The sequence below is a fragment of the Nicotiana attenuata genome, unplaced genomic scaffold, assembly GCF_001879085.1.
Source record: "Nicotiana attenuata strain UT unplaced genomic scaffold, NIATTr2, whole genome shotgun sequence".
NCBI lineage: Eukaryota > Viridiplantae > Streptophyta > Magnoliopsida > Solanales > Solanaceae > Nicotiana > Nicotiana attenuata.
In genome coordinates, this window is record NW_017670476.1 from 113,035 (window position 1) to 182,565 (window position 69,531).

The 69,531-nt window shown below is 38.6% G+C and overlaps 3 protein-coding genes across 3 annotated transcripts; 2 read left to right on the forward strand and 1 right to left on the reverse strand.

The window, feature by feature from the left end:
• Positions 1-17,076: 17,076 nt before the first annotated feature.
• LOC109239986 (probable bifunctional TENA-E protein) lies at positions 17,077-19,408 on the forward strand. The gene is made up of 3 exons (XM_019406603.1): positions 17,077-17,377; positions 18,082-18,305; positions 18,817-19,408. The coding sequence occupies exons 1-3, from the start codon at positions 17,219-17,221 to the stop codon at positions 19,124-19,126; spliced, it is 693 nt and encodes a 230-aa protein (XP_019262148.1). The 5' UTR covers positions 17,077-17,218; the 3' UTR covers positions 19,127-19,408.
• A 663-nt stretch (positions 19,409-20,071) lies between these two features.
• On the forward strand, positions 20,072-22,742 carry LOC109239992 (probable bifunctional TENA-E protein). Its single transcript, XM_019406609.1, has 3 exons — positions 20,072-20,343; positions 21,293-21,510; positions 22,226-22,742. The coding sequence occupies exons 1-3, from the start codon at positions 20,200-20,202 to the stop codon at positions 22,539-22,541; spliced, it is 678 nt and encodes a 225-aa protein (XP_019262154.1). The 5' UTR covers positions 20,072-20,199; the 3' UTR covers positions 22,542-22,742.
• Positions 22,743-48,091: 25,349 nt separating this feature from the next.
• On the reverse strand, positions 48,092-49,413 carry LOC109239981. The gene is made up of 2 exons (XM_019406597.1): positions 48,609-49,413; positions 48,092-48,423 (listed from the first exon to the last, which is right to left on the reverse strand). Exons 1-2 carry the CDS (start codon positions 49,411-49,413, stop codon positions 48,416-48,418), a joined length of 813 nt encoding a protein of 270 aa, XP_019262142.1. The 3' UTR covers positions 48,092-48,415.
• Positions 49,414-69,531: the final 20,118 nt, after the last annotated feature.

Sequence of the window (69,531 nt, forward strand, 5' to 3'; positions counted from 1 at the left end):
GGTGGGGGGGGGGGATATTTATAGTTTTTTAAAGGGCTAAATTAGTAATTAAAGCGTTATTTTTTAAAAAAAAAATTGCCCAAAAAGGGCTATTTGTGCAAAACAGCCATTAAGCAACGGCCAAAAGCTAGCTGACCGTTGCCAACGATTAGAAACCTTAAAAAAAAATTAAAATTTAGCCGTTAAATCGGTCCGGGCAGGACCAGTTAATAGTATGTATCTATATGAAATATCTGGGTTTTACTTAACCATGTGTAACTTTACCATAATCTCTGTAGCTGATCAAAGGATCTGGATAACTGGATGTGTACAGAAAGATTTGCGGGATGTACACTGTTTGTGGCATTGATAGATGAACCCTATGAGAGGAGGTGCATGATCGATGGAAAGGGTTTATGGTTCCTTAGGTCGTATTTGATGTTCCGGACAAATATTAGGTAATCCAGGTCCGGCTCCGTCCCACGGCGAAAGGCGTGAGCTATAGCACATGAAAATATTGGAATCGAGCGGAATTCCAGTTTTATAGCCGTAAAACATTAAAAAATATAATCTGGTCATAGCGGGGCGATGACTATGTCATCCCGATACATACCTACTATATATGAACGTTTTTGCTGTAAGATTATAAGTTAGTTCTTAAAAAATAAATGACCACCAAGATGAGATCAGGGTTAGGTCTACGTCTGAGATTTAGTTAAAGTAATTCCTAAATCTTTAGAGGTTGTAAATATCTTGGGTAGTACATACCTATCATTCTAATACTATTCTCGGCTCGATCGGCTAAGTTATGTATATCCTCATGGGGTTATACCATGAGGATATTAATAGGTAAGGATGATACCTACTTCGTCAATAGTATATATTTATATTTCAAAGTTAAACTATCAAGGATAGCTAATGGCCAATTCAGTTCATGGGATTATTGCCATAAATATGTTTATCAGATTATTTAAAAATAAATGATAAATAATTAATGCATAAGTACCCCCCTGATCTATACCCGGATTACCAACTACACACTTTTTCTTTGCGGGAATCCTATTACCCCCCCCTCCCCCCCCCCCAAACTTTTTTTAAATGGAATTATTTGCACTCTTGGCAAGTGGTGAACTACACGCGGCCCACATGTATTTTTAGTACTTTTTTTATTCTTTCTTTTTTTTCTTATCCTTTTTTCTTATTTCTTATTATTCTCTTTTTTTTTTGTTATTTCATTCTCTTTCTTTTTGTTTTGGTCACCGGCGGCATAAAATGGTGGTCGTTGGAATTTCATGAACACTATTTTTTCCGGCAATTTTTTTTTCCGGCGATAAATTTTTATCCCGGTCTAAGTGTGTTCCCTTTGTTTTTATATATATATAAATTTTTTTTGAAAGTGTAATTTATGTGTGGGAGGAAGAGCAAACGAAATAAAAACGAATATAAGCTGAGAAGACTTTTTCCAATTAAATTTCAATACATTATTTTTTTTTCCGGCATGGGAAAGTTTTCCGATGATGAATTTTTTCCCCCAAATCTGAGTGTATTTTGCTTTGCATATGAATAGATCTTTTTGAGAGTTTAATTAGTGTGTGAAAAGAAAAAATGGAAGAAAAACGGTTAGACAAAGTCGCCGGTGAATGAATATCCGCCGGAATTAGAGAAGAAACGAAAAAAAAGTAAAAGAAAAAATACAAAGAAAAAGGAAAAGGAAAAGGAAAAGGGAAAAAAGTGAGAAAAAATGGTAAAAATGATAAAAAAATAATCTGAAAATTATTTTTTATTGCTTCTCACTCTTCTTTGGGAGAGTGAAATACACACACTCTGCCACGTCAGCGTTAAGGGTGCAAATAATTTCATTTAAAAAATGTTTAGGGGGGGTAATAGAAAATCCGGCAAAGAGAAAGTGTGTAGTTGGGAATCCGGGTATAAGTCAGGGGGATACTTATGCATTTTCCCAATGAACTAAATAACTAGCTGTAACTATATTAGATGAGTAGATTCTTGGTGTATATGTTTGTTTGGGATCTTGGTCATCTGTATTTTGACCCTCGTATATCATTCCTTTTTTTCTTCTTTCAAAGCTATGTAATAGTAAATTTAGACTACGTTAATTACTTGTTGATGTAACCAATTAGCTAAGAGGCACGTTAGTTTCAGTTGCCAGATTTTTGTTGAAATCGGTGACTTTACTGATCAGTGAATGATGATGAGTTATTAGATTTGTGCATACTCTCGTTTTCTTTTCTTGTTGCATAATTACAAACAAAATACAGATGTACCAAGATCCTAAACAAACATAAATAGTGCTGAAGTTTTTACAAATGAACTAAATAACTTCAGCTCTAGAGTTGAAGTTCGCCAGTTGCAAAACAAAAATTCAGCTCTAGACCTGAAGTTCTCCAGTTACAAAACAAAAAATTCAGCTCTAGAGCTGCAGTTCGCCAGTTACAAAATAAAAACTTCAGCTCTAGAGCTGAAGTTTGCCGGTTACTAAACCAAAAACTTCAGCTCTAGAGCTGAAGTTTGCCAGTTACAAAATAAAAACTTCAGCACACTTTCCACTTCAGGCCCGTCTACTAGAATGCTGAAGTTTTGCGTTATTGCCTTTGCTATCCCTAGCCCCGTATGATGAAGTTATGCGAAAAAGCGGGTATGCTTGCAATTGGTTTTGCAAAACGGGCACAAGTTAAGACGTGACACAAAAAGCTGGTGTGGATGCAAATGCCCCTTTTTTTTTCATGCATGCTATAATCGACTCACTAAATTTTCTTATATGTAGACACCTAAATAGGTAGTAGTAGTTGTCAGGTTCCGCGAATGAGAAATGAAAGAGGCACCTTTTGAATTGCATCTCTTCATCCCACTTATTGCTCCATCATTGGAATAATAAGCAATATTAGATCTCAATTGTGATATTGGAATTACAATATCACAATACTATTTTCAATGGGGATAACTAATAATTTTTGCATAATATATTGACCACCGTATAGCTATTGTGGGCTAATGGCTATATCTTTGACCGAGATATAGTCGATTTCTAAATACGTATCACTTGATTAATTATAATGGTGTACAAATACATATGGGGGATAATAATACGGATAAATACATTTGATAACAAAATATTAGACCATATATTTATCGCTGTAAGTAGCATATTGACCGTGGTGGAAATATCATGTAGATAGTCTAATAGTTACCTGGATATTCTAAATGGCCATTATAATTCCCTCCACTTGACTTTTGTTGAAACGGTCGTCCTGAACACCATCACTGCTTATAGTAATAAGAGACTATCTGTAAAGTTAACCTATATTGTTTTAAATGATTTAGGTATTATACCATTTATGTTTACTGCCATCCCCTAATGCCGTGAAATAGGTAGAATCTTCTAATAAGCATTTCAGTGCTGTTATGCTATATGTACACTTCTTTGAGATTATATATTCTGAGGAAAAAGGTTAAAGACATACACAATACTTTTTTTCTTAAGATTACTACGAGAGTCTGAAGTAGTACCTCCTTTTCTATTTTTCCGATTACCTCGATAAGTAACCCTATTACAAACTCTTTTTGCAGCATTAAACATATTGTGAAAATTTAACTACTAGCAAAAATTAAATATGCAAATAAAATAGTAAATAAGAGAAAGAGTTGGAGGGAGTGCACCGAATTCGGCAATAAATTGAACACTTGATGATTTCGCAACTCCAATGTTACCACGAAGAAACGTCAATTGTTCAAAGTTTGAAGTTCAATTGTTCAAACATCAAATAATAAATAATACGATCAATTAAATTCAGAAAAAAATTAGAGCCAAATACTTGATTGCACTTTAGGTGAAGAATGAGAGAATGATAATTGAGAACATGAGTATGAGAAATGAGAGATGAGTGAAGAAATGAAGAGGGGGGGGGGGGGATATTTATCGTTTTTAAAGGGCTAAATTAGTAATTACAAATTGTTATTTTTTATAAAAAAAATTGCCCAAAAAGGGCTATTTGTGCAAAACAGTCATTGGGCAACGACCAAAAGCTAGCTGACCGTTGCCAACGATTAGAAACCTTAAGAATAAAAAATAAAATCTAGCCGTTAAACCGGTCTGGGCAGGGCCGGTTAATGGTATGTATCTATATGAAATATCTGGGTTTTACTTAACCATGTGTAACTTTACCATAATCTCTGTAGCTGATCAAAGGATCTGGATAACTGGATGTGTACAGAAAGATTTGCGGGATGTACACTGTTTGTGGCATTGATAGATGAACCCTATGAGAGGAGGTGCATGATCGATGGAAAGGGTTTATGGTTCCTTAGGTCGTATTTGATGTTCCGGACAAATATTAGGTAATCCAGGTCCGGCTCCGTCCCACGGCGAAAGGCGTGAGCTATAGCACATGAAAATATTGGAATCGAGCGGAATTCCAGTTTTATGGCCGTAAAACACCAAAAAATGTAATTTGGTAATGACGGGCGATGACTATGTCATCCCGATGCATACCTACTATATATGAACGTTTTTGCTGTAAGATTATAAGTTAGTTCTTAAAAAATAAATGACCACCAAGATGAGATCAGGGTCAGGTCTACGTCTGAGATTTAGTAAAAGTTATTCCTAAATCTTTAGAGGTTGTAAATATCTTGGTTAGTATATACCTATCATTCTAGTACTATTCTCGGCTCGATCGGCTAAGTACCATCTATGTATATCCTCATGGGGTTATACCATGAGGATATTAGTAGGTAAGGATGATACCTACTTCGTCAATAGTATGTATCTATATTTCAAAGTTAAACTATCAAGGAGTAGCTAATGGCTAATTTAGGGAAAAGCTGTCTTGATTACTAGTTTGAATCTAATAAGTGAACAATAAACTACACTTATAGTTTTCTATGTAAGATTTGAACGCAAATCTTACATAGATTCCCTTCATTATTACGTTATAGTAATTTACGCAATTTTTAAGCATCAGGGTGGTCATTTATTTTTTAAGAATTTCTTCTGTTGCATTTATCTCACTCTTCGGGTGATGATTTTATCTACCACTTGAGTAAGCTTCTTGTACAAGATATGACCCATCCCATTTTGAAGTGAACTTCCCTACAGGTTCTCCTACTTGAAAGGATCTCGGGCGAACTCTTTTATTGAAGGCGCGAGACAATCAAGCTTGATAACATTCAAGACTCTGTTGAGCTTCCAACCTTTTATCATCAAGAGCCTCCAATTCTGCTAATCGAAGTTGAGCATTTTTGTCACGCCCCGAACCATGGCCTGGGCGTAACACGGCACTCGGTGCCTGACTGCACGTGACCGAGCGAACCAACTGTATGGCTGGATCAACATGTGGTATAACTATGAGCTAGAGGTAAATGTAAAACATGATAATCTGCTAAAAAGTCTGACTGAAATATCATAGATGCGAAAAATACTGAAAGGTCTGCAAGTATTAAACAAGTAGCTGACAAGGCTAACACATGAAAGCCTGCTAATATCTGATTGACTGGGTTATAGTCTACGAAGCCTCTAAGGAATACTGAAAATGCCAACTGTTTACCGGGACAAGGTCCCCGGTATACCTTATTAACCGAAAATACTATAATGACTAAAACAAAAGAGAGATAAGGCCCCGAAAGACTGGGGCTCACCAACAGCTGATACGAGATGTCCTAACAAGCAAAATCGTCAATCTGAAAATCGTTACCCGCATCGCGAGATGCAGGCCCCGGGCAAAGGGGACGTCAGTACATTTGAATTGCACTGGTATGTAAAATAGCTGAACAAAAGAGCTGTAATGTAAATATTTTGAAACTGAAATTGAACTGCTAGCTGATAAACTGATAACTGAACAAGGAAGTAAGGATATGAATACTCCCTCTTCTGAATGATGAACAACCTGTTTATCTGATAAGCTACGGCCTCGGGCCCAATATATATATACATGTGCACAAGCTACGGCCTCCGGCCCAAGTATACGTATACATAACTACGGCCTCAGGCCCAAAAATGCATAAAGCATAAACTACAGCCTCAGGCCCAAATACAGGTGTTCAACATTCAGGAATTTAGAATCAGGAACTAAGAATCATACTGTAATAAATGATACTGAAATAATGAGTCATACCAAGTGACATGATACTGTAATACTGAACAGGATTAGACTGAGATGAATATTCATAATAAGTTGATCTGTCATAACTAAGACTCATAGAATATCTAATGATTATGAAACTATGCCATCTAGAGAATAGAAGTTCTACTACTATTCAGGGAACTAGGTCATAGTTACTTTCTGAGGAAACTGGTAAGGGTCATAATGAATATGACATAGGGAGAATCATAGACATTCCCAAACGTAAAGAGTTGGCCTTACATACCTTAACTTCCGGCTCTTGAGCGTAATATAACGTGTGTCAACCCTTTCAACTTTAATCTATAGCAATACAAGTCAATGGGATTCCATATTAGCTATAATGCTCATGTTTTGGTCACCTAAGTATTTTATCAAACACTTGGTGAAAATAAAGCTTCATAGTCCTTATTAATGGTGTCTCTACACCCAACAACCCATTTCCTTGCCCCTAGATAAATTCTAAAGCCTCAAATGGTTGTAATCGATATTATTCTTTATCACCCATAAGCTAGACAACACCCTTAACCAATAATCAACACTCAACACCCCAAACCTATAATTGTTCATGCTTTTCTATCAAACCCATCAACTCATATCTCATGAACTAGGGTTTATAATCATTAAACCAATGCTAGAATCAATTAGAGGGTGAAGACATTTACCTTTTCGAAGTTCAAACCCTTGAATTTCGAGTTCTAGGCTTCCCTCTCTCAACAATGATAACCCAATCGAATATCTAATGATATGGAGGGTTTACCCATGTTAATAAGATGTTGGGAAATTGAAATTAACTTAGAATCACCATTAGAACTTACCTTGGGTGGTGGAAGGACCCTTAAGGAGTTAGGTTTTTGAGAGTTCCCCTTTCTAGAGCAAGTTTTTATGTTTTGGGGCTGTGGGGGACGAAATATAGCTTTAAAACGACCCCCCACTAGCACGATCGCGCACTTGGAGGCTTGTTCGCGCTAGTGTTCGCGCTAAACGGCAGTCACACTGCGTCCCACTAGCGCGATCGCGCACCTGGAGGCTTGTTCGCGCTAGTGTTCGCGCTACCGGGCGCGCATACGCGTACTGTTCTGAAAAACGCACATAACTTTATGTACACATATCCGTTCGGGCTCCATAATATATCGTTGGAAAGCTATTTCAAAGGTCTACAACTTTTATGCTTTGCGTTGTCCCCAATTCCTTACGCATTTGCACTAATACTTGATGGAAGACAGACCTTCTGCAAACTTAGTCGATTTTGTCAAATCTTATGCACCTCTCTTTCCATCTTGATTTTTGAAACAACTATTTTACCCACAATCATCCCGTTGTGACTTCACATGTTCAAAATATAACCTTACCCCTCATTTACCACATTCACACCTAAGCCGACTTTACGGGGTGTTACATTATCTTCCCCTTGGGATCATTCGTCCTCGAATGATGGTCCTGGTTGCAACTACGACTATCTATGGACATTAAACGGGTGTGATGGTGATATGCTAATATTGAAATATCATGAATACATGTGTATCCAACTGAATGAGTACGTAATGATTGAGTTTTAAGCTGAGTAAATACTGAAGAACATGGAGATTATAATATAAGAACTGAATGGAAAGGTCAATTACCTTCCACATTTTCCTTTTGCCCTTCAAAGAGATGGGGATATCTGGACTTCATGTCCTCCTCGGCTTCCCATGTAGCCTCTTCAATCTTTTGATTCCTCCAAAGCACTTTTACTGAAGCAATTTCCTTAGTTCTGAGCTTGCGAGTTTGACGATCAAGAATAGCCACTGGAATTTCTTCATAAGATAGGTTGTCTTTAACCCCTATAACCTCTGTAGGAACCACAAGTGATGGGTCTCCCATGAATTTCTTCAACATGGACACATGGAACACTGGGTGTACGATAGCTAGTTCTTGTGGCAATTCTAACTCATAAGCCACCTGACCGATCCTTCGCAGGATTCTATATGGACCAATATAGCGGGGACTAAGTTTCCCCTTCTTCCCAAATCTCATAACGCCTTTCATGGGCGATACTTTAAAAAACACCCAATCATCAACTTGGAACTCTAAGTCTCTACGCCGCACGTCCGAATAGGACTTTTGGCGACTTTGAGCCGTTTATGAGAAATTCTCTCGTTTTCTCTTAAGGAAGAAGAAAAAGAAGATTTTAGTTTTGATTTTATTTTCTGAGAGTCCACCTTCACGCCTTCCCCTGAGATGACATGGCCTACGTTTATCAGGTAAATACTATGTGGGAGTCATTATATTTCATATAGGACTCTATATGAAATATTCATTTACAGAATGCTCCGTCATTTTAAAAAATATTCACTCAAAAGAGGTTATCCAAGTGATATGTATAAGTGGAGCTTATCTATGACTCCTTTGCATTATGTCATTTGCAATAAAGATATATAAATTCCACGTATCACTGTGGATTACCTTATGCGGGTCACTTATATTAGTACCTCTAATTTGTTCTACGGGTATATGGGGTTTTATTGTATACTTCAATTGGATCCATAATAGCATATGTGTGTATGTCTCTGGAAACTATTAGTAGTCGAATTTAGGTGAAGTCATGCACCAAAGTGTTACTTTCCAAGAAATTTATTGTTCAAATCGTGGCACGAATATTTCATACTCTACAAATATGTATCTTGGACCAGTTCTCGTATGTCTACTTCTGCTTCATGCTTTTTTATTTATAGAATGTAGACGCAGTTGCTTTACCCAAAATTTCCAGCAATAGGTGAGATCACAGTGGTTGCCAGTTGAACTGGATCACCGACCTGCAGTTAAAATGGGAAGGAAGAAAAAAAGTTTTAAATGTTTCCCAACAAGATTAAATTTCATATCAAAGGGAAATGAAAGAATGCTGCTTTCAAAATTCTCTTCAGCACAAAGCACATCAAACACAGATATATCATTGTATCAACATTGCATTTAAAGAGCTTACCTTCATAATCAGAATTCAGAATTGTTCATATGTAGCAAGGAACCTTTGGCCTCAACCCCTACTCTGTGGAACAACGCTATGTTGTTCTGATGATTCCCACACTAGCATTTCCACCACTAATGGAAGACTTGCCACAACAACATCAACTCAATATACAAGTAACACCCCGTAAATTCGACTTCGGTATAAATGAGTTAAAGGAGTAGTAAGGTTATATTTTGGGCATGTGAAGTCCCATCGGGATGATTATGGTAAAATAGTNATCGACTTCCTTAACCTTCAACTGATGGTATCCCGATCTGAGGTCAATCTTGGAATAACACTGGGCACCCTGAAGTTGATCAAATAAATTATCTATTCTGGGAAGAGGGTACTTGTTCTTGATGGTGACTTTATTCAACTGACGATAGTCAATGCACATACGCAAAGACCCATCCTTCTTTCGGACAAACAAGACCGGTGCGCCCCAAGGTGAGACACTTGGCCTTATAAATCCCTTATCTAGAAGATCTTTCAACTGGACCTTTAACTCTTTTAACTCTGTTGGAGCCATTCTATAAGGCGGAATAGATATCGGCTTAGTGCCTGGAAGTAGATCAATTCCAAAGTCAATCTCTCTATCGGGAGGGACTCCAGGGAGATCTTCGGGAAACACTTCTGGAAACTCATTTACAATTGGTACCGATTGGAGAGTGGGAATCTGAGCATCTGCATCCTTAACTCGAACCAGGTGGTAGATATATCCCTTGGAGATCATCTTTCTGGCGTTAAGGTAGGAAAAAACCTACCCCTAGGTGTTACTGCATCACCCTTCCATTCTAAGACTGGTTCACCGGGAAATTCAAAACTTACTATTTTGGTTCTACAACCCACTTTGGCATAACATGACTCTAACCAATCCATGCCCATGATCACATCGAAGTCTAACATCTCCAATTCTACTAAGTCTGCTACAGTAAGACGATGATGCACTTTAACTGGATATCCCATATAGATACACCTTGCTATAACTGATTCTCCAACTGGAGTGGACGCTTCAAAGGGTTCACACAACTTTTCTGGTTCTATCCCAAATTTCTTTGCAATATATGGGGTTACATAAGATAGGGTGGATCTCGGATCTATAAGAGCATAGACATCAAAAGTGAATATTGTTAGCATACCTGTGACAACATCTCCACGAGCCTCTGTATCCTGACGGTCTGCCAGTGCATACAAGCGGTTTCGTCCACCGCCTGCATTATTAGACTTTGCTGCGCCGCGCCCTTGCTGAGCCTGAGAGTTATGATGGGCTGCTGAATTAGTGGACTGAGCTACATTGCCTCCATTGTTCTGATTTGCTGATGGACAATCCCTCAAGAAGTGGCCTTGCTGACCGCACCCAAAGCAACCATTTGTGCCCAAACGACACACCCCTGGATGCTTCTTACCACACGTGTTGCAAATAGGGTACTCCAGGCCTCTGTAGCCCACACTAGTCTGTAACTGTGAACCTGCTGCTCTGAAATTTTGGTTTTTCTTGTTAAACTTGGACCTCTGAACCGGTGCACTAGCTGAAGATGGAGCGGGTCCTGATTTTAATTTCTTGAAGAACTAGCGATTGCCTCCTGCTTGAGATCCCCCATGGCTGAAATTTCCTGCAGACTTAGCTCTCTTGCTGAATTCCCTGTCTTTCTCTTTCTATAGCCGCTCTTCTTCTTTCAACCTGTCGTCGTTCCCTTGAACAAAGGCAACCATCTTAGTGATGGTCATGTCATTATTCTGAGCAGCTATATTAGCATCAGCAAATAAATCATCTGAAAGCCCCAACACAAACCGCCTAACTCTGGCCCTCATATCACGTACCATTTCTGGAGCATACTTGGCCAGAGAGACGAACTTGAGGTAGTACTCATTCACACTCATATCATTCTGTCTGAGTCTCCCAAACTCCAAAGCCTTAGCTTCCAAGACCTCAATGGGTAGAAGTGCTCAAGGAACGCATCTGCAAACTCCTTTCAAGTTGCAGGATCCGCATCCTCCCCTCGGGACTCTTCCCACATTTCATACCAAGTGTTGGCAACATCCTTCAGCTGGTATGCAGCAAGCTCTGCTGCCTCAGTGTCTGTAGCATGCATCACTCGAAATATCTTCTGAACCTCATCAATGAAGTTTTGCGGATCCTCATCCTATTTGGAGCCTGTGAAGACGGGAGGTTTCATGTTGAGGAATTCCCTAGAACTGGAACCACCCGTCTCATGAACATCACTCGTTCCCTGCCTTTGAGCCTGGGTAGCAACAATCTAGGTGAGCAACTGGATAGCTCCCCTGACATCCATGTCTGAAGCACTGGGCACTGAGCCCGGTGCAACCCCCCGGGCCGGAGTGTCCTCCTCCTGAGCAGCATTAGTTGTGGCCCTCCTGGTGTACTTTCTTTTTGCAGGCATTTTTTTTTCCTGAAATACGCAATTCGCACGGATTAGACAGATTCCTGAAAGCATAGCTCTAACTGTACGATCTAGAGTATGAAAGAAATGGAACAATCCTAGATGTCTTGGTGGTCAACTGTTTACATGTGTGGCGCGCACACACACATAAAAGAGACCCCACTGGACACGGCTTCATAGACTCCCTAGGACTCTTGAACCTAGGGCTCTGATACCAAGCTTTGTCACGCCTCGAACTATGGCCCGGGCGTAACACGGCACTCGGTGCCTGACTGCATGTGACCGAGCGAACCAACTGTATGGCTGGATCAACATGTGGTATAACTATGAGCTAGAGGTAAATGTAAAACATGATAATCTGCTAAAAAGTCTGACTGAAATATCATAGATGCGGAAAATACTAAAAGGTCTGCAAGTATAAACAAGTAGCCGACAAGGCTAACACATGAAAGCCTGCTAATATCTGACTGACTGGGTTATAGTCTACGAAGCCTCTAAGGAATACTGAAAATGCCAACTGTTTACCGGGACAAGGTCCCCGGTATACCTTATTAACCGAAAATACTATAATGACTAACACAAAAGAGAGATAAGGCCCCGAAAGACTGGGGCTCACCAACAGCTGATACGAGATGTCCTAACAAGCAGAATCGTCAACCTGAAAATCGTTACCTGCATCGCGAGATGCAGGCCCTGGGCAAAAGGGACGTCAGTACATTTGAATTTCACTGGTATGTAAAATAGCTGAACAAAAGAGCTATAAATACTGAAACTGAAACTGAACTGCTAGCTGATAAACTGATAACTGAACAAGGAAGTAAAGATATAAATACCCCCTCTTCTGAATGATGAACAACCTGTTTATCTGATAAGCTATGGGCTCGGGCCCAATATATATACATGTGCACAAGCTACGGCCTCAGGCCCAAGTATACGTATATATAACTACGGCCTCAGGCCCAAAAATGCATAAAGCATAAACTACGGCCTCAGGCCCAAATACAGGTGTTCAACATTCAGGAATTTAGAATCAGGAACTAAGAATCATACTGTAATAAATGATACTGAAATAATGAGCCATACCAAGTGACATGATACTGTAATAGTGAATAGGATTAGACTGAGATGAATATTCATAATAAGTTGATCTGTCATAACTGAGACTCATAGAATATCTAATGATTATGAAACTATGCCATCTAGAGAATAGAAGTTCTACTACTATTCAGGGAACTAGGTCATAGTTACTTTCTGAGGAAACTGGTAAGGGTCATAATGAATATGACGTAGGGAGAATCATAGACATTCCCAAACGTAAAGAGTTGGACTTACATACCTTAACTTCCGGGCTCTTGAGCGTAATACAACGTTTGTCAACCCTTTCAACTTTAATCTATAGCAATACAAGTCAAAGGGATTCCATATTAGCTATAATGCTCATATTTTGGTCACTTAAGCATTTTATCAAACACTTGGTGAAAATAAAGCTTCATAGTCCTTATTAACGGTATCTCTACACCCAACAACCCATTTCCTTGCCCATAGATAAATTCTAAAGTCTCAAATGGTTGTAATCGATATTATTCTTTATCACCCATAAGCTAGACAACACCCTTAACAAATAATCAACACTCAACACCCCAAACCTATAATCGTTCATGCTTTTCTATCAAACACATCAACTCATATCTCATGAACTAGGGTTTATAATCATTAAACCAATGTTAAAATCAATTAGAGGGTGAAGACATTACCTTTTCGAAGTTCAAACCCTTGAATTTCGAGTTCTAGGCTTCCTTCTCTCAACAATGATGACCCAATCGAATATATAATGATATAGAGGGTTTACCCATGTTAATAAGATATTGGAAAATTTAAATTAACTTAAAATCACCATTAGAACTTACCTTGGGTGGTGGAAGGACCCTTAAGGAGTTAGGTTTTTGAGAGTTCCCCTTTCTAGAGCAAGTTTTTATGTTTTGGGGCTGTGGGGGACGAAATATAGCTTTAAAATGACCCCCCACTAGCGCGATCACGCATCTGGAGGCTTGTTCGCGCTAGTGGTCACGCTAAACGGCAGTAACACTGCCTCCCACTAGCGCGATCGCGCACCTGGAGGCTTGTTCGCGCTAGTGGTCGCGCTACCGGGCGTGCATACGCGTACTGTTCTGAAAAATGCACATAACTTTTTGCACAGAGATCCGTTCGGGCTCCATAATATATCGTTAGAAAGCTATTTCAAATGTCTATAACTTTCATGCTTTGCGTTTTCCCCAAAGCATTACACATTTTCACTAAAACTTAATGGAAGACAGACCTTCTGCAAACTTAGTCGATTTTGTCAAATCTTATGCACCTCTCTTTCCATCTTGATTTTTGAAACAACTATTTTACCCACAATCATCCCGTTGGGACTTCACATGTTCAAAATATAACCTTACCACTCATTTACCACATTCACACCTAAGCCGAATTTACGGGATGTTACAATTTTAAATATTGAATGGCTTACTACAATATCAGAAGAAGAATCTACGGAAATTATGGATGAAAAGTTTTTCAACATCTTGAAAGGAAAGTTGATAGAATCATGGAGAAGATCTATTATTTTGTGGAAGAAAAATACTACATGGAAAAGATACTACAAGACCAAGGAAGAATATATTTTCTATGGAAAGAAAATGTATTATGGATGTAGTACAATCTATATTATGGAAAGATTATTTTCCAAGATCAAGAAAGGAATATTTTCAATATAATATGAGAAGAATATATTTTCTATGGAAAGAAAATATTTATATTATGGAAGATTATTTTTCAAGATCAATATTTCCAATAGGAGTTCAAAGATGCTACTATTATTTATGGGAATATATTATTACTACATTTCCTCTTTGGTGTGGAAAGAGAATAATGTATGGACATAAGTTTGAGTTCATATAAAGAATGACTATTGCTCTTATGGAAATTCATGAATATTGAATCAAGACTATGGAAGGATGAAGAACGATGCACATGGAGATGCAACAGAAATTAATTATGAAATGCAAGATTTTCTAAAGAAGATCAACCAAGATATTGCATCTAAATAATGAGTGAATATTCTACTACCATAAAAGGAAAAGAATCCTCTACATAAGAATTCTCATGCTGGTACTCGATGAAGATCTTATATATTCAAGAAAGGAAAGTGGAGACAGGTAAGATCTGTCCAAGTAAAAGAAGTCAAACAAGGAAAGAAAATCAATGTTGCAAATATGCCTATGGTATATCCATCGTCAAAGGAGTGCCAAGTCAACATACTATCCATATTCATACAAGTGCTGGAACTGCAAATTATGAAAATAAATATTGGAGCAACTGTCAAATTTCCTTGGGTTATGCAATAGCCAGAACAAGTTGAAAGGGCTGTAAATATACAGTCTCTATGAAGGAAGAATGTACGCAACCTTCTATAAAATTGTCTACCCAACTACAAGTTCTTTATTCTACTCTTAACAAGCATTGTAATTCACTTTTAGATTTACTGTGTACACAAAAAAGAGAAGAGAGACAAAAAAATATTGGAGAGGCAGTGTGTCCGAGAGGTTGTGTCATTGTTCGTTTCTTTGGTGAGCGAGTGAAAACCAAAGGGTCGTTGTTGGTGAGCAAGTAAAAACCAACTCTTGTTCGTTGTTGGTGAGCGAGTGAAAACCAACCCTGTCAACATTGGTGGTGATCGCTGAAAACCACAAAGGCTGTACTCAATTCAATTGACAAAGAGCTCTAAAAGACAACACTCTTGCAACCCAAGAGGACTGGATTAGGATACCACATTGGCTCTGAACCGGTATAAAAATTTTGGTGTCATTTACTTTATCGCTCTCATATTATATTCTGTTCCTTTACTGTTTATTGTGATTAACACTTGTTTAAATCGAAAGGACTAACAGTCCTGTGCAGGTTGTCTCCGCATAAGTCGACTAGGTCTGAAGAGTAGTCAACTAGAAATTTAAAAAGGCTAAAATTCCCCCCCCCCCCCCTCCCCCCTCTTGTACTTTTTCATATCATCTAAAAGCTTAAGTCGTTAGAGAGAACACACTTCTATGTACTGAATTATGTCTTCTATGTAGACCTTACCCCTACCTTGTATAGGTAGAGAGACTGTTTCTAATATACCCTTGGCTAAAGGAAAGAAAAATCACATCAATTATAAAAAAGAAATATTGTAGTGTAAAAGTAATACTCCATCTGTTTCAATTTAGATGAGGTTGTTTGACTTGGCACAGAGTTTAAGAAGAAAAAAAGACTTTTGAAACTTATAGTCTTAAAAACTTAAGAGGTAAAAGCTTTATGGAGCCATGATATTTGTGTGATTATAAAAGCTTCTCATTAACGGTATAATGAGTAAAATGAAGAATTTAAAGTTAATATATTTTCAATTGTAGAAATATTTCATTCTTTTTTAAACGAACTATTAAGGAAAGTGTGTCATCTAAATTGAAACAGAGGGAATAGAAAGGAAGCAGTAACAATAGCTAGATAATAAGATAGCCGAAGTAAAAGCAAAAACATGTAGTAAAAAAAATCTAAAAATAAGAAAATACTACAATAATACTAATACTTCTAGTGTGGAAGAAAAATACGCTTGACTACCTATTAATCTTCTATTCTAATACTCTGACTTCCACATCCCCTATTAAGGGTCATATTCTCGTAAGCGAAAGAAATTATATCATAAAACAAATGCAAAAAAAAAAAATATTTAAGAAATTAAAACAGAAAGTTATGGACCAACATGTTTTTCAATGTTTATTTCATAAGATAGAAAATATTTTGGGAGAAATTCAAAAATAGCCAGATTTACAAGTGGTCATTGAAAAATAGCCAAAGTTTCAAAAGTAATTGAAATTTAGCCACTTTTCATGTAAAGATAAATCTGAACGAAAACAATGTTCAAAACCCAGAAAATATTCCAGCATAATATACTAGAATTCCAGCATAATATACTAGAGTTCCAGTATAATATACGGTCCAGCATAATATGCTGGAAGTACATACACAAGTGCTCCAATCTCCAATATATTATGCGAAACTTTCCGCGTGTTGGAGTTCCAGCATAATATGCTAGAAGTTCATACACAGGTGCACTAATCTCCAATATATTATGTTGGAACTTTTTGTGTTGCAGCAAAATAGTGGCTATTTTTCAATGATCTTACAAACGCTAGCTATTTTTTAATTACCAATCCGAAAACTGGCTAGCCCGTACTATTTTTACAAATATTTTTCATCAGGAAAGTTAGAAGAACTTGCCGCACTTATGAGCTATAATTATTCTAACAACAAAAAAAACGATAATTATTTATTTATAGATGTTCCTGCTATTATTTAATTTAACCCTTTAAAATAAAGAAATATCATCGAAACATACCAACTATTACCAAGTACCTAGCTAACGCCGAACAATGGCAACAGGAACTAACAAGAAGCAACTAGAAGCTCCCATCTCTAGCAGCAGGCTGGACACTTCTCAAAAAACAATGCCAACACTAATTTTTTCATAACACGTGGCGATCATATATATACTCGACACTTCTCAAAAAAGCACTCAACATCTCAGTTATCAAAACGAAAAAGAACGAGTAAATAGTGCAATTAGTACAAGCAATAAACAGAGCAAAAAGCTAAACCGTGTAGATCAGAGCCAAATTGTAGGAAGCAAAAAACAGAGGAAGATGGAGAAAAAGAATGAAGCATTAACAGTTGAGAAACTAACACAAATAGAGAAGTGGCTAAGGAAGCACAAATTGCAGTACACTACAGCCACCAGACACCCTTTTATTAATAGCATACATGATGCTTCTATCGACTTCTCTTCCTTCAAGATATGGCTGGTAATTTAATTAAGAATTCAACTTTTATATATTAGTTTTGTGAAAGTTTTTTACACTATCACTATATATAGTTTAACGTGTTGTAGCTTTACATGTTTGTAGCAAATAACTTGTTTTATCTTTCAAGTTACTAAGTTTATCTTTCATGAACTATTTAGTTATCGTTTAAGTGGTTAGAGTTAAAAAATCCTTTATGCTAAGTGCTAAGGGGTCGTTTGGTAGAATATATTAGGGAAAGTAATAGTACATGTTTTAGCTTTGATATTATTAATCCCTTGTTTCTAGTGTCGTTTAACCTATCTATAACTAATATTTGTATTAGTTACCCACCTCAGCATTAGCAATACCATAATTTTTATTATTTTTATACATAGAAAATCATGGCAGCCATAACTTTTAATAGATGGATGAGCATGTATAAGAACATAATTGCCCTTTTAAAACCTTTAATACACAAACTAAACAGTCGATAAGAACTAATCCCAGTATTACTAATTTTAGCATTATTAGTACACCTTATTCAGTATTATTCTTATATACCTTACCAAACGACCCCTAATGATATAGTGTATAAAAGTTAAATTCTCAATAATTTAATTATCTCCTCTTTTTTTTCCATGTGTATGATGATTAAATTGATATAGGTTTCTTAACTTTTTTGTTTTTGTTTTTTAATATCTAAAGTGAACCAAATTAAAATGCAGGGAAGGGAATATGTGTTTGTGAAAACGGCGTTGGCACCATTTGCAGCTAGTGTATTGCTTAAAGCTTGGAAGGAGTCCGAATATAGCTCTGACGTAGAAGTCATGTTGGCTGAGTTAACCTATTTGAATGACAAAATATCATGGTTAAAAGAAGAAGCTCCCAAGTGGCACATTTCCTTGACCAGTGTTGTTGTTGATCACAACCCCATCCTTGATTACTTTAGGTATTATATATACTAGGGAATACTAGAAATCTTGCAGCAATAAAATAACTATATAATGTAGTATATAACTCTTATACGTTATTAAGAGAAATTCATTATGTCATATACACCTGAAGTTTATAGTTTAGCGTGACAGTGGATTAGTCATCATCTCCGATCAAGTTACTCACTAATGTTTGTCGTCATAGAAATTTACTTAATAATTAATTTATAAGTGATTTATCTAATTATGTAAATATTTTTTGTAACGTCAATGCATAAAAAAAAAAAACTTGAAACTTGAAACTCGAAAGACATTACAGGATAAGGTTCAAATTTATTAGGCGAAAATTTCCTTAGTTTAAAGTTTAAACTAGAATCAATTAAATTAAGTGACATGACAAGTGGTGTGCATTTATTCGCTTGTAGTGGCTATAAATAATAAGTGGTGTATATTCACTCACTTATTGAAGAAGTTAATTTTATCATCTTTTGTTTATTAAGTATGGTTTCATCTAAATTTATGGGACAGGTTTTTTGAACGTTTGACGAGCTCAGACGAGAAGTATACAGAGGCAGTAACCATTTTATGGGCAGTGGAATCAGTATATCACTATGGTTTTGCGCATTGTTTGAAAGAAGGCAATAGCACTCCAGAAGAAATGAAGGCAGCTTGTAAGAAATGGGCCAACGAGAGTTTCAAACAACATTGTCAATCCCTTGAAACCATAGCTAATAACAGGCTAGAACAGGCCTCGGAGGAAGTAGTTTCAAAGTCCGAGGTTTTGTTCCTCGAGTTACTTGAGAATGTGGTTGGTTTCTGGAACATGAACCTTGGTTGAAACTACGTTTGTTCAGTATTAGTCCAACGTTTATTGGATTTTGAGGAGCATGCAGATCTTATCGCTACGTACCTTCTTGTTGTGTTGATCTACTAATTTCCCTGCACAGCATGTTGGAATCGAGTCAAAAAATTGAATGTATTTGGGTGTGTAATTAAGTACATGCATGGAACATAAGTATAGTAGTGTACTGTGTTGTTGGTTAACAGTGAGATTGTGGCTTCCCTTTTCATCATTTTCCTTTGGTTTTTCCAATAAAATTCATGGGACCGTCTTTTACCCTATCAAAATTGTAATTTGTGTGTACCATTGATTCTTGAGCCCTCATGTCGGACTAAATGAGGCTATTCTTTATCCTATCAAAATAGTATGTACTAGTGATTCTTAAGTCCTCCCGAAATTCACGTCGTGATTGTAGGTCCGTTGCGGCTATTTCGCTCTTTCTGTTACTAAATTATACCGATATTATCTCGAAGTATGCCCTTTTCTGATCTCGCTGAGTGATATCGACTTCGATCTTGGAAAGGAACTTTGACCCGAGCTCGACGTCCTGACCTTCCGACACGGTATCACTTTTAAAAAAAAATGGTTTAAAAAAATTGAAAAAAAAATTTATTTTTGTAAAAAATGAATTATTTTTGTAAAAGCTGAAAAAAATAGAAGTCTTTACTAAATTAGCGGACTATTGGTGCATTAGTTTAAAAAAATAAAAATATTTTGCAAAATATTTTTCTTTAAGTTTTACAAAAAAAATAATATAAGGGAACTAAAAAAGTGGATAAAGGGGTATTTTAGCTCAATAAATGGATAAAGAATATTTATAAACCTTTTCCAATAGTTTAGGGTCATTTTGAACCCTTTTCCTTTCTGAGAAAGAAACACTCCTCAATTTTCGTTAAGAAAAATTCTCTGTCTACAACTTTTTTTGGAGCCGTTATTAAGGTTTAGGCGGGTCAACACTTCCCTGCCCCGACCCACCCCATTTCCATATTCCTACCGTGCCTCGAATTTTCCACCCTTCTCAAAGAAAGAGCAATTAGTCCCCGTGGCAAGAAAAGTAGAACAAGTAGGAAATGGAAGGAGCTAAAAAAGAAATTCCGATGATCGAAAAATGGCTGAATCAACACCATCAGCTATATACCGCTGCCACAAGACACCCATTTACTCTGAGCATCCGTGATGGATCTGTTGAACTCTCTGCCTTCAAAAGATGGCTGGTAATTCTTTTTCTCTAAATTTTTAAGCATTTTAAAATAATTTGCTTTGTATTTATTAAGATTAAAAATTACATCTGATGTTTGATATATATATAGAGAGAGAGAGAGTAAGAACAGTATATACTAAAGTCTATCCAACTACCTATAGAGAATCTTGCAATTAAGGGAAGTTAAGTTTATCTACTACTATGTAATAAAAAAATTTAGGAACAAAGATCTGACTAGGTGAACAACTAGTAAAAAACTGTAAATGAATTAGGTTTTAAGATAAAGTAATTCTATAATAATCCCTCTTAGTGCATGCTTAGTCGATGACTCAAATTGCTGCTCTGAAAAATTTAAAAGGTTTAGGCTATATTAAAGCCTCTGTGATTATATTGAATGTAGTGATAGGTAACTTCAATATCTTTTGTTCGCGGCCTAAAAATTGGATTGAAGGCGAGCTTGATGGTGCTTTACTGTTTTGTTAATTTGCCAATCTAATGCATATCTCCTAACAAACCTCTCAACCACATACATTCTAGGCAGCCATAGTTGCAGAGGCGGATGTAAAATGGTGGTACCGGGTATATCTGAACCCAGTACTTTTGACGCAGACCATGTAAATTTATGTATAAAAATCCGTTAGAATGGCAAAAGGTTACTAGGTACGAACCCATAACTTTAAACATATAACGGGCTCAATGCTAAGAACCTCAAAGATTGAACCCATAGAATTTAAATCTTGAATCTGCCAGATAGTTGCTGCCACATATTCAGCGAACTCACAACCAGACTTGATGGGGCTCTTTTTGTTTCTGTATTTGAGCTTTAACCATATTCTACCAGTCTGACAATTTGCTTCTGTTTTGGTGTTTCTGCAACTGAATTATGTTCCATGTTGTGTTCGGTTTCTTCCTTGCAAGCTCATGCAGTTTTCTATCAGTTAAAGATTAGAAGTTGGATGCAGGGCCAAGATTATATATTCGTTAGAGCCTTTGTCCCTTTCGTAGCAAGTTTACTGGTGAAAGCTTGGAAGGAATCGGACGATGATTCAGACATAGAGGTTATCCTAGGCGGTGTCGCCGCACTGAATGATGAGATATCATGGTTCAAGAGAGAAGCGTCTAAGTGGAGTGTTTCACTGTCCAGTATCGTTCCTCAAAAGGCCAACCTGGAATATTGCAGGTATAAAGTGCACTATTATAAATACAAGATATGACACATTTTTTGTAATTAGGCCAATCTCATTTTGGTGGTTCTTAGTTATCCCGCTACTATAATCTCTATGCTTTTATCATGTTTTTGTGTTCAACGTGATATAGGTTGTCTTATGTCTATCTATTATAGTCATCCTTTTTCTTAGAAAGCTGTTGAGAATTTAATAATTCTAATTTGACAACACCTGAAGATGCATATCAGCCCCGATTGGTTTATATCCTACTACTATTCCACCTTTCTTATTTAACAACGCAGGTTTTGCTTAGCTTTTTTCACGCCCCGGAGAATTTAATCATGTACTCTGGCTAACTGGTCAAATTTATAGACTTTTTAGGATCCTCTGAACTTGTTTTCAAGCTCCTAGTTTTGCTTCTATGTTAAAGTTCATTGATATCATATGTAGTTGCTTTTGCTGTTAATATGGGAACAATAAGCAAATTTAAATTGTTCAAGCATTGCATTAGAATCAGTCTGCAGTTTTTTATTTTGTAACAAAAGATAAGATATGAAATACATATCATGTTTTAGTTGTGCCTAAGCAATTCCCTTACCTTCTCTTTCCTAGTAAGCTAAACCAATATCAGAGACATGTTTTGTTGTCCTATTTCCCTTATATACAGTTGTTTGATCAAGTCTTCCATAGGGATTTTCTTTTGATTGCCTGTGTCTCTTTGTTTGCTAGATTTTTGGAAAGCCTAATGAGCCCTCAAGTAGAATATACTGTTGCCGTTACAGCTTTTTGGGCAATTGAAACTGTCTATCAAGAAAGTTATGCGCATTGTTTAGCAGATGGCTCAAAAACTTCAGAAGAACTAAAAGAGACTTGTCAAAGATGGGGCAATGATGATTTTGGTCGGTATTGTCGGTCTCTTCAAGATATAGCTAATCGTAGTCTTGAGAAGTCACCTGAAGATATCATCTCAAAAGCTGAGGCAATTGTTATACGTGTACTAGAGTATGAAGTTGAGTTTTGGAACATGAGTCGCGGGGAAAATTGAGTACCTCTTGACTGACCGTGAGTCGTTAGGTAAACTGAGTTCCAGTGGTTTAGAAGTCTATTCCATCTATAAACTAGGACGATATGTTGTACTCTATATAGAAAACATGCTAACAACTTATAGCAAACAATTGTACTTTGGCATGTTTTTGGCCTCACTAGGATCACTCTTGGAAGTGTGTTTTTCATGCATTTATGTGAATTTTATTGGGTGAAAGGAGCAATCTCTCTATAAAAAAAATAGATTAAACATAGTGGGGACTGGGGAGGATAGTATATACACAGATCTTACCCCTACCCTTGCAAGTTAGAGAGGTTGTTTCGGATAGATCCTCGGCCCAGGAAGATAAGAGAACAATAGAAACAAACAATAACAACAACAAAGGCCAGAAAGATAATACTAGCAATCTAAGAACAAGAAAAATAGATTGAAAACTATAAACTAGAAGAAAATGATTGAAACAAAGAAAATAAGACTGAAACATTCAAGCAAAACCTACTTCAGTTTCAATAGATCAACCAAACATACAATTCTCAATCAGAAAATAAAAAATCAAAAGGATGGAAGAACTGAACAAGTGTCAAAGCTAAAATTAAAACAAACACAATAAAGAAACACAACTACTACCAGATTAAGCAAAACAGTAAAGAGGGTGTTCAATTTTCTAACTAATAAACAAAGTTGTAGTACTAATAGATGATATTTTCTTTCCAGCAATAAAGTAGTACCACAATAATAATAGTGCCAAATGGGTGTTTGGCAACTATAAATAGGTAAATGCTAAGCTATGGTAATGTGGGATAATGGGGGAGGAACAAGGGCTAAACTTTTAATTAATAGCCTAAAGTCATATTTTAATAAGAGACCTAAACTTTTTTTTAATATATATTTATATATAATTTAAAGTTTAAAACCTCTTATTAACATTTGACTATAGGCTAGTGTTGCCTCTCTTTTTTTGTTGCACTTTGTTGTTTATAATGTAGTATGCTTACAAGACATAAAGCCTTTTAAGATCATTACTTAGACTTTCAAGGTTATATTCAAATGAATAAGATGTTAGCCATTGTTTACAATATATTACATTGGATCATGTTGTAGAAAATTTTATTTACTAATATGAAGATTTGAATAGTTTTATTCAAAAGTTCTAAAATATTTTCTGCCTTTTTCTTTTGTTGTACAAATTTTAATATTGTCCAAGCAAAAGTAAACCCTCTCGTAAATGAATTCATTTCATTGAGCCCAACTTTAAACGAATGACAAAAATAAACTACTTCATGAACCATAACAATAATTTTGGACCTTCTCCCTTTAGTCGTTAGAGTGGGGTGTTTTTCTTTTTCTTTTTCTTTTTTTGGTTAATAATAATAGTTTTTATGTCAATTTGTACTCAGTTTGAATTTTTTTTATTCGTTACCGATCATTTCCAACCACCGAGTAATTCTGAACACAAAGCTTAGACAAATAAGATGAAATTTCTAGCATATTTTGTCTTTGCTGGTAGTTGAAGTCATAGTGGAGCTTCTTAGAAGAAAAGCTACAGCCCAGTAATCTGGTTCGAATTAAGAAAGCTTTGTTAATTAATCAAATAAATGAGTATTCGATAATTGAGTAAAATAACTTTTGGGCTTTTTAAGCTTGGTTTAGGTTAAAGAGGTGAATGGGAAATGGAGGGAAAATGGTAAAAATTGTACGGGGTGCTCTATTTGGACACCCTCATTTAACCTATGTCCGGTATTTTAAGTTTTGTGCACAAGTACCCGTTTTATGGTTAAAATTGACTGAAAAAGACTTTTATGCCCTTCTCCTTTTAAAGAAACGCTTGGCATATTATTTCTTCTTCTGCTATCAAGTTTTGTATACGGTCAAAATCATATGCCTTCGATCTATAGACTCAAGGGGTCGTCTTAAGCCTGAGTTCAGGCAAGGTCGAGTTCGAGCCCGATGGATCAGACTCGAACTCGAAAATAGGATGCAATGCCCGAGGATCGAAGTACGATGAATACCGAAGCGAGTATGCTCGACCCCGAAATAATGCCGTTATGGATCTTTAACAGAATGAGCGAGACTCCTGCCATGTTCCCAAAATCATGGCGCAAATCCCGGAATAGAATTGTACGATTCCGTTCTAGGCGGTTAGACAGCTGTCCCGACAAGATTTCTTACTGTAAATGGAAATGTACCTTATTTAGAGTTCCCCTATTATATAAATGGGACCCCAATCATTTGTAAAGATCATCTAATCATCGGCAAAAAATATACTATCTTACTTTTCTGGCTCATTGTTCATCAGACTTGTCTTTTCTCTTACTATTTTTACTTTATCGTTCTTGGTTCACCTCGAGGTCACTAAGCTCGAGGCCGATACTGTTTGGTAACACTATTTTGATTCATTCATTTCTGTCATCTATACTTTATACTTCTTAATTATTAATTGGTGTTGAACTAAATCACATATCTTTAAACCCACAAATCAAATTTTGTTGTTACTCGTATTTTCGAGGTAAACAGTTTGGCGCCCACCGTGGGGCTAAAGATAATAGTGATTATTTCATTACTGATTCTAATTACACACGTTATTTTTACAGTTTTTCTTATCAAGATTTTCTGATTCTCAGGATTAAACATGTCAAACTCGCAAAATGCACCTATTCATGACAGCGAAGGTCTTGGATTTCATGGGGAAAACAACAATGTAGGGGTCGGTGTACCACCGATAAACCCAGGGGAAATGCCAAATGTGGAATCAGTTGATATTAGTTCGCACATTGCCTTGAATGCAGATCTAGGCACAGACCCCGGAGGGAGTGTACGCAGAGAAGCGCGATCTGGAGGCCAAGGAACGCCAGGAATAGGAGATGGGGAGTCAGCCTCCAAGTGATATTCGAGATGCTGCAAGCTCAGCAAATCGCCATCGCACAACTTCAGAGTCAGAACAAAACTCCGAGTATAGCTGAACCGGAAAACACTCTACGTGTTGTATCGATGCTAGAGAGGTCAAACGAAAATGGCTCGGGGACTGAACCCACTATTATGAGAATGCTCGAAGAGCTCACCAAGAGGATAGATTCCGGGAAAAAGAAGATTGAGGACAATGACAAGAAGGTGGAGACTTATAACTCCAGTGTTGATCAAATACCAGGGGTACCCCCGGTCTTGAACGGTTTAGATGCCAAAAGGTTCATATAAAAACCATTCCCTCAAAGCGCGGCTCCGATGCCCATTCCTAAAAAGTTTCGCATGCCCGATATACCCAAATATAACGGGACAACCGACCCTAATGAGCATATTACCTCGTATACTTGTGGGATTAAAGGAAACGACCTGAATGATGATGAGATCGAGTCTGTGTTGTTGAAAAAATTTGGGGAAACTTTGTCGAAAGGAGACATGATTTGGTATCACAACTTGCCTCCTAACTCTATTGATTCGTTTGCTATGTTAGCAGATGCCTTCGTGAAAGCACACGCGGAGCCATAAAGGTGGCAACGAGGAAATAGGATGTATTCAAGATAAAACAAAGGAACGACGAGATGTTGAGGAAGTTCGTGTCCAGGTTTGAGATGGAGAGAATGGAATTACCACCGATTTCGGATGACTGGGCAGTACAAGATTTTATGCAGGGTTTGAATGAGAGGAGTTCGATCGCGTCTCGACAATTAAAGCAGAATTTGATCGAGTACCCAGCTGTGACGTGGTCGGACATACATAACCGTTACCAATCGAAGATCAGGGTCGAGGACGACCAGTTGGGAGCCCCCTCGGGTACAGTTAATCCTAATAGATTGGCAACCAAATCCCCGAGGGATACAGACAGGGAATCAAGATCGAACAAGGGACGGTATCAGCCATATGTCGATCAGAGAAACAACGGTTCGGGTCGTAACTCTCCCCGAAATGATCGGAGAAGCGATCAAGGTCAAAGCTCTCGGGGGCTCATGAGTAAGAGCGGGTTCGATAAGCACACCGACCCCGCGGAGGTACCTCGATTGTCAGAGTATAATTTTAGTGTAGACGCATCAGGGATTGTGTCAGCTATTGGGAGAATCAAAGATACCAGGTGGCCTAGGCCTATACAAATCGATCCTTCTCAGAGGAATCCAAACTTGATGTGTAAGTATCATGGCGCACATGGCCATAGGACCGAAGATTGCAGGCAACTAAGGGAGGAGGTAGCTCAATTGTTCAACGAGGTCCACCTTCGAGATTTTCTCAGCGATCGAGCTAAAAACCACTTCGGGGAGAGAGATGCAAGAAAAAATGAGCAGGAAGAACCACAACATGTAATCCACATGATCGTTGGCGGTGTCGATGTCCTGCAAAGACCTGTGTTCCAACGCACCAAGGTATCGATCACCAGAGAAAAACGGACTCGGAGCTATGTGCCGAGGACGCCTTATCATTCTATGATGAGGAAGCGGAATAAATATCTCAGCCGCACAATGACGCCCTGGTAATTTCTATACTTTTAAATAAATTCAAGTTAAACGTGTTCTAGTGGATCCAGGCTCAGCGAACCTAATCAGATCGAGGGTCGTAGAACAGCTCGGCCTACAGGATCAGATTGTACCTGCATCCCAGGTCCTAAATGGCTTCAACATGGCAAACAAAACAACAAAAGGGGAGATAATCTTGCCAGTCAACATAGCCGGGACCATACAAGAGACAAAATTCCATGTCATCGAAGGTGAGATGAGGTATAATGCACTTCTCGGGAGACCATGGATACACAACATGGGGGCGGTACCTTCAACTCTTCATCAGATGATGAAGTTCCCAACGGAGGATGATGTGAAAACAGTCTACAGAGAGCAACATGCTGCAAAGGAAATGTTTGCAGTCGATGAAGTGACGCCGATACCAGAGCCTTCGACCTCGGAGAAATCAAGCATCAAAGGTAAGCAGGAGGCTAAATAGAAATCACCGCCCCCAGCCTCGACGGAATCGGAGCAACAGGTAGTCGAAGATGAAGAAGAGTATTTCCTTACTCCTCAAACCTTCGTCGTTCCCGAAGAGTCCGATGCAACCAAATCAACTGTCGAGGAACTGGAGCAGGTCATACTGATCGAATACATGCTCGAGAGAAAGGTATACCTGGGAACGGGATTAAACCCCGAGCTCAGGAAAAAACTCATTCAATTTCTTATTGATAATATGGATTGCTTTGCTTGGTCCCATTTAGATATGATAGGGATTCCACCGAAAATAACAACGCATCGGTTAAGCCTCGACCCAGGTTCAAATCGGTAAAGCAAAAAAGGAGGCCCAGTCTGAGGTGAAACATGCATTCATAAAGGACGAGGTAACCAAACTCCTTAAAATAGGGTCTATTCGGGAGGTAAAATACCCTGAATGGTTAGCCAATGTAGTAGTTCCTAAAAAAGGAAATAAACTTAGAATGTGCGTAGATTACAAGGATTTAAACAAAGCATGTCCGAAAGATTCTTTCCCATTGCCCAACATCGATCGTATGATCGATGCCACGGCCGGCCACGAGATCCTAACTTTTCTCGACGCTTACTCCGGATACAATCAAATTCAGATGAACCCGTAGGACCAGGAAAAGACTTCGTTTATCACTAAATTTGGAACTTATTATTACAACATAATGCCCTTCGGGCTAAAAAATGCAAGAGCTACATACTAACGCCTAGTTAACAAAATGTTCGAAGAACAGATAGGTAAAACAATGGAAGTTTACATTGACGATATGTTGGTTAAGTCCCTGCGCGCAAAGGACCATTTAACTCATTTGCAAGAAACATTCAAAATTTTGAGAAAGTACAACATGAAGCTTAACCCGGAGAAATGTGCCTTCGGAGTCGGCTCGGGTAAGTTCCTCGGTTTCATGGTCTCGAATCGAGGTATCAAAATTAATCTTGACAAGATCAAGGCCATCGAGGATATCACGGTCGTGGATAGTGTGAAGGCCGTGCAAAGGCTGACTGGACGAATAACTGCTTTGGGTCGATTCATTTCAAGGTCATCAGATCGAAGCCACTGGTTCTTTTCCTTGCTTAAAAAGAAGAATGATTTTGCGTGGACCCCGGAATGCCAGCAAGCATTGGAAGAATTGGATCGACACTTATCGAGCCCGCCTTTGCTTCACACCCTGAAGGTAGATGAAAAAATTTACCTATACTTGGCAGTATCCAAGATAGCGGTAAGTGAGGTACTAGTTCGAGAAGAGCAAGGTACGCAATTTCCTATTTATTATGTAAGCCGAACTCTAGGAGATGCTGAAACTAGATACCCGCACTTAGAAAAATTAGCACTTGCATTGATAAGCGCATCTAGAAAGCTAAAACCATATTTTCAATGTCATCACATATGTGTAGTAACAACTTACCCCCTTCGAAATGTTTTGCATAAGACCGAGCTATCGGGCCGGTTGGCCAAATGGTCCGTCAAACTTAGCGGGTACGATATCGAGTATCAACCCTGAACGACCATCAAGTCACAAATCCTAGCTGACTTCGTGGCCGATTTTACGCCGACCCTCGTACCCGAAGTGAAGAAAGAACTCCTACTGAGATCGGGTACATCATCGGGGGTATGGACCCTTTTCACGGATGGTGCCTCGAATGTGAAAGGGTCCGGGCTTGGCATTGTCTTAAAGCCACCTACGGGTGGCACCATTAGACAATCTATCAAAAGTTCTAGGTTGACTAATAATGAGGCCGAGTATGAGGCCATGATTGCAGGTCTCGAGCTAGCTAAGAGCTTAGGAGCAAAAGTCATTGAAGCCATGTGTGATTCACTGTTGGTAGTAAACCAAGTAAACAAGAGTTTTGAGGTTCGAGAGGACAGGATGCAACGGTACTTGGATAAGCTACAGGTAACTCTGCACCACTTCAAGGAGTGGACTTTGGATCACGTGCCTCGAGAACAAAATAGTGAGGCCAATGCACTTGCTAACCTAGGATCCTCGATTGATGAAGATGATATCGTCCCGGGGACTGTCGTCCAATTATCGAGGTCTGTGGTTGAAGAGGGTCATGCCGAGATAAATTCTACAAGCCTGACTTGGGATTGGAGGAATAAGTACATCGATTATTTGAGAAAGGGAAAACTCCCGTTGGACCACAAAGAATCGAGGGCCCTACGAACCAAGGCTGCTAGGTTCGCATTTGATGAAGATTGGACATTGTACAAGAGAACGTTCGATGGACCATTAGCGGTATGTTTAGGGCCGGGGTCACCGATTACGTTCTACGAGAAATCCATGAAGGTACTTGTGGGAATCACTCCGGCGCCGAATCTTTAATCCGCAAAATTATCAGAGCAGGGTATTATTGGGACAACACGGAGAAAGATACTAAGGAGTTTGTCAAAAAATGTGATAAGTGCCAACGATTCGCACCGATGATCCATCAGCCCGGAGAACAACTCCACTCGGTCCTATCCCCGTGGCCTTTCATGAAATGGGGGATGGACATAGTCGGTCCTCTACCAACGGCCTCAGGTAAAGCTAAATTTGTTTTGTTTATGACTGATTATTTTTCTAAATGGGTGGAAGCACAGGCCTTCGAGAAGGTCAGAGAAAAAGAAGTTATTGACTTCATTTGGGACCACATCATATGCCGGTTCGGGATACCTGCCGAGATTGTATGTGATAATAGAAAACAATTCATCGGCAGCAACGTGACGGAATTCCTCAAAGCACATAAAATAAAGAGGATCTTATCAACACCATACCACCCAACTGGAAATGGACAGGCCAAGTCAACAAAGAAAACCATTATTCAAAACCTAAAGAAAAGGTTGGACGATGCGAAGGGAAAATGGAGAGAAGTTCTGCCCGAGGTCCTTTGGGCGTATCGAACAACATCGAAGTCTAGCACGGGGGATACTCCATTTTCTTTAGCATACGGCTCCGAGGCCCTTATCCCTGTCGAGGTCGGAGAACCCAACGCCAGGTTTCGACATGCATCGGAGGAATCAAATCACGAGACTAGGAATACTAGCCTCGAGCTATTAGACGAAGAGGCAGCACTTGTTCGGATGGCCGCGCAGAAGCAGAGAACCGAGAGATACTACAATAGAAGGACCAACCTTCGACACTTTGGAATCGGGGACTTAGTTCTACGGAAAGTCACCCTCAATACTCGAGACCCGAACGAAGGGAAACTGGGCCCGAATTGGGAAGGACCGTACCGAGTCCTCGGAGTTATCGGTAAAGGATCTTACAAACTTAGCACAATGGAAGGTGAACAACTACCGAACAATTGGAACGTATCATTACTCAAACGATACTATTGTTAAGGTATGAATGTATCTTTCTTGTCCATTTGAATTTGAAACTAACTCATTGCAGGTGTTCGACCAAAGCTATCAAAGGCACCTTTTTATACAAAGGCCTTAGGTTTTAAATCATGTGTTGCACTCTTTTTCCCTTAGAACGAATTTTTTCCCAAATAGGTTTTACCGGCGAGGTTTTTAACTAGGCAACAACTATATTCTACCTAAGGAGAACTCAACAGTATCCAAGGCTTCTTTTCAATCAACCTCGAATACTGGGGGGCATCACCCTCGGAGGTCATATTTACGAGGAAAATGCTTCATGCCTAAGAGGGCCTCGATAGGAGAACTTTGTAATGGGCCAAACGGTCAGATGAACTGTGTCCATATAGAATAGTCAAGCCCCGACGGCAAAACATGTACGCATGTATCAATTATTCAAATAAGCATTCCTTCTATATCAAAACACTTTGTGTCTCAAAGAAGTCTACTATTATACGAGATCTACACTTACAATTCTACGAGAAAATGGCCCAAGGGCCAGAACGCAAATACACCCCGAATACTCGGGGACTATCATCGACAGTCAGCATATCCGAGTCATCAAAAACTCGAACTCGTAAGACCTCAAAGAGGCATCCTCTCGATATAAAGGCCAAGGCCATCATACTCGGGACTAACCTTTCGAAAAAGTTCGAAAAGTTATCGGGAAACAAGTCCAAAAGACATACCCGAAGGCTACGGCCATATTAAAGGCTACGACCATATTAAAGACTACGGTCATATAAAAAGGCTACGACCGAAATAATGCGGCTCGGAGACGTCCGACTTCCGCCATAAATCAAAGGCCTTTAAACACTTTGAAAAAACCGGTTAAATCAGGCTACCCTCGGCAAAAGAAAAAGATAAAGGGCTTCGAAAAAATCAGCCCTCGAATAATTTAAAGGCTTCGATAACATTAGTGTCGACTCCCCCTTTTTCTTTTCCAAAACGAAGTTCGGAATCAGGTGTACGACATTCGGGAGGACAACTCTATTCCCTTGCGAGAAATGGGTTTTTTAGTTTGAAGAGTCGCCACCTAATGATTATAATGCATTAGGACACTTTAAGGAAGAATTTGAGATGAAGAACCAGAGTTTGGTTAAGGGCTAGAAATTATCTCGAGGGGAAGGTGTTAGGCAACCCTCAAGATCCACTAGTGTGGTTCCCGGCCATGCTACAATTGTGACTTTGAATGCAAACAAACAAGTAAACAAGCAAGCATTGCAAATACGAGAAAACTATTACAAATAAGGAGCACAAAAGGTTAAAAAAAAGTGCTGAATTTTAGGGAAGGAGCAGTTTAGTTAAAAGTGCAAGTAGGAAGAAGTCAAGTACTTAGTGCGGACAATCTGAAAATTATGTGAAAAGCAGAAGTCGAAAGTGCAACAACTTTTTAAGATTCAGAAAATTGTTAAACTAATAAAGAGGGAAGGGGGTCCTAGGTTTATATATTACATGGATCATTCGCACGACACTGGTACTCAATTGTACGCATAGTGTTATCGTGTAATCATTATCTCCATGTCTACCCTTTCCCACCCCGTTAAGGTATTGGAGCGCGGAATGGTATCGTTTGCCTATCGCATGCTATTACCCGTCCCAAGCTATCAGTCCCGGGCATTAGGACTTCTAATCCTAAAAGGGAGAGAAAGGGATGGGGGCCTTTATGGAGTTTAAAGGACAAAATTTCTAATCGACATTCAAAAACAAGTAACAAATAAGGGGAATGAACAGACAAACAGGTAAGGCTCACATAAACCCCGTAAATCAGATAACATATAGTTTAGTCTTTAAAATTAAAAATTAAGCAGCGAGCGGACTGGTTCGATACATACGTTTAGACAGGAAGCCCACATTAGGCAACTTGGATCCAATTGTCAGAACTTAAGGTATTTTAAGCGAGTGATGTAGAAAGTACTGGTTCTAGAAAAGTAATCTAATGCCGGAAAGTACAGACTGCAGTCAGTTTAGAAATAAGTTTTAAGAGAATCATGAGTATAAACCATAAAAGGAGTTCCAGAGTCAGAAATACTTAAGGAAAGAGTAGACCAAAACTGAGTTGGAAAATGTTTAGGCAGAATTTTAGAAAGAAACCATTTCAGAAGAGGTGCTGATTTGAAGAACTCAAATGTATACTGATTCAAAAGAGTTTTGTCAAAAGATTGAGGCTGAAAACATTAAGACATTAGAGACCAGTTAACAGATTGTTATTGCTTAAGAAGAAACGGACGAACTTGATGCGGAATCCTATGATATCTATATATGATTTTAAAAATTCTGTTAAGAACTGGTAAGAAGAGGTAATTATTTAATTACCCTACGGTTTGCCTAATGCATATGCATTCCCTATAGGCATGATTTCTATATGCACTGATTACATGAACGTTAAGGTCCTATAGGCAGGATTTCTAGATGACTTATATCATAATTAAACGTTAAACCCTATAGGCATGGTATCTAGGTGACTTGAATCAGAAACATCAAACCATCTTATGTGTAGTATTTCTAGTAGAAAAATTAAAGTCCTAAAGTCATGATATCTACCCTTTATTGATGCAAGAAAGTAAAACCCCTCCCACACCCTTTTACTAGATTCCCCGAGTTCTATACAAGTTATTACAACCCAATGAATCAACTGAAATAATAAAAATACATCAAAAACTAACAGCTAGATCCAAGCAGCCTAATTCAATCCTAATGTCCAATAATATGTATTTAACCAACTCCGGGGTCCAGATCTCCAAAGCCTTCTCATTATCTAGGGTGTTTCAAAGTTTCAAGAAACCTCAGGGATTTCAGGCATTGCTTACACCCAGGATGCCATTATGAATAGGATGGTGTAGTGTGGAATAGCCAGCCCTCAGGCATCCAAGTTCAGAGGGAGCTCAGGGGTCACAAAGCATGGCTTGCAAGAGAGGGGCAGAACTTATAGCTAGGAGTAAGTGCAAAGTGAAAGGGAATTAAGGGGGCCATGACAAGTGGTGGTCATACCTAGCCATAAGGTAGGCTGGCACACCCCTGACCACTTGCTAGATGAACAAGTTAGGAGCAGACCTTTTAATGGTCAGACAAAGGTCTGGATAGTGATTAGGACACTATCAGACCTAAGTCAAGGCTCAAGCACATAATGGGGGGAATGGGAAGTGGGAATTGATTGAGTTAAGGAGTTCAATGAACCCAGTTCAGGATCATAGACAGCAATATTGGGGTGCTGCTATGCCCTGAACAATAAGCTCACATACAAAGGGGTAAAAGGGTAAAGGGGATTCACAGAGTATCAAATTCATGACAAACAATTGATTACACACATAACTTAAATACAGAAATATAAAGGAGACGGAAACAAATATCAACTAAAGGAAATAGGCAGAATTAAACACATTGTTGTTGAGGCATGTAAACTAACTGAGACATACCAGTAGAGAAGCAAAAGAAGTGCAGAAGAAAGTAAAGTAAACACAGTCCACAGCAGCACAAGTATCAAAAGAGAGAGTTTTAAGTGAAATTGAATTGTGAACTCAGATGGTGTTCTGTGTTTGTGTGTTCAAAGAGAAGGGAGGAGAGTATTTATAGTGTGAGAAACATGCAAAAAATAAGGCAAGGATTGCAGTTCAGCAAAAATTTAGGGGAACAAGTGTCAATTAAAATCAAATCAGTATCAAAGACTTCCTTTAATTAAGGAATTAAAATCAAACGGTAACATGCAAGTGCTAAATAAGGAAAGAAATCACATAGGCTGAATATGACTAATAAGGAAGTATTTCAAGCATAGTACAGGTACGTAGTAGGTAATAGAGGCTAGGTTCATCAGACTCTAATCAAGGGAAGGTCTATAAGAATCCAATACCAATATAATCAAGGTAAGGGAATCAATCAACTTGAGTAGAAAAGGCAGGATCGAAAAGAAAATATTTCAAACAAGTCCAAGAAACAAGGGAAATCAAGACAATAAAGGAAAGAATCAATTACACAGAGAGATTCGAAATCAGTCCACAATCAAAGGTTATTTCGAGGAGGAAATTTAACCTATAAGAGTGCATAGACATTAAGCATATGAGGCTGGATTTAAAAGAAAGAGGAGTGTCATGCATTCAAAATCAGTGAGTAGAGGAAACAACTTCAGGAATTCAAATAGATCCAAAGAGACTAGGGTTTCAAAATGAAATACGTTCAGAAACAAGTCACGTAACAAGTAGCCTCAACAATTCGAATGAACCCCAAATTTTAGGGCTTTTACTAACAATTAAGTCTAGAGATGAAAGCAAGTAAGTGAGGCAAAATAACAACGAAATAAGTGCAGAAGTCATAAAAAGGACACGTTCTTCATAGTAGAAGAAAGTCATGAAAATCATAATAATAGGACAGTCATGCAAATACAGTACAAGAGCTCGTAAAGACAAGGTAGGAAAACCACAGTAGAAGAAACACATGAAAATCAAAGAAACCCTAAATTGAACTCAAACGATTTTAAAAGGAAAACTTGGGGAAATCACTTAAAATGTAAAGTATAGCATAGATTTAGCATAGATCTAGGCAAACAAATAGAGAAGGAACCTCGAATAGCTTAGGGTCTTGGAAAAAACCCTAGAGATGAGAAAGTCTTGGAAACAGGTCCGATCTCGAGTCGGAGGGGTCAAGAATCAGGCTTTAGAGCTTGAATACACCGGAGCATGGCCGGAGAGGCCAGATCTAAGAAGATCTAAAAACGAACCATCGAAGTCAGCCTCCAAAACCTCGAACATCCATGGTCTAATGGCGAGGGTGAGTGGGTATAGGCCATCCATGGCCAGGACCGCCACGGATTCCGGTGGAAGCACGGTGAAGAAAAGGTCGGAGACGATTAGGGTTCCAAAGAACCTTCGAGAGAATTTGGGAGAGGGAGAGTATCCAAAGGCGGCTATCAGAAGAGAATGAGGGATTAGGGTAGGGTTAGGCGAATAAAAAAGGAAAGGGGTGATCTGGACCGTTGATCAAAATGATCAACGGCCTGGATTAAAAGGTAATCCGGGCGGGTTAGATAAATGGGTTATTGGGTTGGGTTAAGTGGGATTGGGCTAGTCCGATTTTGGGTTTGAAATTGGATCAGTTTTAGGCTAAAATTGAAATGTAGATGGGGCTACAATTGAAATGAATTGGGGCTATAATTGAAATAGCCAGTTTTCCCTTTTATTTTATAAAAAATAATGAAAATGATTTTAAAAGAAAAATTAAAGATGCTGAACCAATTAATAATACATATGTACTATTTAAAAAATACTGGAACTGATTTTGCAATTATAAAACACTATTAATCGTAAAATAGGCTATAATTGCATTTATATGCAATTAGCTTTAAAAATACCAAACAAATTTGTAAAAAATATAAAAAAATCACCTTAATTATATTTTGATGTAAATATGAGAATAAAATAAATTATTCGCCAATAATGATAGTTTTGGGAATAATTATTGGATTTTGTTGTATTAAAATAGGCAATAAATTGGTTTTAAGAACTTTAAAAAAATAAAAATAAAAAATACCAAAACTCTTGGGTGTGCTTATATATGCACATATTATGCTATTTTGGAAGTATTTTGGGTATAAAAATACATAGGGAAAAATTGGGTATCAACAATTAGCCTTCGAAAAAAACTCAAGAAGTATTCGATTATGTTTACACAAACAAATTACTAGTAAGGTTCCGATTCTTCAAACCTTCGAAAAACCCAACAGGTACAAAAACACATGCTAAGGCATAGATAAATTTTCACTAAGTCTTTTAGCCGAAAAGAGGGAAAAATTATAGCCACTTTAGAGGCCGAATTGGCCCAACTTAAAAGAGCCTAAGGGCCAACCTAAAAGAGCCTAAGGGCCGATGTAAAAGAACCTAAGGGCAAAAAGGCCCAAAACATATAGGGTTCGAGACATTGCTCTCACTCAACCCGGACTCAAGAGTCCCACCATCCCGAGCTGGCGTCAAATCAACTTAAGCTTAGCTCGAGGATTAACAAATACCTCAAGAGGTATTCTATAAAGATCGCCCATTGATCGATAAAGAACCTAAGGGTTTATTATATTCTTAGTTCAGGCCAATAGTCGGACTGATCATTAAAGTTATAACATCAAATGAAGACGAGACCGAATTATCGATGATAAAGCAAAGAGATCCTTTTATATTTATAAGAGGTGCTTACAAGAGATATTTTACAATCCTTGCACAAAAACACAAAAACAAAATAAAGAAACCTAAATCTACTCCGTGGCCACATCTTCGGGATCCGCATCTTCGGGAACCTCCTCCTCGGGGACTTCATCTTCGTCTCCTCCGCTATCAGAGCCACTAGCTGAATCCTCGTCATCAGAAAGCAAAGCGGTAGCCTCTTCTTCCAAAGTCTTTTCTTTTTCAATGTCGGCTGAGAGGTCGAAGCTGCAAGCGCGCACCTCCTCGAGGGTTTCTCTCCGGGACTGTCGCCTGGCGTGGTCGAGTGCACATGATAGCTTAACTTCGGCCACAGCAGAGATCTCCTTTGCCCGGGTGTTAGCTGCTTTAGCGTCAGCTCGGTACGAAGATACAAATGCCTCTGCATCAGATTTGGCCTTGGCAAGCTCAGCAGCAGATTTGTCTTCGAGCTCCTCGATTCTGCAGCTTCGAGCCAGGCTTTCCTCCTTTAGACTCTGAAGCTAGCGTTCAATTGAAGCCAACTGCTCCCGAAGAGTATCTTTCTCCGAAGCGAGACGGTCCATGCCTTGTCTCCACCCTAGGGTCTCGGCCTCCTTCATCTTGAGCTCCTCTCGGAGCTGCTTCACCAGCTCGCCCTTTTGTTGAGCTTGCAAGGTTGAAGTGTTAGCCGAACGATCGGACAATTGCATAACAAAACTTCAAAGGGTATATTAGACTCAGAACAACAAGGATTAAACGCAGGCGTGATCCTAAGGGCATAAACTTACTTGTTTGAAGAGCCGCTGGGCCTCATCAAAAATAAAAGAAGCATCTGGGTCGGGACCATCTTCGATCCCTGCAAGGCACTCTCGAAAGATAACGTTTCCTTTGTGGCACGTCCCCACATCAGGAGTTCGCATGTTCCGAGTATCTCGAAATTTCCCCTCGGAGAACTCAGGACCAGGCGGCGATTCATCCACGTTAATTACCCCAAGGATCCACTTGGGGCATTCTCTTCTCTTTGAAGAGCCTCGGGACCGGGCCCCTCGGTCTCACCCTCCAAATGACCTACAAGCCGAGGTGTTCTTTTGCTGCTCGATGGCTCGGGGACTTTGCTTGAACTCCCCTCGGAGATTTCTTCAGTCCTAGAATGAACCGCATCAGCCAACATCGGTTCGGCAGACTTTGAAACGTAAGTGCTTCCTCTTTTTCGAACTACCAACAGGCAGTCGTCATCTTCCCCCTCTTCCTCCTCGTCCCGAAAGCGTTGGGCCGTTTCTGGAGATAGGGCCACAGTATCGGCCTTAAGCTTTCAAGCCTTGCTTTTCTTTGGCTTCGGGGAATTTGCAGGAGACCCCCTCTTTCTTTTCTTTTCTTTGGAAGGCTTTGGGATCTCTTCTTCACCGGGCGGGGGCCGCCACATAGCAACGGCGTCTCCAAGGCCTGCATAAAGACAAAGTAAGTATTTCACTGAGAAACACAGGCAAGCAAACAAGAGAACTCACCATGGTTTTTATCCTGCCATTGACCTTTGGCCAGGTCATGCCAGCTGCGCTCCGCGAATGGCATCGGATACAACCTTCAAGGTCCGGGACAACACCAGGAAACCAAGCAACAGCTACACCATCAGATAGGGGTTAGATCGAGAAAAAGATGAGGTCGAGAAAGAGAAGGGAAGGCAGGGTATAAAGTCACTATCGATAAGCATGTACTTATGTTTCATGTTCCATTCCTCGGGGAATGGCATCCTCTCAGCAGGGATCAGGTCGGAGGTCCTGATTCAGATGAACCGGCTCATCATCCTCGGTCATTGTCCTCATCAATGCTGGAGAAGAGAGATTTCGTGGATCGGCGTTGTAGCTTTATCAGGCCACCTCAATAAAGACGAGGGTTGTATAGCCTGATCATATGGTCGAGGTTAAAAGGCATCCCCTCGACCTGGCTCGAGAAGTATCTGATCAGATTGACGATGCGCTAGAATGAAGGATAGATCTGGCCAAGCGTCACTTAGTATTGTTGACAAAAATCAAGAATAATTGGATCAATGGGACCCAGAGCTGGATCGGCAGGGCCCAGCGTGAATGGGAAGGTATACACGCTTAAGTACCCTGCTTTATGAGTAGTGGTATCCTCTTCAGGGGAAGGGATCACTACATCTTTGTTCTCCAAGTTACAGACCTTTTTCACCTGCTCGAGCTCATCTTCGGTTATCAAACAGATGTATCGGGACATGGGCTCACATCGGCCTGGTGTCGATGTAAGCTTTTTGATTTTGAAATCGGATGTTGTTTCATACGGTGGGGGAATACACTCCTCGATACGAGGTGGCACCCCGTTTTACTTTTGGCCGGCTGCGATGATGAAGAGGCTTTTTCTTTTTGGGGAACAGATTTAGATGTTTTAGCCATTATGGTTTGAAAATTCAAGAGAAGAGAAAAGGGTGATGATGAAGTAAGAACAAATTGAGAGAAAGGTGAACTCAGAGAAGTTGAAGGAGCTAATGAGATTTTGAGAACGATTTGAGAAATAAAGTTTGCAAAATTGTGAAGTTGGCCTATTAATAGAAGTCGCTTAAGTGTATTGGGGAAGCCAAATAGCCGACCGTCAGCTGCCCCCAATTAATGACTTTGGGAACTGCACGTAAGCGACCTTTCAGTCACTTCAGCTGCTGACATCACGAGATTGACATCAGGATCAAGGCGTCGGAGCATCAAAGATCAAATCGTTTCTTATCGACCTACTCTAAGAAATGTGGGGACTCACTACTAGAAATTGGATCTATGGCAACGAAATTTTGCGCAACGGTTATATAACCGTTGCTATAGATGGTCTGTTGCAACGGTTACACCCGTTGCAATAGCAACCAGACCCTATTGGAATGCTTTTGTAACTAAATCATTGCATTAATGAAATAACCGCTGCTATAGAGGAACTTGCTGTAATGGTTATTACAACCGTTGCCATATAAAAATCTACAAGAACGATTTTTTAGGAAAAAAAAAAATCTATTGGGGCGATATTCAATTCCCTCCTAATTTTCCCGCTTCTAATTTCCCAATTTTTAAGTGGTTTTCATTTTGTTTTTTAGCTTTTTGGTTTTACTTAAAACCTAAAGACAAACTCTCGTACTTTGAACACATAGAAGCTTTATCTGCTCTTAAGCATTGTTGCTTCAAACAGATCCAAGCTCTTAAGATAAACCCTAAAATTTATCAATAGCGCTCTTAGAGTATTTGTGCTTGGGACTGCATATCTCTCGAGATATCCGAACAATTTTTTTTGCAGCACAAAGAAATGATGCTCTCAAATCGGGTATTTAGAGGTTTGAACAATGGCGAACTAATCTCTGAACTCTTTTCCATCTTCTACATTCTTCGCTTGAATTGAAAATAAGAGAACCCAAAACCTCATTTCTTGATTTTCAATATTTTTTCATGTATTTCTAATTTCTTGTTCTATAAAGGATTATTCACTAAAATTTCTTTGTATATGTTTTGATAGGGTTTAAGATTTTTGTGTTGTTGAAAGTTTCTTGTTCTGTAAACAGAATCAATTTTGTGTCTTCAAATTTATCTCTATCTCTTGCATTTATGGTTTCGAATTGCTTCATTGTTTCAATTGCACTGTTCATCATCTGATTATTTTAATTGTGGGTATGGTATTTTTATTTTATTTCAAGAAAAAAGTATTGTTCATTCTCTTAAAGTTGCCTTCATTTCCACGATTAATTTAGATTTGCTGCTTATGAAATTCAGTTTGGTAAAACAATGGATCTAAATTTAAAGTGATTGAGACTTCAAGTCTGACTGAAATTTCTTTATTTGAGAAAAGAACTTATGAATTGGATGAAATGAACTGCAATAAAGTTCTGTACCATTTGTCTGAACTTAGACATTAAAGAGGAGGAAATTCCGAGAATGCAGAGATTCTTATTCATAATCTGTTACTTTCACTCTATATGATTTATTTTATAGAGATTCTCAATTCGAATTAGTTACTTCACTTAATAGATAAATAATTTGGTTGATCTACTACTACGACTGCAACATCCTAATATGGTTAAATGATTTTGTCATACTAATTATATGGTGAATGATGTAGAATAGTATTTTTGTAAGTTATTTCTTAAAAAATTTCAAGTTAGATCTCTTTATCCTGTAGACAATAATATTTATATATCTGGAGTGGTGGAATGTAGTTTGTTGAGTTGGAGTAGATGACTCACGAAATTAATTAAATTGAAAATATAGTATGTTTATTTGTTCATGATTATTGTCTTAGATGATATTAAGTCAGAACTATTTATATTAGAAATTCATTGAAGATATAACTGATATTTCTTATTATTGTGGTAATAACAGATAAAAGTACTTGTTGCCTCCTTTTATCAAGCCACCCAAAAAGAAAAGAAAGGAAGAACAGTACCCCTTTGGCTTTTTTTGAGGTACATTTACTTTTTTGGCAATCAATATTAGTAAAATCGGTTAGCCTTTGACTTGTAGTTCACCAAGTATCTTTAATATGTTGCTTACGTCTTAAATGAAGAAATTATTTGTCGCGGAATAGCTAATCGTGAATCTTTATTCTCTTTCTTTGGAATTCATTATGATCTTTTTTCTATATGAAATCCCCATTTGAGTTTGTCATTAGGAAATTCCAGGTATCTAAAGTAGCGTTTAGGGGAACATTGACAAACTTTACTGTCTTTGAAAATTTCGTGTTGTTACCTATCTGATTGGGGAAGATCTAATTGCATTTTCTTCATCTAAGACATTAATATGTGATTCAGTTATGTTCCAATTGATTGAATACCACTGTTTGTTACACTCATTTTAAAAAGGTTTATTAGACATCAGTTCTGATGTATCATAAAAATAGTATATGTTTTGTACTTTATTCTTTTGGTATCATGCTGCTTGTGGAATGCAAAACTAGTTTTTTTGATTTATTGGGCTTAGTTATTTCACAATTATATGTTTTATACTTTATAGGACTCTAACGCTAGAGTTATAGAACTATTCTCAGTCAAAGTTTTTTCTCTTGTTCATTTTCTAGGAATCTGTTTGTGTTCTCTCAGTGTTTGAGAATGCTTGGAGTATATGTCATGTCTATGCTCCTTTTACCTATGCACAAGATCTACTATAGATTCATGTCTAAACTTTTATAAACTTCCTTTTTGGCATCACTAAATTTAGCTAGTAAGTATTTTGTCGTGGGTTTGGACAAGTAGCTATTTATCCATGTTTATTTTTCAGCAACTATTTTTTCTCTATATTAGGTTGGAGTAGTAGTTTTGTCTGAAGTCATACTTCAGGTTGGCTAAAGTCTCTTATTGAGATTTGACCGTAGAGATAATCTATAAATGTGAAAATATATCAAGAATCCTTTTTGAGTTATTTTTTATTTCAGATAATTGTTCATGCTATATTTCACCTTGAATTGAAAATGCAAATCTTTGAATAAGTCAGAGGTTGTATGTTGATGGTTGATTGTCCCATTGCTGGCTTATTAGCTGATAGATGTAACTTGTTGGAGCTTTAAAGTCTATATTTAGTCCAACTTTCATCGTGAATGGGTTCTGCTGCATAAATATAAGATTCATTTCATGAGTAGTTACTGTAAAGATTGAGTGATGTCCTTCATGATTTGGATATGTAGCTATTTATCCATGTTATTAGAGGGATGACTGATATGGTCTTGGTGTCAAAGTCTATGGTTTCTTCTTTATGATTTAGCTTCACGTCCATTTATATATGATAAATTGTTGCCCTTTTCCATTTTTTGGGAGAGCAAAGAGGAAGAGATGATTTGGGATCTCTTGGTTATGTGCTTATATATTTTATTAGAGAATGGTTGGACTGTATAGTTTTCTTTGCCATATTTTCGACCGTGTCCTCTTTCTTCTTAGTGCAAATTCCGGTAATTTTCTTGTTTTCTGACTTGTGAAAGTTTATTCTTGGCTTAGCCTTCTATGGCAGGGACTGAAAGTTAGTACCAGAAAGCAGAAATACGATATGACAAATGATAAAAAGATATAAATACCAATAGAGGTACCTACCTCACCTCTTGAATTTTGAGGCACTACTCCTTCTGAAAGTTTTACTAAATAATTTATCTTCATCATTTCTAGGAGGATCAAATGAGCAAGGATGAAAGCAGCGAAGACACTGCTTAGAGCTATGGGATTGTTCTTGAAAATATCCGTGTATTCTGATATTTTAGAAATTCTTTAATTTGAATATTGATTACTTTTGGGAGTTATGTATGCTTTTTAATTGTTAGACAATGTTAGAAATTTTACTTCTATAAAAGTCTCAAATGTAAATAGCTTTCATAAATTGTTGTAATGGCCTCAACAAACCGTTGCGATAGCTTCAATATATTGTTGCAATAGCTTCAACAAGTCGTTGCAATAGATTCAATTAGCCGTTGCCATATCTCCTAATGGTTATTGCAATATGTAATTCAAACCGTTGCAATAGCATAAAAACCGTTACATAAAGTGATATTGCCACGACTTTGAACCGTTCCACTTATTTAAACAAGCGTTGCAATAGATAGTTCTATATCAACGGTTCAAAACAGTTGCAATAGATATACATATAGCAACGACTTACAACCGTTACAGAAATTGTTGCAATAGACCTATTGGCACGCGACCTGATGAAACGGTCCCTAAACCGTTGCAGTAGACCTATTGCAACGGTTTTCTTCGCTATTTCAACGATTTCTGAACCGTTGCCATAGCCCTATTTTTTAGTAGTGACTATTTGTATACGGTCAAAATCATATGCCTTCGATATATAGGCTCAAGGGGTCATCTTAAGCCTGAGTTCAGGCAAGGTCGAGTTCGAGCCCGATGGATCAGACTCGAACTCAAAAATAGGATGCAATGCCCGAGGATCGAAGTACGATGAATATCGAAGCCGAGTATGCTCGACCCCGAAATAATGCCGTTACGGATCTTTAACAGAATGAGCGAGATTCCTGACACGTCCCCAAAATCATGGCGTAAATCCCGGAATAGAATTGTACGATTCCGTACTAGGCGGTTAGACAGCTGTCATAATAAGATTCCTTACTGTAAATAGAAATGTACCTTATTTAGGGTTCCCCTATTATATAAAGGGGACCCCAATCATTTGTAAAGATCATCTAATCATTGGCAAAGAATATACAACTGACTTTTCTGGCTCATTGTTCATCAGACTTGTCTTTTCTCTTTACTATTCTTACTTTATCGTTCTTGGTTCATCTCGAGGTCACTAAGCTCGAGGACGATATTGTTTGGTAACACTGGTTTGATTCATTCATTTCTTTCATCAATACTTTATACTTCTTGATTATTAATTGGTATTGAACTAAATCACATATCTTTAAAACCACAAATCAAATTTAATTGTTACTCGTATTTTCGAGGTAAACAAGTTTCTTTCTCCTCCACTGGATCGTTATGGTCGCTTTATCCAAGAGGGAGGATGTGCTAAAGCCATAGGAGTAAGCTCTCATAAATAAGGTCATCTGTATAAAAAGAAGATTTTTTATAGAAAATTCTCTTTATTCCCACCTCAAGCTCGGTCATCATATGTCCTTCTCAATTGATTAGACTATGGCTTTCATCTTCTTAGATTACTCATTCCAGCAAAAGGAATAGATTGTTATAACATCCTGTGTTTCAGAATGATTTTATAATTTATCTCTATTTTTAAGGTGTGCAGTGTTGTAGTGCAAATTCCAGACATGAAGGTCTGAAGGTCGCCTATTACAGTGCAAACATCAGACACTAGGGTTTGAACTTCGCCCAAAAGCAGTAAATTTCAGGCATCGGGAACTAAAGCTTGCCCTGAGATAGTGTTTAAGACATGAGAGTCTAAAGTGCGCCCTGAGGCAGTGCAAAATTCAGATATCCGTGTCCAAAGTCTGGCTAAGGCAGTGCAAACTTCATACAGAGTCACTCTAAAGTTTGCCTGAGGTAGTGCGAACTTCAGACATCGATCGAGGTCTAAATAAAGTGAAACCTAAATTTGCCTGAGGTTGTACAAACTTCATATTTCGGCATTTGAAGTTTGCATGAGGTAGTGCAAACTTCAGACATCGAGGTCTAAAGTGAAGCATGAAATTTGCCTGAGATTATACAAACTTCAGATATCGGTGTCTGAAGTTCACCTAAGATAGTGCAAACCTCAGGCATGGACGTCTGATAAATAATGTGTTTTTTGAGACATTGCATTTCTTTACAATGCCCACTTCAGAAGAGCACTAATTACCAAACTTGAATCCCATGCCAATTACAATACATGATCGCCAATTCAAGTAAAAACTAAAACAACTCAAGTTGTTATGAGAATTTCCACACACGCTTCTTCTCATTGCTGTAGGTTAGTATTTATAGTACAAAGGCTATACTGTTAGGATGAGATGAGATCCCATGTTATTAGGAATTACATTACAACAGAAATAGATTCAATCAAATCTGAGTTGATTGTGATGAGGCTTTATCCGTATTATCCTCTATACGCCCCCGCAAGATCGGCTCTACTGGACGGAGACCGATCTTGGAAATAAAGTCAGTGAACAACTTCTTTGACAGGGGCTTAGTAAGAGCATCGGCAAGCTGTGCAACAGATGAGATATGGCTCACTTGAATGTCTTTCTTTTCAACTTGATCACAAACGAAGTGGAAGTCTATAGCGACATGTTTCATGCGACTATGGAATACAGGATTCTTGCACAGATAGGTGACGCCGATATTATCACAGAGAACCAATGGGGTGTGGGGAAGAGGAAGATGAAGCTCACGTTGAAGGTTGACAAGCCAATTTATTTCAGCTACAGCAGCTGCAACTGCACGATACTCTGCCTCAGTAGAGGATCGTGTGACTGTACGTTGCTTCTTAGAACTCCAGCTAATAGGATTGCAACCATGGAGGATAATATAAGCTGAAGTTGCAGCACGAGAGATAGGGTCCCCACCCCAATCAGCGTCAGCATATGCAACAAGCTTTGTTGAAGTTGACGGTCGAAGATGTAAGCCATAGGTGATAGTATGTTTGAGATAGCGAAGAAGACGCTTTGCTGCTTGCCAGTGTTTCATGGACGGGCAGTGCATGAACTGAGCTAAACGATTGACAGCGAATGAGATATCTGGCCGAGTGTTTGTGAGGTATTGCAGAGCACCAACAACTTGACGGTATTCTTTTGCATTGGCAGCAGGAGAACCATCATTGAGAGTGAGAGGTTCCGCGGTGGACATTGGGGTGGCAACACCTTTAGCTTCAAGCATGTTGAAGCGACTTAGATCATCAGCAATCAGCTTACTTTGAGTGAGAAGTAGGCCATCATTAAATGGAATAACTTCAATATTCAGGAGGAAGTGAAGATGCCCAAGGTCCTTGAGAGAGAATCTGCTTCCAAGTGAATTCACAACTGAGCGAATGTGATCTTTTGAAGAACCAGTGACAATGATGTCGTCAATGTAAATTAACACAAAGACCAGAACATTAGAGGATTGATAAATGAACAGAGAAGTGTCGGAGTACGCCCTCTTGAAACCACAAGAAAGGAGGAACTGCATAAGAGCATTATACCAGGCACGAGGAGCTTGGCGAAGTCCATAAATTGGCTTGTGAAGGCGACATACATGGTTTGGATGCAGAGGATCAACAAGTCCTGGTGGTTGCTGCATGAACACAGTTTCCTCTAGAGTTCCTTGCAAAAATGCATTGTTCACGTCGAGTTGGTGCAGAGGCCATTTGTAAGTCACAGCTAGAGAAAGAATAAGTCTAATAGTAGTATGTTTAATTACCGAACTGAAAGTTGCATGAAAGTCAATTCCTGGGCGTTGGTGAAAACCTTTAGCTACAAGACGAGCCTTGTAGCGTTCAATGGAACCATCAGGTTTATGTTTAATGCGAAACACCCATTTACAACCTATAATATTCTGAGCAGAAGTAGATGGTACAAGAGACCAAGTTCTATTTCTCATAAGAGCAGCATACTCATCATTCATTGCTTCACACCACTTGGGATACTTTTGTGCTTGTTTGAAGGTGTTAGGAGTTAAGGGTACTGGAGAAGAGGATTTTGTGCCAAGATAATTAAATACCTTCTTGGGTTTGAAAATATTATTTCGGGATCTAGTGATAATATGTCGCGCAGGAGGAGCTGATGGGGTTTGAGAATTTGGGCAGATAGTTGGTGATGAAGCCAAGGTATGAGAAGTAGAGCTTAAAGAGGGAGATGGAGAAGAATGTACCTGATCTTGAGGAGATGCGGTGGCAGCACTGTCCGTGGAGGTTGAAGAAGTCCCTGTATGAGTGACCTGAGTAACTGGAGGAAAGGGGATGGACGATTCAACTGGGATACTAGTGGAGGTTGGAGGAATAGGTGATGGAGCCGAGGGACATAACCATGTAGTTATTAATGCGGGAGAGACACGGGTTAGATCAGTATGCATGGAGACAAATGGAAAAATGTGCTCAACAAACACTACATGGCGTGATATGAAGATTTTGTTGGTGGTTGGATCAAGACAGGCATAACTATTCGTAGACGATAAGTAGCCCATGAACACACAAGGACGGCTTTTTGAGTCAAGTTTGTGCTTTGAATAAGGTCATAACCAAGGGTAGCATAGACAACCAAATACTTTTAACTTCTGAGGGTTAGGAGAATGGTGAAACAAAGTCTGAAAGGGAGATTTTCTTTTGAGGAGGGGAGTTGGTAATCTATTTATAAGTACACAGCTGTTTGGACAGCAAGCGACCAAAACTTGACAGGGATAGAAGCATGGTGAAGAATAGTAAGTGTTGTTTCAAGAACATGATGATGCTTGCGTTCTGCTGTACCGACAAGCTGAGGTGTGTATGGAGGACTCGAGATGTTGAATGCCAGAGTTTTGAAGGAAGGATTTGAGACCAAGATATTCACCACCTCCATCAGTATACAAGGTACCAATTGTGGTGGAGAAATAATTCTCAACTAGTTTCTTGAAATTGATAAATATTTGTGTAACATCAGATTTGTGTTTAATGGGAAATAACCATGTATATTGTAAAGTGGTCAACAAATAGAACATAAAATCGAAAATTATCAAAGGAAGTGATGGGAGCTGGTCCCCAAACATCAGAGTAAATTATTTCAAAGGCTCTATGGCTTCTAACAGAGGATTCACCAAAAGGAAGTTGGTGACTTTTATCACACGGACATCAATTGCAAAATATAAATGTTTGATTCAAAGCTACTGGGAGACCAAAATGAGAAATAAAAGTCTTGGTTATTCATGGTTGAGGGTGACCAAGCCTTGCATGCCATAAGTGTAGATCCGGTCGCGGCGAGACAGCAAAATGGGCTTGTGGTGAGGCAGTAGTGGACTTGATTGGAAACTTGGTGGCTGGCCACTCATAGAGATCATTCTTACTCCTTCTGCGAAGCAGTATCGCGCCCGTGCTAAAATCCTTTACAAGATAAGAATAAGGAAAAAATTCAAAAGAAGTTAGATTTTGGCGACAAAATTGAGCTACTGAAAGTAAATTACGTTTTAACTTTGGTGAGCACAAAACATGTTCAAGTGTGAAAGGACGAACGGATGAAGTAGAATGAAGAGTAGTTTGCCCAATATGTGAAATAGGAATAATGTTACCATCTCCGATGACTATGTCATCACTGCCTGAAAATTTTGTTGCAGAAGTAAGATTCCCAAGGTTGTCTGTCATGTGATGAGATGCGCCAGAGTCAATGATCCAAGAATTATCATTATTGTTGTAGGAGCGAGATGCCATATTTGCCTGGGCTTCATATTTGTTGTGTGACTGAGAGTGACAAACTTTGGCGATGTGATCATACTTGTCACATAGTTGACACTGAACGTGTTGTCGTGATCCAAATGATTTGGAGGATTGATTTTGGCCAGTAAAGTTCCTACCATTAGAGGTATGGCTTGAATTTGGAACTCCTTGGTTGCGTCGCTGTGGGTTTTGATTCCCAACATTATTGTAGTTTCGTCGCTGAGAAATTTGGGCGTTTGAAACACGCTGGTTGAATTGGGCTGTGATAACTAGAGCAGCAGCTTTGGGCTCTGAATATTGAACAAAGACTTCATGAGCGAGAAGTTTATCATATAGTTCCTCAAAAGATATAGGATTGTCGCGAGCACGAATAGCTGCTGAAATTTCCTTAAACTCGGGTCCAAGACCACTAAGTACTTTGATAACGAGTTCTTCATTGGTTAATGGGGATCCACTAGAGGCAAGATCATCTGCAATAGTTTTGATTTCCTTCATGTAGTCAGCAACTGGTCGAGCTTCTTTTCGCAGATTGGCAAGAATCTCACGAAGGCCAAAAATTCTGGATTGTGATTTGCTGGCAAAAGTTGTCGTCTCCCATGCATGTTTCGTCGTCACTGCGTGCGCTATCATTGAAGCAATAGAGTGATCAACAGATTCCATAATAGCATTGCGTACCAAACTGTCTTGGCGCTGCCATAGTTTATAGTTGGGATTAACAAGCTGCTGATGAATTGAGTAGGACACTCTGAAGATCCATCAATATAGCCAATTAAGTCATAACCGAAGAGCAAGGTTGTGACTTGGGCTTTCCATGTGGAGTAATTGGTGCTTCCAGTTAACTTAAGCGATAGTTGGGATGCTGGGTTGAAGGAGACTAGGTTGGATAACTGAACAAACTAGTGAGGGAGATGTTGAGTTGTTTGTTGTAGAAGATGAGTTGATTTGAGTTTCTGAAACCATAACTCGTTGGAGTTTGTTATGCTTCTGATACCATAAAACAACTCAAGTTGTTATGAGAATTTCCACACACGCTTCTTCTCATTGCGCTAGGTTAGTATTTATAGTACAAAGGTTATACTGTTAGGATGAGATGAGATCCCATGTTATTAGGGATTACATTACAACAGAAATAGATTCAATCAAATCTGAGTTGATTGTGATGAGGCCTTATCCGTATTATCCTCTTTAAAAATAATCATTTACCTTGTTAAATAAGTTAAACTCCATATTGAGATAAAAGGGTTAATGATTGCCATAATTGGATAAATATTTTTCTGAAAACCAACAAATGCCAACCAACAAAAAGAGTAAGAACGATAAACTGAAGTTGAAATACGAGTTCATCTAATTCCATTAAAAATAAAGAGAAATTTTTTCTCCTGATATATTATACGAAGGATTTGCATTGATTTTGGCATAATACTGGAGTCATGGGATGATCAGGGATATCTTAATTGTGAGAGGACTCTTGAAAACTCGAACGGAAGATAAATTCAAGCTTGGGAAACCAGTCAAGATAATGGTAAAACCATAGCAAAATCTTGCTACAATCTGAGATGAGCTTAATTTATAGACAATAAGAATTCATACAGTCGACTTTAACTTACTCGGGATTGTGACGCAGTAATTGTTGTTTTTTATATTTGGAGGGCTAGTGAATGGCACTAGAGGAGGCTGGTTGATTGATATTGATCAGTTGCGAAGGAACCTTTATTAATCTTTGGTGATTTATATTTTTGAACAAGATTTAGTTGGGAGGCATTGATTAAATGAAGCAGCTTTATGTCTCAGTAGATAGGCCAGTCATATAAAGTAGGAAAAGTTACCTCCTATAGCAACATTTACACCTTATTTATTATAAATAAATACCTTTTATAAAATTATATTTTATAGCTACCTTTTAGGTTTTATAGCAAATTATATATTTATGGTCATTTCCTACTATTAAGCCATTAAATACGCTGTGAAATATTTTTCTCTCTCTCCCAATAACACCAGAATTGTATACAATTTTGTTAAACCCACGTTCTCTCTCCACTATCTCTCTCCCAACGTAGTATCTTCCCCACGAATACAACCACCATTATCAACTGATTCATCTCCATCTCTCCCTCAAGTTTCAAACAAATTAGAATACCTTCTTTCTTCGACTGATTCATCTTCGACTGATTTTCAAACAAATACCTTCATTCTTTTTTCTTTCACCAGATTAGAATATGTACACAGCATTTTTTTTACTATTAAAAGGATATGAAGAAACGAACTGACAGGTTTTTAGTGTTACAAAGAAGCAAAAATCAGAACCAGGAAAGATTCATGCCACCGATGATAGATGAACAAATTCATACCATAGATGATATAAGAGATCGTTCCCTTGCATCAACAAGAGTCACTGATAGTTCTCCAGCAAAGTCTCTGTTTCCTTCTGATTTTGACCGGACTTAAAAAATATGAATTATTTCTACAGTTGTATTCATATGTATTCAGCGTATTGTATATATGTATTCAAATATATCTGCAGTATGTATTCATATGTATTCTACTGTATATTAAGCATTATGTATTCATATATATTCAGGAGATTGTACTGTATGTGCTCTACCTTTTGGTATTCATATGTATTCAAATATATTCAGATTGTACTATATATATACTGCATTTTGTATTCATATGTATTCAAATATATTCAGATTGTATTGTATGTGTAATGCATTTTGTATTCATATGTATTCAGTAGATTGTAATTATGTATTCAGATATAACTGCACCTGTGTGTATTCATATTTATTCAAAATATAAATGCAGTATGTATTCAGCAGTTTACTAAATTATATGTTTACTAACTGTTCTAAAAGGAAATCATCACGCACCAATAGAACTTCCACGAACGATAGCAACAAAAAAATGAGGGATTGAAACTCTAGAGTTTCCTCTGTTTTGTGGTTTTTTCAACTGGGAAATCTTTTCTATAATGGGAAATACGCGTGTTATAATTGAGTTAGTTGAGTTATATTAGGAGTCTAATGGATTCACTTACCGTTTTTAAACAGCTGAAAAGACCATTTTTTACGCAATTTACGTTATTGTATTCACGAATACAACTCGCAAATACAGTCGAATACAATCGTTGTTTGGCTGGACTCCCCTGTTTCACGCCAAGTTTTGCTACTGTATTCATGAATACAATAGCTCAAATATATCGAATACACTCTATAACAGCTAAAACACAGCTATAGGAAGTAATTTAGTAAATGGTAGTTATAACTAGCGAATAACCACTAAACAATAGTGGTCTGTGAAAATTTCTCTATAAAGTATCTATTCTTCTAGGAGTATTATTTGTAATTTTAGTTTCTAGTGGTAAAATTATAATGATATTAAAAGAAAAGTAGGTATCGTCTTTCCACACTTTCTTCTTGACATGAATTGTGTCTGATCTAATGCTAAAATATTCGGAACTAGCAGTAAGGAGAGTGGGGGTAGGGAGAACTGTGTGTCATGTATTGTTTGTTGCAAGCTGCTTTTTTGCGAAACGAATTATTTTCAACTAGTGATATAATTAATTGGTATTGTGATCACTAGACATGAATGGCTAATGGTGTTGTGAACTTGTGATATATCTAGTTGGTATTGTGACCACTAGACATGAATGGCTAATGCTGTTGGTGCTTTAATTTTATCATCTATTGTATGTATGAATGAATAATGGTGTTGGTACTTTAGTTTTACCATATATTCGTTGGATTTATAACGACTAATGGAGTTGTCAATGTTCATATTGTAGGAAGATCTCTTGCCATTTATGACACATTGCAAAAGAACGAAGCTAAAGTTTATATTGGCAGAAAAAGTAGCAGAAGAGCAAATGATGGCGATGGAGTTGTTATCTTAGTGAAATATTTTAGTTTGACTTAGGTTAGTAGTTGGAAGGCAATACTTGTAATATTTGAAATAATGTGATCAATTTGCCAAGATGGTTGGCTATTTTGTGTTTCATTTGGTAATGAATTTGTTATTACAATCGGCTATTTAAATTTTATGTCATTTTTGTCTAGCTTCAACTTTCTGCACACACATAAGACCCAAAAACCATTCTCTCCAACACTAGGAACAATATAATATCACCAAACTACAAGAATTAGAAAATAGGTGGAACAAGAAATTGCAGTGGTTTACTTTGACCTCTGGAAATAACTTCAATATCTAGTCAATGTTATCGAGTCTCCGCCATCGAAGTTTACTCTGACATTGATCATTAGGGCCTCGTGTATATGTTCTTCCATTTCTCTTTAGAGATCATGAAACGATTTCTTCATCCCTCCAACGAAAATATTTTCATCATCTCAATTCAATTCCTACAGCTATAAAGACCAAATGTCACCTTGGCATATTGCTTGTGTAGTTCGAACTTCAGATATTTCGGACTGAAGTTAACCTTGACATATTGCTTTGTGCAGTTCCAACTTCAGATATTTCAAACTGAAGTTAACCTCGGCATATTGCTTTCAGACATTTCGAACTGAAATTAACTTCGACATATTGCTTGTGCAATTCGAACCTCGGCATATTTCTTGTGTATAAAACTCACAAAAGAAATTTTCCNGCGGAGTTGGGAATTTATATAAATTGAAAAATAAATAAATAACCATAACAATAATAATAATAGTTATGCTTCAGCCCCCAATTTACATTTGGGGTCGTCTATTTTTCAGTATTTTTTTTCTAACTAAATGCTATCAAAGGCAACTTTATTCAGTTTCCTGGAAAGCTGAAAAAGTGAAAATTTCAACTAATAGTGTGTGAAGGTTTGGAAAAAGATTTTTTATTCGGAAATTTTCCATTCAAAGTTAAATTTCCGGGAACAAATGCGAACCACTACAAAGTTAGTCCTACGTAGGGTTGTAATTAAGGAAATTTTACCTCCTATAGCAATGCTTTATACCCTATTTATTATAAATAAAAATCTTTTTAATATATTATTTTCTATAGGTACCTTTTAATTTTTATATCAAAATATGTATTTATGATTATTTCCTACCATTAAGCCATTAAACATTCTCTTTAATATTTTTCTCTCTCATTCTTTATATAAAACTACCTCCTTATTAAACCCTAGCGTATATGTTTTTTCAAACTGATCAAACTAATTTTCTTCATCTTGTGTAGAATCTCAATACTGAACTTGAAAACTGCCAATGTGGATGTAAGAAATCCAGTCAATAACAGCGCATAAAAAATAGGAGGAAGCATTAGCTGAAGATTCACCTAAAGACTTTTTGTCACCATTATTGCCTCGCAGAAGAATTCCAAATCTGTACATATGGAAAAAAAATTTCTACTAGCTTTTTTAAAGTTGAAAGTGAATCCTCTAGGTCATTTTTTTCCCCTTGAAGTCTAATTCAAGATGACATCGCAAAGTTGGTTCTGGGAGCAGGGGAGGCAGTACTTTTTGATTTTCTTTGCCCCCGTGCAGCCGGTTGATGTTGATACCCAATTTTTTTTTATATATTTTAAATATGCATGACTACCTTCAAAATAGCAAAATATGCATATATAAGCATGTCCAATGTTTCTATTATTTTTTCCATAATTTTAAGGGATTAAATTGACGTACTTTCTCTCTTTTTATACATAAAATTCCCAATAATTGTTTACAAAATTATTGTTTTGATAATTCATCTATTTAATTTATATATTTATGCCAAAATATGGCTAAGGTAATTTTTATATATTACATTTAGTATTTTTAAAGCTAAATTGCACATAATTGCCATATTAGCCCTTTTAAGATTTAATTATATTTTATATGCATTAACCTCGGCATATTGCTTTCAGACATTTCGAACTGAAATTAACTTCGACATATTGCTTGTGCAATTCGAACCTCGGCATATTTCTTGTGTATAAAACTCACAAAAGAAATTTTCCATCTTAGAAAAGAATTAGGCTTCTTTTTTCATGAAAAAAATTAGTCCCACATGGTGTGATTGTGAGACGACAGAGAAGCTAATCCAAAATCTGGTTAATCAAATATCTCCGATTATCATTCATATAAATTTAGCAGCGAAAAAAAGAAAAGGATTTACATGCATCACCATGGAGATCGAAAGACAACTGCCATGGGTCTGAAGTTCAGCAGCAAGCAAATTTCAGTCCATCGCGTCGGAAGTGTGCCCGTTGCAATGCAAACTTTAGACCTTGCGGTCTGAAGTTTCAACAACTTCATACATACGGATATGATATTAGGCTTGCATATAATTGAAGTTTCAACAACTTCATACATACGGATATGATATTAGGCTTGCATATAATTGAAGTTTTAACAACTTCAGACCTGTATGTCTGAAGTTAACCTTGGCATATTGCTTTGTGCAGTTCGAACTTCAGACATTTCGGACTGAAGTTAACCTCGGCATATTACTTGTGCAGTTCGAACTTCAGACATTTTGGACCGAAGTTAACCTTGGCATATTACTTTGTGTAGTTCAAACTTCAGACATTTCAAACTGAAGTTTGAGGCCATGAGCAGCTTTACTTCAGGTATTATGACTTGTACGCATGGTCGGAATTGAATTTCGGGAAGTTTGGAATTGATTTGGAAAGAAAATTCTCATTTCAAAAGCTTTAAGTTGGAAGAATTGACTAAGGGTTGATTTTTGGGTAAACGACCTCGGAATCGAGTTTTTGAAGGTTCCAACAGGTTCATATGATGATTTTGGACTTGGGCGTATGTTCGGATCGGGTTTTGGATGACCCGGGAGCATTTCGGTGCCTATTGTGGAAGTTAGCATTTTGGAAGAATTTCATAAATTTGGGTTGAAGTGTATCTCAGTGTTATCGATGTCCGTTTGGCATTCTGAGTCTGGGAATAGCTCCGTATGGTGATTCTAGTATTGGGAGCGCGTCCGGAAGTGGATTCGGAGGTCCGTATGTCATTTTGGAGGCATTTTGTTAAAGTTAGAAATTTAAAGGTTTTTGGGAAGTTTGACCGGAAGTGGACTTTTTGATATCGGGGTCATTCCGATTCTGGAAGTTAGAGTAGGTCTGTAATATTGAATGTGACTTGTGTGCAAAATTTGAGGTCAATCGGACGTGATTTGATAGGTTTCGGCATCGAATGAAGAAGTTTGAAATTCTAAAGTTCATTAAGCTTGAATTGGAGGGCGATTCATGGTTTAAGCGTTGTTTGATGTGATTTGAGGCCTCGAGTCCGCATTAAGTTTTGGGATTGGTTGGTGTGATTGGACGAGGTTCCGGGGGCCTCGGGTGGATTACGGACGGTAAACGGATCGAAATTTGGAGTTGAGGAAGAGCTAAAGCAGCTGGGCACCTGGTGTAACCGCACCTGCACGAGTAGGGCCGCAGGTGCGGGAGATGGCTCGCAGAAGCGGAAGGTGCCAGACCGCTGAGAAACCGTAGAAGCGAAAATGTTTGTGCACCTGTGATGGCGCAGGTGCGGTGCCAGTCGCCACAGATGCGGAAGAGGGAGCCGCAGAAGCGGAAGCGTGGATGCGGCCAAGGAGCCGCAGGTGCGGAAAATCGCTGGGGCAGCGAGGGGTTTTATAAACGGGAAATTGGACATTTTTCTCCCATTTTTATTTGGTGTGGGCGATTTTGGAGAGCTTCAAGGGGAGATATTCTTCAAGTATCACAAGGTAAGTTGTTCCCACTCATTACAAGTTAAATACATGATTTGGATACGGATTTAAAGCATGAAAATTTTGTCGAAATTTGGGGTTTGGGGAAAAACCTAGAAAATTGGTATTTTTGGATTTTGACCACGATTTTGGACATGAAATTGAGAGTAAATTATATAATTGAGTTCGTGAGGTTATGGATAAACTTTATCATCGAAAATTTTCGGAATTCGGGCACGTGGGCCCGAGGGCGATTATGTCAACTTTTTGATCGGGGTTAGAAATTGCTATAAATTGGATTATAGAGTGTTTGAGCATATATTAATGGGTTTGCATAATTATTGGCTAGTTTTGGAGCGTTGTGCATCAACTTGAGTTTTCGGAAGGGCGTGGAATGCCGGTTATGGAACTTCAGAGCGAGGTGAGTCTCCTTTCTAACCTTGCAAGAGGAAATTAACCGCATAGGTGAAATAATTGGTTATGTGCTTCTATTTGTGGGGGCTACGTACGCACAAGGTGACGGAAGTCCGTGCGTAGCTACTATTATGCTTAAGTTCGGGTAGACTAGGACCCAAAAGCATGCTTTACTTGTAATATTTGAAATCTTGTTGTCAAATTTAAAATGCTTAAAACATATCGAACGTGTAAATAAATTCCTAAATGGCCAGACATCGTTTTCTTGACTTTTAAAAGAGAAATTTCCTTTTCTTGGATAATTGCTCCTTGATGAATTCTTGATTGACTGCTTGAATGTGTTTATCTATTGTGGAACGGGCCGAACGCCTCGGTAGATTAAATAGATGCATCTATGGTTCGCGTCATCCGACCCTATGGCAGTGCACAGTTTAAATAATGTTGGATCGGGCCGTACGACCTCGGGATGGTTTGCTCATGCTTGTATTGCTTGACTTGCAAATTTATAAATGATGATATTGCTTCCCTATCCTGAGATAAATGTATAAATGCTGAAAATAAATTTGGAAATATCCTATTAATAAAAGAATTGTTTACCTGCTTCATTCTATTGAGTTACAGTGGTTTATAATAAAATCCTCTATTTACTATATTATTGGTATATTATTATTGGACCACTAGTAAGTGTCGAAGTCGACCTCTCGTATTTACTTCTTCGAGATTAGACGGGATACTTACTGGGTATGCGTTATTTTCGTATTCATGCTACACTTGCTGTGCATTTTTTTTTGCACAGGCACATGTATGTATAGTGGTCTAGTTTGGCGCAGCGGCATGGTTGATATGGAGACTTAGGTGAGTTACACTTCTCGAGACAACCCGCAGTCAGTAGAGTCTCCTTCAGAGTACTGTATTGTATTTTCTCTACTGTCCAATCTGTATTCCGGACGGTTATTGTATTATATTATTTCCTAGAAATTGCTCATGCACTTGTGACACCGGGTTCTGGGATGATTGTGGGATTATTTAATATTATGTTTGTTAAAGACATCATTATTTATTCAGTGAAATCCATTACTTATTGTTTAAAGTATAAAAGAAATGTTTTCAAAATATTAAATCGAGAAATTACTAGCTATTTGGTGTTGGCTTGCCTGACAGTGGTGTCCGGCGCCATCACGACCTTTAATGGATTTTGGGTCGTGACAACATGGTATCAGAGCACTAGGTTCCCTTAGGTCTCACGAGTCATGAGCGAGTCTAGTAGAGTCTTGCGGATCGGTACGGAGACGTCTGTACTTATCTTCGAGAGGCTACAGGGTTGTTAGGAGCACTTCCCTTTTTGATTCCTCATCATGCGATTTGATTCCTTTGAGGCTTATGCCCTTGTTTCCTTCCTACTCAATCTTATGCGACGCGAAGCGCTTATTATGAATCGGAATTGAGGAATTTTAATGGTGCTACAAATGTGGTGCGGGATGTTTCTCCCGGCATAGTTGGTTGGGCTATTGTCATCGCCTTGCGGAAGGATATTATGTCATTTCAGCTCGGTAGCTGCACTTCTGAGAGCTTGAGGCTATGTGCAGGTTGTTATAATGCTCATGATTGGTTATCGCACTGTGTTGATGTGATGGTAGGATACTTGCTCATGTGTCGGGTTAGTGAACGACTTGAAAGGAGGTCAATTTAGTGCATGATTCAGAGATTCGGTATTTTATTTCCGGCGTAGGAAAGGCAATCAAACTATAAATGATCCGGTTTAGGTTATAGGGTAACGAGACTTGGTGTTTTCAAGTGTGGTGGAATTTTCATCTGCGGCATGGTGTCGTTGTCCTCGATTGAATTTGTTAAGTTCGCCGGTGTTATGATCTTCTACAATTTGCCTTTGGGGCAGGATGTTGTGAGATAGTATTGAAGAAGCGGTTGTCATAGATCGCGGGGTGCGGTGGTTCAGGATTGAATCGGTGTTTCTAATGTTGACGGCTCGAGAAAGATGGTCTTCAGAAAGGTTTAAAGTTAGTAGCGATCTATTGGTTCAAGTGCCACAGAGATAGATTTTGATTTAGGGCAACGGCTGGGCAGCGAAGGAAGGGGATGGACATGTGGGAAGTGTCTTGTGGTGATTAAACTCCTGGAAGGCCAAGTGTGGGAAACAGGAGTCGAGTAGTTGCTTAAAGGAGTGAGTTTGACCAAAGTGAGAGAGTGGCGGAGTAGCACATGGGTTCTGTGGTAGGATGACTGCACGCCTTGGGAGGAGTTTAGAGTAAATTGGGATTCACGGTGGTCAGTGACTAGGTCTGCGTACTTAATTTAAAATATCGGCTATTATACGGCGGGAGATTTGATACAACAGAGAGGAGTTGCTTGATATGAAGAAGGATACAACATGACTTTGGATTGGAAGGTATTGTCGCACATTTAGTCGATGTCCATGAGGAGTGAATGGGCTTGTACATCTAGCGAATGAGCATGGGCTCAGTTTGGGTTACGGATTTCATAGTAATTTTGTAGTGCAACGTCATTGGGAGATGGCAGTATGTAATCTCCACAAGTGGGTTATCTCCTGTGAGCGGGTCAGCGGTCGCGTGGTTGGCGAAGCATCTACAAAGGATTTTACTGACTATCCAGTAAGAAGTCGAATATGTGAATGTTGCTAGAGATTCAGAGTGTTCATGAAATGCTAACAGAAAGATTTCGAGGAATTTGGCGGGTTGGTTGTGCAAGATCATGTCAAAAATGAAGAAAGAAATCTTGATGGGTTCCATGGTTACGTAATAAGTGGCTCTAAGCTAAGTGGGAGAGTCCCACCGTTTACGATTGAGTTGCATGGATATCTACTCGTGAGGTTTCGGGTTGTCGGCGTATTAGTAAGATATTACAACTAAGGGAAAAGAACATAAGCGGTAATTTGAGCAAAGGAATTGATAGAGGTATGCTATAGTTGTCCTTATCGGCTCACGTTCAGGCTTTGGGAAGATTCAAGATTTATGCTTCGTCCAGAGGTGATTTGCAAGGGAAGTGATTCAGTCGAGTGCTTCATTGAGATGGGTGTTCATGTGCCAGCGGAGCCTGGGAGTTGATTATATTCAGGACCAAGCCAGAGTGGGTGACTCTCAACAACGGTCCTAGTGAATTCAAAGGTTAAAATGCGGTACCTAAAGATTTCAAGCCCGCAGTATGGTTAAGAATCGAGCTTTTGTGGCGGATTATGATAAGAGGCTCGAGATGTTCTATGATATTTTCGACTCGCAGTGTAGAATTTGGAAGAACGATAGGAAAGACTTCGGATTCGTAGAAGAATTATCAAAATAGGTGTATCGGTTGAAGATGTGAATGTGCGTGCAAGGAGGGTATGAAACGGTTCATGGGTGTGGAGACAATGTGTTCTCGTAGAATGGGGTCACTCTAGACGAGTGCGGATTTAGATTGGTGATGTGGGGAATGGAACTATTATTACCTCTAAAGCAAGTTAAGGATGAATTAGAAGAAGTTAGATTGGTTAGCCATGGTTGAATTGGCTTAATGAAGGCGGGGATCAGTTCCTTCAGTGTGATTAAGTTATGCATGTGATTTGGGCGGTACGTGCGAGGTTTGACGGCCGCCGTAATTGATTCTATTTGGAAGTATTCAAGTATTATAGCCTGGTATGTGTAGGCGGGTCTCAGAAGGGTTATGGTGGTTTAGATCTCTGCTTGAGGATTTGAATATTCTACAGTTATGAGAAGTTACTCGTGTGTTGCTATGGTTCTCTTGGAATGAGTTAAGTAAAGAGTTTCTAGGTGATGAAGTGTTTACCATATTAGTGGTCCAGGAGTTATGATAAAATTCTTGTACTATCGCATATTGGCATGTTATGTGTAGTGAGCTGTATGAAATTTGAAATTAAGGATCAAGGTTGCGGTTCGGTATTGGCAAGGATGTCACGAGCTCGGGTGAGCAGGAAAGGGATTTGAGTGTTTAGAGTAAGATGGTATTGTCTTCAACGTCACCTGAGATCGGTGTTTTGTCAAAGAGGCCTTGCATCCTGGTTATGGAATCTTGATTTGCTTTGTAGCTAGTGTGACCGGTGGTATGGATGTGCAGACTTGTTACCTAGTGCGGGAGATCGTGAAGTGTACCCCACGGGGAGATTGTATAAGTGTGACATGTAGTCACCTGATTGATTGGAAATTTAAACCAACTATGAAGATGGCGGTAATATAGCTAATTTGAGAATTTATGCCTGAAGGGCACTCGGTTTATTGGGTTGTGGACTGTGGAGGTTTACTTTGGTTATGATGGTTGTTCTTGTGAGTTATAGGAAAAAGGGGTATTTATGGACCCTTGAAAGGTTATTTGCCTAGTTCGGTGCAATCAGAATCGGCTCGAGGTCGATGGGTGGATTTAAATATGAATATGGGCTCTATATCAGGCCAGATGTGTTCATTTCAGCATGGAGTATCCGGACGTTGGATTTTATCTCATCGTCGGCTATTTCATGTAATACTATATTGTGTCGTATGAGTAGTGAGACGGCTTGATAATTTTCTTATGTGTTGAGGTTCCGTGTAGCGATGGTGTTATGCGAGCAGGATGGCTCTTGAAACTCAGATCATATATCGCACCTCAGTTGTGCTTGAGTTTTGTAGCTTATGGCGCTATATGTCTCCTCGGGGATGGTATTATGCACTTAGTGTGCTTGTGACCGACATTCGGTATTTTGTAGTACTGAGCGATTTAGCTTGGTGTATATCTCCTTATGTGAATTTTATGTGTGGATCGGGTGGCACGCCGCCACGGGTATGTTGTTTGGATCGGGTTGCACGCCGCAACAGTGTGATGTTGAGTACAGTTTTATATATTCTAACTTTTGTGTTTTTTGTTTCCCATTTCCTGAAGAAAGTTCATATTAGTTGCGTGAGTTGAGTAGTCCCTTCCAGAGTTCGTTTTCCTGATGCATCACGTTCTAGTTGTAGCCTATTGGCACATTGTGGCATCATATGAGACTTTTGGTCATGTCTGGGGTGGCTTATTGTGAGTAGTTCGTACTGGGTGAGACAAGATTAATGGATCTAGGATCATTGCAATCGAATTATATGAAGTGTATAAAAGAGCGAATACCCTTATTTGGTTCAGAATGAGGTAATGGTTCTCGTCGGGAGTATAGACTCAATGATTTGTTGACCCGGCAGTTGGTTATGAATTTCTACACATCTCCTCCATCGTGGCGGTATTGCAAAGAGTTAGAACATGATTTATATATGGCATGAGGTACGTTGGGAGCATCATGTTCGTGCAAGTTCGGCTATTATGATCAGAGGGTGTTATTACGGTTTTGTGAATGATGTGGTGCATGGTGTGAATTCAGCAAGGGTGTGCAGTCATGTTCTGGTTGGAAGCAGGCCTGGCAGAGAATTCCAGATGTTGGAACTGGGCTCTAAGGCTTATTTGCTTAAATGAAAGAGGATATCTTCAGATTTGATCGAGCTAATGTGCTCAACTGAGTTGTGGTTGCACGAGTAGGTGCACGAGGTGTTTATTAGTGATTGCAGACAACTCCAGCGCAATTCTTGGCACGTTCGAGGACGAACGTATGTTTAAGTGGGAGAGAATGTAATGACCCGACCGGTCGTTTTGGGCTCTAGCGCGTCGTTCAGCGGTTTGAGGCCATGAGCAGCTTTACTTCAAGTATTATCACTTGAACGCATAGTCGGAGTTGAAATTCGGGAAGTTTGGTATTGATTTGGAAAGAAAATTCTCATTTCGAAACCTTTAAGTTAGAAAATTTGACTAAGGGTTGATTTTTGAGTAAATGACCTCGGAATCGGGATTTGAATGTTCCAGCAGGTTCGTATGATGATTTTGGACTTGGGCGTATGTCCGGATCATGTTTTGGATGACCCGGGAGCGTTTCGGCGCCTATTGTGGAAGTTAGCATTTTGGAAGAATTTCATAAATTTGGGTTGAAATGCATCTTAGTGTTATCGATGTCCGTTTGGGATTACGAGTCTGGGAATAGCTTCGTATGGTGATTCTGGTATTGGGAGCGCGTCGGAAGTGGATTCGGAGGTCCGTAGGTCAATTTGGAGGCATTTGGTTAAAGTTAGAAATTTAAAGGTTTTTGGGAAGTTTGACCGGAAGTGGACTTTTTAATATCGGGGTCGGATTCCGATTCCGCAAGTTGGAGTAGGTCCGTAATGTCGGATGTGACTTGTGTGCAAAATTTGAGGTCAATCAGACGTGATTTGATAGGTTTCGGCATCGAATGAAGAAGTTTGCAATTCTAAAGTTCATTAAGCTTGAATTGGAGGGAGATTCATGGTTTAAGCGTTGTTTGATGTGATTTGAGGCCTCGAGAAGGTCCGCATTAAGTTTTGGGATTAGTTGGTGTGACTGGACGGGATCCGGGAGGCCTCGGATGGATTTCGGGCGGTTAACGGATCAAAATTTGGAGTTGAGGAAGAGCTGAAGCAGCTGGGCACCTGGTGTAACCGCACCTGCGCGAGTAGGGCCGCAGGTGCGGGAGATGGCTCGCAGAAGCGGAAGGTTCCAGGCCGCTGAGAAATCGCAGAAGCGGATATGTTTGCGCACCTGCGATGGCGCAGGTGCGGTGCTAGTCGCCGCAGAAGCGGAAAGAGCCGCAGATGCGGAAGAGGGAGCCGCAGAAGCGGAAGCGCGGATGCGGCCAAGGAGCCGCAGGTGCGGAAAGTCGCTGGGGCAGTGAGGGGTTTTATAAATGGGAAATTGGCCATTTTTCTACCATTTAGTGTGGTTGGGCGATTTTGGAGAGCTTCAAAGGGAGATATTCTTCAAGTATCACAAGGTAAGTTGTTCCCACTCATTACAAGTTAAATACATGATTTGGATACGGATTTAAAGTATGGAAATTTTATCGAAATTTAGGTTTTGAGGAAAAACCTAGAAAATTGGTATTTTTGGATTTTGACCAAGATTTTGGACATGAAATTGAGAGTAAATTATATGACTGAGTTCGTGAGGTTATGGGTAAACTTTATCGTCGAAAAATTTCGGAATCCGGGCACGTGGGCCCGAGGGCGATTTTGTCAACTTTTTGATCGGGGTTAGAAATTGCTATAAATTGGATTATAGAGTGTTTGAGCATATATTAATGGGTTTGCATAATTATTGGCTAGTTTTGGAGCGTTGTGCATCAACTTGAGTTTTTGGAAGGGCATGGAATGCCGGTTATGGAACTTCGGAGCGAGGTGAGTCTCCTTTCTAACCTTGTAAGAGGGAATTAACCCCGTAAGTGAAATAATTGGTTATGTGCTTCTATTTGTGGGGGCTACATACGCACGAGGTGACGAGAGTCCATGCGTAGCTAGTAATTATGCTTAAGTTCGGGTAGACTAGGACCCAAAAGCATGCTCTACTTGTAATATTTGAAATCTTGTTGTCAAATTTAAAATGCTTAAAACATATCGAACGTGTAAATAAATTCCTAAAATGCTAGACATCATTTTCTTGACTTTAAAAGAAAATTTTCCTTTTCTTGGATTGTAACGACCCGACCGGTCGTTTTGAGCTCTAGCGTGTCGTTCAACAGTTTGAGGCCATGAGCAGCTTCACTTCGGGTGTTATGACTTGTACGCGTGTTTGGAATTGAATTCCGGGAAGTTCGGAGATGATTTGGAAAGAGAATTCCCATTTCGAAAGCTTTAAGCTGGAAGAATTAACTAAGATTGGATTTTTTAGTAAACGACCTCATAATCGGGATTCGAAGGTTCCAACAGGTTCGTATGATGATTTCGGACTTGGGCGTATGCCCGAATCGGCTTTTGAAAGACCCGGGAACGTTTCGGCACCTATTGTGGAAGTTGGCATTTTTGAAAGAATTTCATAAGTTTGGGTTGAAGTGCATTTCAGTGTTATCGATGTCCGTTTGGGATTCCGAGTCTGGGAATAGCTCTGTATGGTGATTCTGGTGTTGGGGGCGCGATCGAAAGTGAATTTAGAGGTCCGTGGGTCATTTTGGAGTCATTTGGCTAAAGATAGAAATTTGAATGTTTTTGAGGAGTTTCACCGGAAGTGGACTTTTTGATATCGGGGTCGGATTTCGATTCCGGAAGTTGGAGTAGGTCTATAATGTCGAATATGACTTGTGTGCAAAATTTGAGGTCAATCGGACGTGATTTGATAGGTTTCGGCATCGAATATAGAAGTTTGAAATTATAAAGTTCATTAAGCTTGGATTGGAGTGCGATTCATGGTTTTAGCGTTGTTTGATGTGATTTGAGGCCACAAGAAGGTCCGTGTTATGTTATGGGACTGGTTGGTGTGATTGGATGGGGTACTCGGGGCCTCGGGTGTGTTTCGGGGTGGTTTCGGATCATTTCGGGCTATTTTGCAATAGCTAATGCTGGTATCTGGTGTTGTTCTTCGCGTTCGCGGGGATCCTAACGCGTTCGCGAAGTTGGCTTCAAGGACTTTCTTCTTCGCGTTCGCGAAGGGAGCCTCACGTTCGTGAAGAACGAAACCTCTGCTGCGCAGGTCTGACTTCGGAGGCCCATATCTCACAATCTATAAAGAATTTGGAGATGATCCAAAAATGAAAGTTGTAGCCCTTTGTGTCTAGTTTTCAGAAAGGTAAATTAATTAGCACTTGGATTTGTGTACAAAAAGTTATGGCCATTATACTAGAGGCTGTCTGAGAAGAGTTTGAAAAATGGTTTTTGAGAATTTTCTTCTTCGCGAACGCGACCGGTGTTTCGAGAACGCGAAGAAGAGTCGTCTGGGCAGTGTATAAGTGTAAAGAAATGGGTTTGGCTCATTTCATCTCATTTCCTCCATGGGAGCCGACCTAGGAGCGATTTTGGAGCTCCATTTTCATCATCTATGTCATGGTAAGTGATTCCCACCTAATGCAAGTTAATTACTTGGATTATATCTAGATTTTAACATGAAAAATCATGGGAAATTAGTGAAAATTGGGGTTTTGAAGAAAAACCTAGAAATTTGGTATTCTTGGATTTTGACCACAATTTGGGCACGAAATTGGGAGTAAATTATATATTTGAGTTCGTGAGGTTATGGGTAGACTTTATCTTCGAAAAATTTCGAAATCCGGGCACGTGGGCCCGAGGGCAATTTTGTCAACTTTTCGATCGGGGTTAGAAATTATTATAAATTGGATTGTAATGAGTAATTGATCATATATTAATGAGTTTACATAATTATTGGCTAGTTTTGGAGCAATGTCCATCGATTTGAGTTTTCGAAAGGGCATCGAATAACGGTTATGGAACTTCGGAGCGAGGTGAGTCTCCTTTCTAACCTTGTAAGAGGGAATTGTCCCCATAGGTGAATTAATTGGATATGTGCTGCTATTTGCGGGGGCTACGTACGCACGAGGCGACGAGAGTCCGTGCGTAGCTACTATTATGCTTATGTCCGGGTACTGTAGGACCCAAAAACATGCTTTACTTGTAATACTTGTAACCTTATTGTTAGTTTAAACTGCTTAAATCATAACGAAGTGGCAAATGACTTTCTAAAAGAGTTAAACTTCATTTTCTTGACTTGTAAAAAAGGGAAATTTACACCTCCTTGAATAATTATTTCCCTGATGAAGTCTTGATTGACTGTTAAAATGTGTGTTTCTATGTGTACTTGCGTCGCATGTATGATTCGCGAGCAGGGTGATTGCTTATTTATATTGACCGCGTCGCATGTATGATTCGCGAGCGGGGTAATAGATGCATCTATGGTTCGCGCCATTCGACCCTCTGGCAGTGCACAATTTAAATATTGTTAGATCGGGCCGTACGACCTCGGCATGATTTTCTCATGCTTGTAACGTTTGCCTTGAGATTTATAAATGTTGATATTCGTTCTCCCTGGCCCGAGATAAATGTATAAATGATGAAAAGGAATTTGGAAATTTCCTATAAAAGAAAGAATTTTTTATTTGCTTTATTCTACTGAGTTGCAACCATGTTTATAAAATCTTTGATTTATTATATTATTGGCGTATTATTATTGGACCACTAGTAAGTGTCAAAGTCGACATCTCGTCTCTACTTCTTCGAGATTAGACGGGATACTTACTGAGTACACGTTGTTTTCGTACTCATGCTACACTTGCTGTGCATTTTTGTTGCACAGGCACATGTATCTCCAGTGGCCTAGTAGGCGTAGCACCATCGATGATACAGAGACTAGGTGCTCTGCATTCCTCAAGGCAACCCGCAGCCAGTATAGTCTCTTTCAGTGTATTGTAATTACTTTTTGTCCAATTTGTATTCCGGACAGTCATTGTACTTTATTTGATTTCTTAGTGATTGCTCATGCACTTGTGACACCGGGTTCTGGGATGACTATGGGATTATTTAATATTAAGTTTGTTAAAGATATCAATATCTATTCAGTGAAATTCATTACTCATTGTTTAATGTATAAAAGAAACGATTTCAAAAATATTAAAATAAGAAATTACTAGTAAATTGGTGTTGGGTTGCCTGACAATGGTGTCCGGCGCCTTCACGACCCTTAGTGGATTTTAGGTCGTGACATGGATAATTGCTCCTTGATGAATTCTTGACTGACTGCTTGAATGTGTTTATCTATTGTGGAACGGGCCGAACGCATCGGTAGATTAAATACATGCATCTATGGTTCGCGCCATTTGACCCTCTGGCAGTGCACAGTTTAAACGATATTGGATCGGGCCATACGACCTCGGCATGGTTTGCGCATGCTTGTATTGCTTGACTTGCAAATTTATAAATGATGATATTGCCTCCCTGTCTTGAGATAAATGTATAAATGATGAAAATAAATTTGGAAATTTTCTATTAATAAAAGAAATATTTACCTGCTTCATTCTATTGAGTTACAACCGTTTATAATAAAATCCTCGATTTACTATATTATTGGTATATTATTATTGGACCACTAGTAAGTGTCGAAGTCGACCTCTCGTCTCTACTTCTTCGAGATTAGACGGTGTTGATACCCAATTTTTCCCTAGGTATTTTTATATACAAAATACTTTCAAAATAGCATGTACATACATATATAAGCATGCCCAAGAGCTTTGGTATTTTTTCCTAATTTTTAANCTCTGACATGTCAGAGTTCAGAGAGATCTCATGGATCTCAAGGCAGTACACATGCCAGAGGGGCAGAACCTAAATATTCTGGGAGTAGTGGAGAGTGCTTGACATAGTTTTGAAATGGTTCTGATATGAAAAACAGTGTTGAAAAGGGCTCAATTAGGTAAAGAAGTTTTATGAAAAATAGGAGTTGATCAGTAATAAAACAGTTTTGAAAACAGTGGACTTGTGAGAAATCAGCAAATAGCTTAAACAACACCATTCAGACATAGATTTCATTCAGGGAGTATGGGACTTGGGGACACATAGAACATGTTAATGTAACAGCAAAAGTACAGAAATTTCCTTTTCAAAATTTTTTATAGGATTTAGGAGTCAATCACACAGCCATAGAACAAACAGTGAGAACATAGTTATACTAGGCAGAATTGAACATAGGGTCAGAAGTACTTAGGGAGTAGTTAGTAACCTAGCAAAGTAGATTACTATCAGGAATTGGGTAAACAAATAGACTGACAATCATACATGGAGTAGAGCCAAATTGAGACATGCTATCAGACATGTTAATCATAAGTTGAATAGGTAGTACTCATATATGCTAAGTGAATGAGGATTTAAGCATGCTAGTTACATATCAAAAAGCCAAGTGATAGACAGGAATCAGTAAACTAAGGCAGTAAGAGAACACATAGAGTTTTGAACTTGTAACTAAATCAGTGTTGATACCCAATTTTTCCCTAGGTATTTTTATATACAAAATACTTTCAAAATAGCATGTACATACATATATAAGCATGCCCAAGAGCTTTGGTATTTTTTCCTAATTTTTAAAGATTTTAAAATCAATTTATTATCCATTTTAGCAGTACAAAAATCAGTAATTATTCCCCAAAACTATCCTTTTTGTGAATAACTTGATTTATTCTCATATTAACAGCAAAATATAATTAAGATGATTTTTGTATATTTTTACAAATTTATTTGGTATTTTTAAAGCTAAATTGTATATAATTGCAATTATAGCCTATTTTACGATTAATAGTACTTTATAATTGTAAAATTAGCTCCAATATTTTTAAAATTAATATTTATGTATTATTAATTAGCTCAGTACTTTTAATTTGCTTTTAAAATCATTTTTCACTATTTTTATAAAATAAAAGGGGAAAATTAGCTATTTAATATTTAGCCCATTTCTATTTCAATTACAGCCCCCATTTCCTTTCAATTTTGGCCCTTAATTTGACCCAATTTCTCCCCAAATTAAACCAGCCCAATCCCTAAATTACCCGACCCCTGACCCGATTAAAAACCCACCCAGCTCCCATTTGCAGGTCGTTGATCGTTTTGATCAACGGCCATAAGTTCCCCTTTCCTTTTTTAGTCTCCAAACCCCCCCTAACCTAATTTATTTCGTCTGAGACGCCACTTTTGAACCCTTTCGTCTCTCAAATACTCTCGAACCTTCCTGGAACCCTAATCGTCTCCCACCTTATTTCACCGGGTTTCCACCGGAATCCATGGCGTCTCAGGTCATGGATGGTCTGTACTCACCCTTCCTCACCATTAGACCTAAGCTATTCAAGGCTGTGAAACCTGACTTTGATGGTTCTCTCCAAGACCTTCTCAGATCTGTAGATCTATGGCTTCACCGGGCCATTACTCCGGCATAT

What these genes read in the sequence shown, in the direction of transcription:
- LOC109239986 (XM_019406603.1), top strand. Translation starts at nt 17,219, where the DNA reads ATGGAGAAAAAGAATGAAGCATTAACAGTTGAGAAACTAACACAAATA. An exon ending in CTTCCTTCAAGATATGGCTG is followed by an intron (nt 17,378 to 18,081) that starts GTAATTTAATTA and finishes ATTAAAATGCAG; the next exon opens with GGAAGGGAATATGTGTTTGT. An exon ending in CCCATCCTTGATTACTTTAG is followed by an intron (nt 18,306 to 18,816) that starts GTATTATATATA and finishes TTTATGGGACAG; the next exon opens with GTTTTTTGAACGTTTGACGA.
- LOC109239992 (XM_019406609.1), top strand. Translation starts at nt 20,200, where the DNA reads ATGGAAGGAGCTAAAAAAGAAATTCCGATGATCGAAAAATGGCTGAAT. An exon ending in CTGCCTTCAAAAGATGGCTG is followed by an intron (nt 20,344 to 21,292) that starts GTAATTCTTTTT and finishes AGTTGGATGCAG; the next exon opens with GGCCAAGATTATATATTCGT. An exon ending in GCCAACCTGGAATATTGCAG is followed by an intron (nt 21,511 to 22,225) that starts GTATAAAGTGCA and finishes TTTGTTTGCTAG; the next exon opens with ATTTTTGGAAAGCCTAATGA.
- LOC109239981 (XM_019406597.1), bottom strand. Translation starts at nt 49,413, where the DNA reads ATGGAATCTGTTGATCACTCTATTGCTTCAATGATAGCGCACGCAGTG.